This window comes from Lampris incognitus, chromosome 8, assembly GCF_029633865.1.
Source record: "Lampris incognitus isolate fLamInc1 chromosome 8, fLamInc1.hap2, whole genome shotgun sequence".
In the NCBI taxonomy this organism is placed as follows: Eukaryota; Metazoa; Chordata; class Actinopteri; order Lampriformes; family Lampridae; genus Lampris; species Lampris incognitus.
In genome coordinates, this window is record NC_079218.1 from 47,392,728 (window position 1) to 47,464,512 (window position 71,785).

At 46.0% G+C, this 71,785-nt stretch overlaps 2 protein-coding genes and 1 pseudogene across 3 annotated transcripts; 2 read left to right on the forward strand and 1 right to left on the reverse strand.

Annotated features, from left to right (window-relative positions):
- Positions 1-875: 875 nt before the first annotated feature.
- scaf4a (SR-related CTD-associated factor 4a) lies at positions 876-41,862 on the forward strand. The gene is made up of 19 exons (XM_056284411.1): positions 876-1,007; positions 16,789-16,872; positions 17,027-17,071; positions 17,187-17,348; positions 22,853-22,985; positions 23,271-23,407; positions 23,577-23,765; positions 24,011-24,099; positions 24,193-24,277; positions 24,798-24,974; positions 33,119-33,192; positions 33,414-33,604; positions 34,567-34,667; positions 35,035-35,148; positions 35,278-35,434; positions 36,446-36,573; positions 36,812-36,965; positions 37,201-37,356; positions 38,357-41,862. The coding sequence occupies exons 1-19, from the start codon at positions 978-980 to the stop codon at positions 39,862-39,864; spliced, it is 3,714 nt and encodes a 1,237-aa protein (XP_056140386.1). The 5' UTR covers positions 876-977; the 3' UTR covers positions 39,865-41,862.
- A 7,640-nt stretch (positions 41,863-49,502) lies between these two features.
- sod1 (superoxide dismutase 1, soluble) lies at positions 49,503-58,717 on the forward strand. Of its 2 annotated transcripts, XM_056284415.1 has the most exons (5): positions 49,503-49,642; positions 52,440-52,536; positions 52,647-52,716; positions 58,001-58,118; positions 58,303-58,717. In XM_056284415.1, the coding sequence occupies exons 1-5, from the start codon at positions 49,571-49,573 to the stop codon at positions 58,408-58,410; spliced, it is 465 nt and encodes a 154-aa protein (XP_056140390.1). In that variant the 5' UTR covers positions 49,503-49,570; the 3' UTR covers positions 58,411-58,717. The 2 variants fall into 2 exon arrangements, with proteins under 2 accessions (XP_056140390.1, XP_056140391.1); XM_056284416.1 differs by lacking the exon at positions 58,001-58,118.
- A 12,525-nt stretch (positions 58,718-71,242) lies between these two features.
- The window catches only part of LOC130116500 (acidic leucine-rich nuclear phosphoprotein 32 family member B-like), a 712-nt pseudogene continuing 169 nt past the window's right edge, over positions 71,243-71,785 (reverse strand).

Below are 71,785 nucleotides of genomic sequence, written 5' to 3' on the forward strand. Positions count from 1 at the left end.
CATGCATGCTCACAATAATCCAGGTAAGACAATCAGAGAAGGTTGAATCAGTCCATCTGCACACATTTATTGAGAGAGAAGCGTTTCATCACCCGTCTAAGCGACCTCTTCAGTCTCAACTGACTGCAGGTATCCCCACCTTTATAAACAACACTGTTGCATAACGACTGAGACCAACGATCAGTTTCATTTGCAAATATGGCCCAGACCGTTAACTAGAGTTTCGGTGGCCCATGTGTACACAAGAGTATTGGGGAATGGTTGCAAATCACAGCATTGCAAGATGGCGACAGATGTACTCTTAGCCCCCCCGCAGAGATAGGGGGACTTGTTATTCTCATGGCACTGACACGTTCACTGACATACATATTTACCTTTGAGATATCGATTTGGGATTTTGAGCAAGTGACGGGCTTTTGCGGGTTCGTTGTTTGGTGCCGTCTGTGCGAGTTGTTTCGATAAAAGCACTTACCCTTTAGCAAACGTTAGGGACGATTCGAGAAACGCACCAAATCGACTGAGGAACTAACGCCGTTAGTCACGATGCGAACGTCAGCTACGACACCTAGCGGGGGAACGTTGAACGTCACACTCAATCCCGTCGTGCTTTGCGCTTCGCCCGCCGACCCCAGTACTGGCGGCCAATTTCTTTTCCTAGGACGGCGAAGTCATGGCCCGCCCTACTCCGCCTCCTATTGGCTAGTACGCGTCGCCTTCGTCGGTCGGGTTGGTTAGGTTTCGGCACGCGGAGTGCGATTGGTTGGAGCCGCCGGGGTAAGCTAATCAGAGGCGGCGTAGGGCGGGTCGTGTCTTCGCCGTCCTAGGAAAAAAAATATTGCGTCCCGGCAGCTACCAAGCTAGGCTAGCTAACGTTAGCCGTCGGGAGCGGACATGTTGTACCAGCCCTGCCCTAAATAAACACCGCTTTCACCGGGGGAATCGGGCGCTAAGGGGGAGATTCACGTCGTCGGGAAATCATGGAGGCCGTCAACGCGTTTAACCACGAGGTGAGCCCACGTCGCCGAGAGGTGCGTACACGACGGGTCTGTGTCATGAAGCTGTCCAACCCCGTGGCGGCGGAGGAGCAGGCCGGGGGAGACGGTGGCGAGGAAGGAGCAAGGCCCCGCCACAGTTAGCTCCATATATTCACCATGGCTCACTAGCTCCTAGCTAACACTTTCGGCGTTGAGGATACATAATAGCGGACTGGATCGTGCAGCCAGTTGCATCCATGACCAAACGTCCTGCAGACAGGCGAGTCAGGATTAACGAGTAGGCTAACATTGCGGTTGCGGTGATCTAGCACAGAGGTAGCACGGTGCTCTTTGTGCCGTACTGGCTCATCAGAACGCTGTGTTGTATAGTCAAGTGTTAGTTTGGTCATGTAAAGTTGGTAGCCCGACGAGCTGGCTGCCTCAAACTGTTTATATTGCCACGCACATGCTGCTGGTAAAGCATCCAGGCTCGCGCATTTGCCAACATCGAGTCCTGATTTCATGATCCTCTGCATGTCTCGTTTTTCAAGTCATCCAGTCTGCCCAGGGCAGATGTGGTTGTTTGTGATCTCTATTGACCTCACAGCTGCTGCCGAGTGGTCAGCAGGAAGACAAGTTGCTCTTCCCGTTTTGTCTTTTTTTTTTAAGTGTCTAAATCGTTTCTAAACTGTAGACCGAGATAGAAAATCGTCAGTCATCTTCGGGACTGTGTGGGTTTAACTCAGGACCGTCTCCCTTCCCACCCCCTCCAAATAACAACACACATTAACTGACCTCATGTGGCGATGCGTAGTTTGCATCTCAAATTCATCCTTCCTGGGCTTCCAGCTGTGTCAGCTACATTATTAGCCAACCGATCCAGCTTGCTGGAGTGGACTATTGATTATGAATGGCATACACATTTCAAGATCTTTACCTGTTTGTCATCCTTGGGAAAACTGAGTTGCCGCTGTCCACACAAAACCATTTGTGTGGACCAGTTTGTTTTCACATGACCTTTAGATAACGAACAAGGTTGATGAATGACTTGTTAACTGCAAAGTTGATTATTTTCTTAAAAATGAAGGATTGACGCGTCTCCTTACCTGGATTATTGAGCGTGCAGGAAGACACTGAAATGTCTTGATTTCATGTAGTAAGGTTTCATGGTGTATGTAGTGTTAATCATGGTCAAATCATTCTGACCTTTTATTGATAAGATGGGTGTTTCAGCTTCTATTTACAATGAATCGAAACGGCGCAGTTTAGCATATATGCAACTATTGTGTTTCGCAGCAAGAGTGCTGATTAAGTACTGCACCCCTGCCGCCGTTAAAAGGCATGGAGGAGGCCTGTTGCTTCTTAAAAGTGTGCTTGACTAAAGCAAGGCATTTTTTTGGGGGGGGGGTAATAGACAGTCATTATCTCCGCTGGGCGCTAGCCTGGAGAGGATTGTGCGTGTGGGTGTGTGTGTTTTGGCTGGGCAATTAACCGAAAATGTATCGAAACTGACATGAACCCCCATGCGTGCGTTCATGAACGGCAGAGGCTAGTTCCCATCGACGCAGAGAACGGAAGTGGAGTAGACAACGGTCGACTGAGCATGCGCGAAGTGCCTCTGCCACGCCTCCACACGCCCCGCGTGGCATCCAGATGCTAGGATTCTAGGAAGACCCGCCCCTACTCTGCGTCTGATTAGCTAACCCCGCCCTAACCTACCCAAACAACGGAGGCGACGAGCACTTGCGCATGCGCAGTTGACCGTTCTCTGCGTCGACGGGAACTAGCCTCTGCCGTTCATGAACTGTGCCTTTAAAAAAGGACTACGTCGTCGTGTTCGGTCACGTGCCTCCGCCCCGTCCAACGAACGTTAGTCCCGAGTTCCCTCGAAGCAAGATGGCGGCATGGGTGGCACAGGCGCCAACACCGAGCCAACAAACAGGCCTCAAACCTGAGCAGCGTGTACCTGAAAAGAATGCCGCGCCCGTCGTTTGGACACGGAACAAAAAGAAGTCAACTGTAAACACTGCGGGAAAAAAACAATTTCAGCGACCACAACCGTAGCACCACCAATTTGTTTAATCGCTTGGAACACAATCGCGTTATTGACTGTGGAGAGTGCATGGCTCAAGAAAATAAAATAAAACCCCCTTTACACCCAAATTAGCGCGTATAAGCGGGTTTTTTTAAACGCGGGTAAACCCGCTACGAAGGGGCAACTGACTACTTCACGTTGCCAGCAAATGCGGGTCTGACAGCACAGCAGACGAATTTTTCCATGTGACGTCATCTGTGACATCATCACAAACGCGCCGGAAACGGAAGTACACGGTAGAGCGGAAGCCAGAGAGACGGTGGTTAACGTTACTTTGTTATACCTTGTACTTCAGTCTGTCTTTCAAACCATACAAACTCGACGCAGATTGGAAGAGACGTTCAAGCGCTGCTTGAAGGAAGACGTACCTAGAAACAGTACCCTTAAAAGGGGTTTTCCCCCCAGTTGTTTTTTTTTAAAAGAACTTTATTAACAAAAGTGAACAAAAATAGTATACGACAATGTCAATCAACAATAGTCACATTATTAAATGTATACAGCATTAACACATATATTATCATAAACATTAACACAAGTACGCCAGGGGGATTGTATAAAGTAAAACAAATAAATGACATACTTAACTAAATATTTTGTAAATCATAAAGTGCTTATATGTTTTTACAGCTTTTTTATTTTCACTATCAGATATTGATGAAATATATTGTTTGATATACGCAGACAGCTCAGGAAAATTAGGTTTCTTGCTAGAGAATTTAGATCTGTGAATATAAAATTTTGTTAAGATAATTGGCAACACAGCAGACGAGTTTATCTTCCTTCCCCCATCTGTGACGTCACCACGAACGCGCCGGAAACGGAAGTAAACGGTAGAGCGGAAGCCAGAGAGACGGTGGTTAACGTTACTTTGTTATACCTTGTACTTCAGTCTGCCTTTCAAACCATACAAACTCGACGCAGATTGGAAGAGATTGTTCAAGCGCTGCTTGAAGGAAGACGTACCTAGAAACAATACCCACAAGCGTGTTTTTTCCCCAGTTGCCGGAACGATTTTATGACGCGCGGACAATGGCGCTACGTCATCGCGCAAATTAGCACGTCCACCCGGGTGCTGCATTTGGTGTAAACCGAGGTGGAGCCGATACATACCCGCGCCCACGTTCCACTACATTGACGATGAATGGAACCGGGGATTTCAACCAATTTTGATTTCAGCTGTTCGAAATATTCAATAAATAGCCATGAATACTTCATCTGTGTGTCTCCATAAATTATTTAAAAATCACAAACATAAGCTAAGCTCCATTAGAAAACATATCCCAGCAATATTTACCTATTTACAGTAAAAATCTTGTCAGAGAACTATGAGGGCAGTGTAAAAAAAGCGTATAAAATAAATAATCGTTCATTAATTGTAGTCGAGGTAAAGGTTTGAAATAATCGTGATATTGATTTGAAGGCATATCGCTCAGCCCTGGTGTGTGTTTGTGCGTGTGTGTGTGTGCGTGCGTGCGTGCGTGCGTGCGTGCGTGTCTGCCCGTGGCTATTCTTGTGATCTACTGGACCCATCAGCTTAATTTTTTTGTGTGCAGTTATTACTGTATGAAGAACCTCGTGGTTGCGGTGATTAAAAACCTTCGCAAAATGTTTGTTTTCGCCATCGCTGCCTGTCAACCGTTGCACATGAGCGACTCGCATCTATGGTTGAGTCAGATCGGCAGTGATAGTGTCAAAACCAAAATATGTGTTGCGGTATGAGTCTTCAAAGTAAACGAGAAGTCAAAGCCAAAAAAGTTGCAAGCCAAAAAAATAATTCACTGGTGATCTCAGCACAGGCGAACTGGAGGAACACTGGATTAAACCAAAATAATTCGCCTTATTCACCTCGTTCCCACGCGGAAGTTCCTGCCATAGTCTCCAATGTTCAAATTACCACAGTCCCCAGAATCTCCAGGCACATGATGAAGAGGGGGGTAGGAACAGCATCGCTGATGTATCAGAGGAGACAAGGCACCAGGGAGAGAGTGAAAACACTGGGGAAGCAAGACGACCTATGCAGAAGATCTGCACAGGAGATGCTTGGAAAGAGCCAGTGAACTGGTCCACCACAGCAGCAAAGAAGGAATGGGAGATGTTTGATCACGACGTGGACCAGGTACTGGAAGCAGTGATTGCATGAGACGTGGGGAAAGAAGAAGCTCAGGGCCATGTCTTCAGTCATCTGGAGCATAGGGGCTGATCACTTCAGGGAAAAAGGAGTGGAAAGCCAGAGCAAACACCCATCCAAAGGAAAACAGGTGCCTGAAGGAGATACCAACACTGAGAGGTGATCTGCGGAGGCTGAAGAAGGCTTTTCGTGAACCGACGAGAGGATGAGAAACCAGCAATTACCAAAATCTGAGACAACCTGAGGAAGCACATTGATCTTGCGCCAAGCCGAATGCCACTGCAAGGACAGGAAGCGACATTTGAAGGAAAGGGTTGCCTTCACCAATAATCCATTCAACTATCTGTCAAAACTTGTGGGTGACCAAAGATCAGGGGAGTTGAAAGCAGCAAAGGAGGAGGTGGAGGAGTACCTTTGTTAAGTCCACACTGACCCCAGAAGGGAGGACAGCTTGGAGATGGAGAAACTCATCAAACCAGCTGAATCAACTTTCCCCTTCAGAGTAGAGGAACCAATCTGGTACGAAGCCAACAACTTTCTCAAGAAGGCCAATGTACAAGGCGTACAAGTATCACGAAAGGCTCAGGAGAAGACTCTGGAAGTTAAAGCGGAAGAACTTCCTTGCTGATGATTGGTTGGTTGCAGCGGGATGCTTCACCCCAAAGAGAGAAAACTCCTCAGAGATCAGACAATTCCATACAATCTCACTCTTCAATGTGAAAGGCCAAATCTTCTTTGGGATTCTGGCAAGGAGGCTGACAACTTTCATGTTGGCAAATGATTATCTGGACTCTTCAGTTCAGAAAGGTGGAGTTCCGGCGGCACCTGGTTGTCTTGAGCACACAAGCATAATGTCTAAGATCATTATGGACGCAAAGAGGAACCATGGTGACCTGACAGTACTGTGGCTTGATCTAACCAGTGCCTATAAAACAATGCCCCACAAGCTAGTGGAAGCAACACTGAAGACCTACCATGTCTCAGAGCGATTCCAGAAGCTCTTGCAGTGCTACTTCGACAGGTTCAACATGTATTTCACCTGCAGCGACTTCACTACTGATTGGCAGAGACTGGCGGTAGACTTTGTCACTGGGTGCACAATCTCAGTGATTCTGTTTACTGTAGCGATGAACCTCTCAACTAGTCAGCAGAGAAATTATGTTGAAGGGAAATGGATTTTGGAGGACTTGGTCAAGCTCGCCGATTGGGCAAGGATGGGGTTAAGACCTGCAAAATCCAGAAGCGTGGTACTGAGGAGGGGACGTGTCCAGGATCGGCTTCACTTTAAGATCAGAGAGGAAATCATCCCAGCGGTCCAAGAGAAACCGGTGAAGAGCTTGGGGAATTGGTGGACCTCAGCGACAAGCAGGATGTGAAGGAGATAATCATTCAAGCGGAAACCTGAATGACATCTCTGGAGAAGAGCGGCCTACCTGGCAAGTATAAGGCATGGGGATACCAACATGGGTTGCTTCTCAGACTGCTCTGGCCACTGCTCGTTTACAAGGTACCCGTTTCCACTGTTGAGGGGCTGGAGAGGAAGATGAACACTTACCTGAGGTGATGGCGGGCTGTCTCAAAAAGCTTCTGCTGTATCGGCCTGTACAGCACAGGCGGCAAGCTGCAGCTGCCAGTAAAATCCGTATTCGAGGAGTACAAGTTAACAAAAACATGCCAGACCATGATGCTGCAAGACCGCAAAGATGCAAGAGTACGCCAGGCAGGCATTGAGGTCAGAACAGGCCGTGAGTGGTCAGCCAGCCGAAACCAAAAAAACAAACCCCAACTTGTTTTTCTTTCAACATTTTTTCCCAAAATGAAAATGAAAAAACAGATAACTCGTTTTCCGATTTCCAATTTTCTGCTCAAATCAAAAATGGAGAAAAAAAACAAAACAGATAACGAGCACTCGCATTCCATTTAGGTATTTTCATCAAGTGGCGTGACCTGGAAGTGACCGTTAGGGTAAACGGTAAAAAAAACAAAAAGCAAAACGTAAAGCCAATACCATTACAGTCAGAATGGAGAGTTTTCCACTACAATCAGACTGGAGAGTTTTGTGTCGCTCCATGGCAGTAAGAGGGTTACTCTAAAGCCAGAAGACATGACCACAGACAAAATATCGGTTGTACTCCAGGTATGTAATTTTTGTTAATCCACAGTAATAATTTTGTGATGTAGACCTATACTGGGGTTGTGTCGAATCCAGCTTCTTTTACCGCCGAATCGGGCTGGTTGCTAAAGACGTTAAAGCTAGACCAAAATCTCTGTGGGTGTGTGTGTGTGTGTGTATATATATATATATATATATATATATATATATAAAAAGCTTCTAACTTAAACGCCTGTCATAGGTACAAAAGCAAAGTGTATATTTGACCGACGACATCAACGTGGCCATATCCCCCTGACCTGATGGTGAGTTCAACTGTATTTGAGTTTCAATCTGTATTTTAGAGTTCAATGTATTTGTTTGTCTAAGTGTCACTCTTGTCTCTGACTTGTGACCAGTCCAGTGTTTGCTGGGACTGGTCACCAGCCACCCATAACACTCAATGCTCTACCCATCACAAATGTTGAGGGGCTGAATATTTATTCAAACCATGATTTTATTTTATATTTGTATAACTTTTAGATTATGTTGTGGGGATACATATCCACTTTACTGTGAACATTTTTCTAATTGATTGCACGAGTAAGCTCAAATCTTTCAGCGTAGATTGAATGTCAAAAAATGATAATAACATGCTTAAATATCAAATAATTCATTAGCCACTTGTACATACATGTTGCCATCTACCAAGTGCAGATGCGAGGAGGTTTCTTTGTGCAGAATATGGAACAGAAAACCCAGTTGAAACTGTTGTAAAGTGTTTCATATTCTACAGTTAAGTGTTTTCCTGCCACAGAAATAACGTGGTAGGAAAACTCCCCCCCCCCCCCGCTATATCAGCCATTAACTTTACACAACGAAAAATGACAAACCATAACTATTTTTTTTAAACTTACAGGTCCTATAGATATTTTCTCATCCTGCTGCAGAAGCCTAATCTACTGCAGGGGATGTATATTAAGGAGTAGAACAGCGCCAATACTTATGCCTAAAGTGTCGGGCTGTGGATTTGGAAAATGGCATCCATGAAGTGACTGGACTCTCTGAAGGATTGGCACCACTGGAAAAGTTACTCTTGTAGTATATTATCTTCACTATGGGGGCCACAAATATTTGTCTTTTTATAAAGTTCTAGATAGCATTGTGTTGTGTTATGTATTTATGTTTAAATCACTTTTGTAGTCTAATATTGTGTCAACTTACGTGTTGCAATGTTAAGTTATGGCATTCGGTAAAGAGTTTCCATGTATTTATTAGGGCTGTCCCGAATACCATTTTTTGGGCTTCGGAGCTTGGGTAGTAATCAACAGCGACTATTCGGAGCTTCGGCCGGGGGTGGGGGCATGACTCGGGAAGGAGTCAGCCAGACATTTCTCCGTTCTCGCCTGAGATGGACGGCATAGTGCTGCAACACGTCTTTCGGTTTAATTAAAGGCATTCATTGTTAAGGATTCTGAGAGGGAAGAAGAATTAGGAGAAGAAGAATTAGGAACAATTAGAAGAAGAATTATAGAGAAGGATGCTTAATATGGAGCTGCCAGGGACGAGGAAAAGAGGAAGGCCAAAGAGGAGGTTTATGGATGTGGTGAGGGAAGACATGCAGATGGTTGGTGTAACAGAGGAAGATGCAGAGGACAGGAAGTAGTTGAAACGGATGATCCACTGTGGCGCCCCCTAAAGGGAACAGCCGAAAGTAGTAGTAGTAGAATTGTTAAGGATTCTGTTATTCTACAGTATTGTTTGTATTGTTATTTGTTAATAAAAACATTTTCCAAAGGTTTGTTGTGTGATATACATGTTTGTAATCCCGAGGGATTTGGTTGAACGAGGTCCTATCTGCACTTTTTGTGACGTAACAGCTGGTGACAATTTTTCTCATCATGGTTAATTTATAGACCTACATAAATGCTCATAATAAAAAAAGCTCAGAATCCGAGACAACACCCGACAAAGCGTTGTGAAAAGGAAGCGCAGAAACGGCGTACTAGTTCCTACAAATTTGAGATTTATATTTATACGATTTACATTTGTCATTTCTTTATTGTCACGTCTCGGTACTCGCATACGTTGAAATGAAATTTGTCCTCTCTGCATTTAACCTTTCCTGTACACAAGGAGCAGCGCACGAGGACCAACTCCAGTTCCAGATTCCATCGCCTATTTGCCTAAGTCTATAAAGTTTTACAAGCTGAACCTAACAAGAGTCAAACTAAGATGCAAAACCCGCTTATTTCTGTTATAACAAGACTTTCTTTTTGGATTCCCCCCATTTCTTCCCAATTGTATCCGGCCACACTCCACTCTTCTGAGCTTTCCTGGTCGCTGCTCCCCCCCCCCACCCCCTGCCGATCTGGGGAGAGCTGCAGACTACCACGTGCTTCATCCGATACATGTGGAGTCGCCAGCCGCTTCTTTTCACCTGACAGTGAGGAGTTTCACCAGGGCGATGTAGCGCATGGGAGGATCAGGCGCCCTGACCGACCAGAGGAGGCGCTAGTGCAGCGACCAGGATACAAACCCACATCCGGCTTCCCACCCACAGACACGGCCAACTGTGTCTGTAGGGATGCCCGAATCCCCGTGTTGGTAGGCAACGGGATAGACCACTACGCTACCCGGACGCCCCCCAACAATACTTTTAATAACCTAGCCATAACAGCAGGCTTAACAGTGTAATACTCCGACATTTTTCTGACAAAGACATAACAAATTACTCAGTTTTCTGCCCCTGCTAACGTGTAGTGTCCAGCTTGCGAGCTCGGCAGACAGATAATGGGTTTCCAAGAAAGACTCAGATCCAGGTGGAGTTCCATTTAAAGCCTTTACTCAAGAAGATCTGTAAAAACTAAACATGTCAGTTCAATATAAAAACTCAAAATAAACTAATACATCCACTATTTGTACACACAACCATGTGACGATGAAACACACTGACTACCAATCGACGCGTTTAGCTTCAGGCTAACTTACATTACAACTTCCATTGTCGCGCTAGTGGTTAGCATAAGGCTGCGTATTAACTACTAATTATTAGCGTAGGTATCCAAAGGAGTTGAATCAAGTGCAACTGGACTTGGTATATATCCGTGAAGACGTTTCGCCTCTCATCCAAGAGGCTTCCTCGGTTCGTGCCTTTCTGACTAGACCAAGCTAGTCTGACTGTGAACATTCACAGACGGCGTAGGTAACTTACTGGCAATGCGACTCATTATATGACTGGTGCACCTCAATGAGAATTCTTCCCACCCGACATTCTCCTGCTCTTACTCCCACGGATGACAGGTATCCTGTCATGTACTTTTGTCCAAAAGATGGGCCCACATGTCAGAACAAAAGTTTAGCACTAAACTAACAATGCTTGTTTATTGCTGTATCATATAAAAAAAGAGCGCTTTAATGAATAAAGTTACAGTAAAGCTTAAAAATAATGCTTATGAAATTAGAAATGGCATAATATGGCAAATTACGACCCTGCTAGTGACGCACCATGCAGTAAAGGAAATGTTGCCTATAAATAGTCAAACGATGCTGTGAGCAGTGAGTGTGCAAAAGATGAACATTCCCACGGTGATATGCTGAGGCTTCTGCTTCAACCTCAAACTCTTATGAAAGGAAACACAGTCTAAACTTAAACCGCACTTGTTTTCAACATTTTAGGCAATCGGCTGCTAGGCTACGCACCAAGTGTAAACAACACTCAAAACAATCACGAGTCCATTAAACCATGAATATGAAGATAATGTGTTTGTTAATGTTGAAATACAAAAACTTAGCTCAGCTATTGATGAGATAACTGTGTCTGACGTGTAAGTCAGGTGAATTGGCGGTACTAAATTGTGTTTGTGTGTGTGTGTGTGTGGCCCCAGTGATGGCCTGGTGGCCTGTCCAGGGTGTCTCCCCACCTGCCGCCCAATGACTGCTGGAGTAGGCTCCAGCATCCTCGCGACCCTGAGAGCAGGATAAGCGGTTAAGACAATGGATGGATGGCATGTCTTTTTTTTTTTTTTTTGTCTAAGCTGGTGCTGAATACAGAACCTGACTGACATTTCTGAGCATCTCGGACAACCTACTGCTGCCGTGTGGCGGGCATCTCGGCGTGCATTTTCCCGCTCTCGAAAAGCTCTCTTGGCCAAGATGTCAAAGCCGCTAGAAATGGTCACTTCCGAGTCACGCCACTTGTTACCGATGAAAAAACCAAAAATGAGTGCCTGTTAGCCGCTTTTCCCACTTTCGATTTGAGCACAAAATCAGAAATTGGAAAACAAATAGTCGTTATCCGTGTTTCCATTTTGGTTTTGGAAACGAATATTGAAAAAGCAAGTGCTTTTTTTTGGTTTTTGTTTTTATTTTGAAAAACAAATTAACGAATGAAAGACAGATTCTAAAGAAATATCAAGCCCTAATCGTCAAGAGCCAATGGATCAGATAGAAAGCCAGGAATCTGCCATGTGGAGGTCGGCTGCAGGGGCTTTTCAGGGCAGTCACTCTTGAGAAGTTTTGCACTGCTTGGGATTGAAGGCCCGGCGTCCCGGTGGATCTGATAAAGCAGAATGAGCAATGGCAGAACCAACCTGGTGACAGGCTAACATCATCATAGAGTTGAGAGGTGGACAGCGGGGTAGTACCAGGACACTGGTTGTACTGTTGAGCCCCCCCCCCCCCCCCGAGATGTTAACCCTTCCAGTTGTCTATGGACCAACAAGCTCTCTCTCTCTTTCTCTAGCTTATATTGCCTTCTTACCAATTCTTAACCACATGATAGAAAGGAGGAAAAATAGCACTGCAAACTAGCAGATTGACTGTAACAATAGCCACCCAACCCACATGGGTTCAACACAAGGACCCTACATGGAAATCCTGTTAAGCAACTACTAAAGACGCTGGATAAAAACCAAGGTGAACCAATCAAGACAGGGATAGGAAAAGAAAACACAAATTCTGAAAACTGCAGTTAATTGATTTGTAAAAGGGAAATTAAAAATTTTTTTTTAATACAAAATATTTAATTTTCTCTATCTCTCCCCCCCCCCCATGTAAATAAGGGAGTAAGGGAAAATAGGGTGTAAAAGCCCGATCTGGCGGCGGGGAGTGCAGTCCAAACAGACGTATCTCCCCTGACTCTTATCTCCTTCATGCTTCTATTACTTTTTCCACTTTACCTCTATCTTTGATTAGGCCTAACATAAAAAATAAATCAGGAATCAGGGACACTTTATTTGTCATTTCATTTCATGAAATATCGTTTCCCCCAGCCCACAGCAGTGCAACACAACGAGAAAAACACCCAAAAACTACGAGGACTACACATGAACACATATAGCCAATCTAACACATATGAAATGACACATGAAGTGAAATGAAATGAAATAAAGTGTTCCTGATTCCTGATTGCTGATATATCCAAACTAACACATGTATCCAAACTAAACAAAAAAAGTCACTGTCCAGGAGAACGAACACCAGCCAGGATGACTGTCGATACTGCCGGTTTGCATGGGCTAGCAGTTAGCTTAGCCTGCCCCGCTTCTGCGTCCTGTCAGACCGCCCTCGTTAGGGCTGGGCAATATGACTTCAAATCAATATCACGACTATTTCAAACTTTTATCTCGATTACGATTCATGAACGGTTATTTATTTTATGTGCTTTTTTTTTACACTGCCCTCATGACAAGGTCTAATATGCTGAACTGCTGGGATATTTTTTTCTAATTATGCATATCTTTGTGATTTTTAAATAATTTAAGGAAATTTAAATAATTTAAGAAATCCTTTGCATATTGTGTGGCATTTGTAAATGCTTGGGTTAGCGACAGCTGCTTTGTGGAGGCACTTTGGCGTTTGTCGGTTTCTTTTTTTGAGCCATGCACGCTTCATATTCGGTAATGTGATTGTGTTCCAAGTGATTGAACAAATTGGTGGTGGTACCGTTGGTCGCTGAGATTGTTTTCCCGCAGTGTTTACATTTGACTTCTTTTGTTCTGTGTCGTCTTCACTGAAGCCGAAATGTGTCCAAACGACGGACACGGCGTTCTTCTTGGGTATAAGCTGCTCAGGTTGAGGCCTGTTTGTTGGCTCAGTGTTAGCACTTGTGTCATCGATGTCGCCAGTTTGCTTTGATTGAACTCGGACTAACGTTAGTTGGGCGGGGCGGATGCACATGACTGAACACGACGTAGCATTTTGTTAAAGGGACAGTTCATGAACACATGCATTGGGGAAATTATTAACCGAATTAACGGACATGAGCAAGATTAAGTTGGTGAGAGGTTCTCAATGTCTGTTTCAATACATTTTTGGTTAATTGCCCAGTCCTAGTCCTCGGGTTTTCCTCTTCGGAGGCAACTTAGGCGAGGCAGCTGCCAGACCGCCCTTGGCGTTGTCGGAACTGCCGGTCTGCATGGGATAGCAGTTAGCTTAGCCTGCCCCGCTTCCGCGTCCCGTCAGACCGCCCTCGGTGTTACCTCTTCGGGCACAACTCTGGGCAGGGCTGTGGTCCCTGGGTCCACAGGACGCAGCAAACCAAGCTCTCCCAGTTCATCCAGCACCAGCTCTCCCAGCCGTCAAATGAAGACACAAACTTAGATGTGGACAAAGACACTGCATGGACGGTATTGGGTGAGGCCACCGCGAATGTGAATTCGTGCCGCCATCTTCCCACACCGGTACTGGGTGAGGCTGCTGTAAACGTGAATTTGCACCGCCAAGTAAGGGTAAAACTAACCGAATATTAAGACAAACGTGAACGATAAATACAGATAATGCTCAGAACACAAAACATGAGGGGCGGATCTTAAGAAGCAGCTCAGATTCCCAGAGGCGATTACCCACACTAGCCTCAGACCCGATATTGTCCTCTGGTCTAAAGGTACCAATCAGGTGGTTCTTATCGAGCTTACAATGCCCTGGGAAGAGAGGATGGAGGAGCCACATGAGTGCAAGCTAAATAAATATCAGGTCCTCATCTTCTGAGAGCCAACGGAATGAATGGAAAGCTTGGAATTTGTCAATGGAAGTCACCTGCAGGGGCTTTTCAGGGCAGTCGCTCTGGTGACTGCTTGGGATTGAAGGCCAGGCTAGGAAGCGGCTGTTAGCCAGCACCGCCAAACAGGCAGAAGCGCCGTCTCGATGGATCTGGATAAAGCGGAATGAGTGGTGGCAGAACCAACCCGGTGATGGGCTAACAACATCATAGAGTTGAGTAGTGGACAGTGGGGGTAGTACTAGGATGCTGGTTCTACCGTCGAGCCCCCCGGAGATGTCGTGGGCTTAAATCGACGAAACGTTGAGGAAGGGGGGGGGTGCCCATTTAAAAACCTGCAGAAGCCACTCAGCTCAGTCCAGTTTGGAGGGAGGTGCCTTGAGGGAGGGGAAGAAGGAGAGAGCGATGCCACTGGCTCACAGATGGTGAAGGGGTACTTACTCACCTTTACTACCTGTAAAGGTGAGCCAGTTGTGATATCCCTTATTGTATTTTGCACAGACACTATAAAAATACAATTTCAAGAGTAGGATTCATTAGAGTAGGATTCATAAATGAGTCACAGCTGGAAGTCATCACAGTAGCTACAATATAATATGTCCCACGGCAGAGCTATGTTTTCTTACCATTGTTTTATGAATGAAAGTCAATCAGCAGAGCGGCCATTCGCCTTGATTCATTTTATATCATGAAAGCAATTCTTCTATTGACAATTTTTTTCCATATTTCCCATTCAGTTGACCTGGGCACTATGCAAAACTAATTTAAACGGCAGGAAAAACTGGTTTTCTGTTCGTGTGTGTGTGTGTGTGTGTGTGTGTATTTCCCTTCTCCTGATAGGCAAAAAAAGGGTGGTTTATCACTAAGTCTGAGCACCGGAGAAGGGGAGATATGTATGCCTGGCGGAGATCTGCTCTCTACTGAGTGCGCTCCTCTATTTGGGGATGTAATTATAACCCTAATATCTGCGTCTTAACCAGTCAAATGTAATATGTTTAAGGCCTAGCAGCTAAATGTGCTTGTAGTTTGACATCAGGTATCGGTCCTAAAATTAGTTTGTGATGGAAGGAATTGGTCTGGGGGCCCCATTGCATTTCCATAACTAGGAATTGGATAAAGACTTTTTCAAAAATTGATTTACAGACCATGAAACGTTTGAAGAAACGCTAAAACCAGCGTAGTGGCACCTCGAGCTGTGCTGCAGGAGACACTCAGGGGTGATCATGGGAAAACTGGCTGACTTGCCATTTTGTGAGGCGAATTTGCGACGTTTAATAGTTGCGCTTAAGAGTCACTCTGAATGTAATCTACTCTTTGCTTGTGGTCCATTAAATACTTGTGAAGCTACAGGTATCAAATGGAAATCTTCCCCTGAACAATTCGGTGTTGTTTACGTTAGAAGTCTCTCCACCGAAGCGCTTTGTCCTCGAGTTACTCACGGGCACGTTGAATGCATGTCCTACCTCATGAAACATTTTGCAAAGCCTTTTTTGGGGAATTTTTGGAAAGCTGCATCGTCTTCTCTGTTCAGTGGCAGATATTATCATGATTGTTTTCACTTTAGAATTGCCACGCTTTTGAATTGCCTCACCATATTTATGTTATTTTCCTTCCTTGTCCTCTTTGGGTTTTTTTCCCCCTGTTCTATATTACGGTCAGGGTTGTGTTTCTTTACTTTGGCTGCAGCTGCTTCGCATGTTGTTGTCTCCATCGTCTTTGTGTCTGCTGAAATGTGTCGCTTAATATGTCACCCCTGTGCTTGTGGCGCGTGTGTCATCGTGCTGAAAGACCACGTGATGCAAACAATATGGGGACCCACTTTTCTTACCGTGCTCTGTAACACCCACTAGTGGTTAAAGACGCCATTGGCTGTCTTTTAGTAAAAGTTACAAGAAATGAAATAGATAGATTGATGGACATGACGCATGACTGTCTCAAATATTATAATCCAAGAACCTACTTTGAGGAAAACTCTCTGATCTTTCAGCCATGTCTCTGTCTATCTGGGATAGCAGTGGCAGTGAAACAGGTTTTTTTTTTTTTTTCCCTGGCTGGCAATTGATGTATCGTGAGCTCATTTGGCAGCCGGAAAAACTAAAACTCTACAGCCTAGCAGGGTTTCCAATGCTCTAATCTACCCCAAACACACTGTTCATAACACATCCTCTTTCTCTCGACTTAGCTACATTTCTGATTGTGTAAATGATGTTCCACAACGCTAGCTGATGCACAATGCATTCTGGTACGTGTAGGCGCTGTCAGAAAGACTCTGAGCAGGACAACACTGATAACCTGATACCCAGTTTCCCCTCGTGGATGAATAAAGTATTCTGATAAATCTGTCAATATAGTACACAGTTATTTATTGCTTCAGTCCCACCACATTACTTATCAGTCCTGATTGCACATGCACTAAACTGCAGAATTTTCCCGTTAAAGCAGAAACACACCTTCCGATCTAATTGTTTTACTCCCCCCCCCCCCCCACTCTCTTTCTAGTTGTTCTCACTGATGGACTCTAAGCCGCCAATCTCACGGGCAAAGATGATCTCCATCACCAAATCGGCCATAAAAGCCATGAAAGTAAGAACGGGTTTGCCATGCTTTTATGTCAAGACAGGAAGTCAAATAAGTTCCTTTGTTTAACCTTATTTTCTCTGCATTTCCAGTCTTATATCACTCATTCTTTATCCCTTTGTATTTGCTGTCATGGTTGTTCATCTTTTCCCTTCTTCAGCTGTACAAGCATGTTGTCCAGATTGTTGAAAAGTTCATCAAAAAGGTGAGACGCTCCCTTTGAATACCAACACAAGCCTGTTCCCATGTTTCCAAGCATTCGCATTCCACATGTGTACCTTCTGTGCCGTCTGAGAAATGTTTCTTCCTTCCATCTCCAGTGTAAGCCCGAATACAAGGTGGCGGGCCTGTATGTTGTGGATTCCATAGTCAGACAGTCCAGACACCAGTTTGGGCCAGACAAGGATGTATTTGGCCCGAGGTTCACCAAAAACATCAACGGAACCTTTGAGAACCTCTGCCTTTGTCCAGTGGAGGATAGGGTAAGGATAAAGTCGGGTAAAGATGGCCAACTCATGATAGACACAGACATGATTGTCTTTACTTGAAGTTACAGTCTTGAAGAGCTATGTGTGAACAAATCTCTGGCTAATTTAAGACAACATTTGTCCATGGTGTAGATATTTGTGGAATAGCTATTGTAGTAAATATACCAGATAGATAGTAGGGATTCACCGATGCTACTAATTAGGTACCAATACCTGGGCTTCGGGTATCAGCTGATACCGAGTACCGACCGGTGTGCCTCACTGTGTGTAAGAGACTGGGGTCATTTTTTATTTGTAAGGCAACATCAGGCTTGACTTAACTTTGCTTTACTAACTTTGTAAATCAAAATTTAACAAATAAATACACAGATATAAATTTACTGAATTGTTATTTATTAATAAAATAAATAATAATACACCAGCAACTTGGTAAAAAAAAATCCTCAAAATTAACAGGAATTACAATTCAAATGCAAACCTTTTAATGCAGCGACAAATTGGTCAGGAATTAAAATTCCAGTATACAACAATACAATACTACAATACAAAATGTAAACATTAAATCACAATTAAGTCACAATTTGCATTGCGCCTGACGAAGTTAGCTGCTTCTTCGAATCGTCCCCTTTTTTGTTAAGATGAACTCGTCATGTTCTTTGGCACGATGCTTCTAGAGATGCTGCACTAAGTTGGTTGTGTTACATTTTCCACCGCCACACCTCGAAGCACTGGGTTTGCGGATATTGCAAGTAGGCGTAGAGCTTGTAGGTTTAGCAAGCGTGAAGTACGTCCAAACAGCTGACAGCTGTTGTTAGCTCCCTCCATGCTATGTTAGTGCTCCTTCGAGCAAAATGGCGGCCGGGCCTACCGACGTGCCGCTGACGCACGTAGATGTAAACATAGAATAACGTAGAATTGAACTGAAAAGGTCGGCCCCATAGATCAGCCCCATTGTCACCGATACCCGATTCAGCTATCGTGAGTCGGTATCGGTCCGGTATCAAAAAGTACATCCGTTTGCACGTCATGACTGTAGCTTTAAATGATAGTTCATCTTTTTTTTCTTTTTTTTTGATCCCCCCATCCCCCCCCTGCCCTTTTCTCCCCAATTGTGCTCGGCCAATTACCCTATTTTCCGAGCCGTCCCGGTCGCTGCTCTACCCCCTCTGCCGATCCGGGGAGGGCTCCAGACTACCACATGTCTCCTCCGATACATGTGGAGTCGCCAGCCGCTTCTTTTCACCTGACAGTGAGGAGTTTTTTCACCAGGGGGACCAGGACACATACTCACATCCGGCTTGCCACCCGCAGACACGGCCAATTGTGTCTGTGGGGACGCCCAACCAAGCTGGAGATAACACGGAGATTCGAACCGGCGATCCCCGTGTTGGTAGGCAACGGAACAGACCGCCACGCTTCCTGGACGTCCAGGTTCATCTTGCTTGAATCCAGACCTCATTGAAATGTTGTCGGGCATCATTTAGAATCTTATAGACAAAACTTCATTCGTCCCTTCAGTACTGAGAACCATGCCACTTAACCATCGAAATGACGGCCTTGGTCGTTCTAGTGTTAAATGTTGATACCAAAAAAGTTCTGCGATCAGTCAATATATTCATGATTGGGTACAAAATAAAAGTAAAATGTAGTGAAATTGATGTTATACTGATTTCTAGCCAAAGTGTCTAATTAAGGCCACCATTAAAGCGTTCAGAGTGTCCGTTGTTAACACCATTTGAGTCAAAGCAACATGCAGAGGAAGCAAATGGATCAGTAGCTAAAACATCTGGCTGCTGTCACTTCAGCCAGCAGTGAAAATAGGGATTCAAGCTTTGGTGAATCCAGTGAGAAAAAAGGACCCCCCCCAACGGTGTCTGTTCCTTGATGTACTTATGTTCTGTATGCCTGCGTGTCTGTGGACCTGCCTCAGCCGCTGTGTCGCCTTTGCTGTGAAGTGCTAGTAAACAGTTCAATGAGGCCAGCCCATTTACAACAGTACCTGAACACCAGACACCCCTGCCGCGTTGGTTAGACCGACACTAATTCCAAAGAAAATTGACAGAATTCAATTCTACGTGTAACCTGTGTATAACCTTCCCCTTGTGGTAGGAGATCTATGCTGATCCTGGATTTATAGTATCTGCAATATCTGAATCAGGGGTTCTCTAAAGCAGTGTTTCCCAACCCAGTCCTAAGGACCTCCGATCCTGCAGATTTTCATTGTAACCCTGCATAGGTAGCCATGCTTGCACTTATTCAACCAATCATCTCATAGCACTTAATTATGCAAGGTGTGCAAAATCTGACATTCATTGCTGATTGGTTGAATTACTACAAACAGGTACCTAGTCAGGGTTGCAAATAAAATCTGCAGGATAGGGGGTCCTTGAGGACTGGGTTGGGAAACACTGCTCTAAAGTATCAGACCCAAGATCTTCTAGTTCAGTCCAGTCAGAGGTGTACTCTATGTTCAGTAAATTCACTAGGTTCGGTACAGAGATTGGTGGTAGTAGACTCTATCAAGAGAGAAGACCTCCAGCCCACAAAATAAATTGTATATATATATATATTTTTTTTTTTTAATTGTTTTTTTTGGGGGGGGGTCCCCCCTTTTTCTCCCAATTGTAGTTGGCCAGTTACCCCACTCTTCCGAGCTGTCCCGGTTGCTGCTCCACCCCCTCTGCCCATCCGGGGAGGGCTGCAGACTACCACATGCCTTCTCCGATACATGTGGAGTCGCCAGCCGCTTATTTTCAACTGACAATGAGGAGTTTCGCCAGGGGGACGTAGCACGTGGGAGGATCACGCTATTCCTCCCAGTTCCCCTTCCTCCCCCGAACAGTCGCCCCGACCGACCAGAGCAGGCACTAGTGCAGCGACCAGGACACATACCCACATCCGGTTTCCCACCTGCAGACACGGCCTATTGTGTCTGTAGGGATGCCTGGCCAAGCTGGAGGTAACACGAGGATTCGACTCGGCGATCCCCGTGTTGGTAGGCAACAAAATAGACAGTTAGGACGCCCCTAGAAATTATATTTATAAAGGCATCCTGTCCTGTTTCATTTCTTGATAGCCTCTTTATATACACAAGTAGTCCCCGGGTTACGAACGCCCGACATATGAACTCCCGTACTTACGAGTTGACCTCCGTAAAGGTTATTATAAAACCGAGTTCCACACAATGGGTCATACTGTAACACTTTATAACTACACAAATGAAGCGTTAGTTAAGTATTAGTAACTACTGAATTCATCATTTGTAAAGCAAGACATGCACCAACGGTTACTGTGTTAATAGATGTTTATAAATATTAATTAATACTGCAGTTCATGATTAATTCATGCACAAATCTACATCTAAATAGTTTGTTAATCATGTACTTACACTTTCTAAAGGATTCTTTAGACTTTTGTGAGTCTCAAGGTACTGCTGGTCTTTCAGTCTCATTTGTAAATGCTTTGTAAGGCATAGCTAGTCCTCACTTTAGATGAGGTCGTACAAAACACTTCCCTAACAACTAGTAACTACCTGAATTAATCATGTATTAATAAGTATTTATAAACATCTGTTAACACACTCACTAACCATTGGTGCACGTCTTGCGTAACAAATGCTTTACAAACTTTACAAATGCTTAACAAGTGATGAATTCAGTAGTTACTAATACTTAACTAATGCTTCATTTGTGTAGTCATTATTGTGTTACCGGTTCATACTGACGAACAGACAGACTACATGTGCGATGCTCAAAAGAACACTGCACGTTGTAGGCGGTTCATCGGCCCGAGGGAGAACAACGGCACGCCGTCGTCGCCATTTTAAGTCGGATCGCCTAAACATTGTTGTGTGCGTTGTGTTTTCATTTAAGTTTTTCGTGTGTTTACCCTCGTAATCATGGCGTCAAAGCGTAAATTTAAAGTTTTTTATACCTATACACGCATTCTCTCTCTCAATTATAAATACTGTACTGTAGTAAGATTTATTATTATTACTGCATTATTATATTTATGATGTTTCAGGTAAAATATATACGTAGACAAACATCTGACTGACGCTAAATGTGAACTGTATGTAACTGTTCCGACTTACATACAAATTCGACATATGAACAGACTCAAGAACGGAGCTGGTTCCTAACCTGGGGACTTCCTGTATTCAAAGCGTCGCTTAGAAATTCCTTTGTTTGATGCAAATCTTAACTCAGTTGTAACACAGAAATAAAATTAAACAAAAATGAACGTACAACCAAAATCACAGCAAATTAGGGAATTTTCACTTCCAGTGCTTCACAAAAGAGTTAAATGTGTCCTTTGTTGGACCAAAATGCACTTATCGGTTATCAGTTTGAATCAATATCAATCAGTTATCAATTTTAATTGATAACTGACTGTAAAGAATTCTTTACACTCTTATGTTTTCTCCTTTGAACATTCACTTAAGTTCCCTTAAGGTCCTGAGTTGGTCCTGAGTTCCTTTGCTTCGAATGATCCTTTAACGTTGTTTGTCAACCTCGAGTTTCTTTATGACATCGGTTCGTCAGTTTTTTTCTATCTTGCAACCAAGAACAAAAAAAAAATAATCTGAGATCTCAGAAAAAAAGTAAAAGTAAAACTGAATCCTCCTGAGTAAGGTAAGGTTCCCTTTGATTTGGTTCCTACCGTCCCTTGGAACGGCACCCCATCCACATGTTGGTGTCCTTACAAGATGGAGACATCCGCGAGTGGCAGTGATGATCGGGATGACAGACAAAGCAGCTCCACGATGTCACAGACAGAGTCGTCCCTCAAAAAAACAAAAAACAAAAAAACCAGCCGGGATAATCCATTAATTTGGAAAGAACGGCCACTGGAATTTCTCCCAAAGTTCTTTCCATAGCTACTCTGCAACTTAGCAGTTCCCTCTCTCTCTCTCTCTCTCTCTCTCTCTCTCTCTCTCTCTCTCTCTCTCTCTCTCTCTCTCTGGCAACATGCCAGCTCTACTCACCTCCAACTTATATAAATCTCAAAATCTATTGGTCACACATCTGTCCGAGTTGCGTGGGTTGCAGTAACTGAGGGAAGACTAGAAGTTTATCTGTGTGCAGCAGGTCAGCTAGCGTCGGCATATGAGGCGTTTAAGGAACACTGGGAATTTCAGTGTCGGAAGATGTGAGGCGTTTAAGGAACACTGGGAATTTCAGTGTCAGAAGATGTGAGGTGTTTAAGGAACACTGGGAGTTGCGATGCCAGAAGATAGCCTGGGTTACATAAGCAGCCTGAGGGAAGCAAAAGGTGTGTCAGCCGAAGATGGGGTACTTGAAACGTATTCAAAGGACTCAAAGGGTAGATGTGATGGAAATAAGGTACTTTAAGATACTGTATAGTAAAAAAGATTGGTTTGGATGAAGCGCCGCATCCAGTCTGATGATAATGATGATAGTGACCTGAACTAAACTCTCCTCTTGCTGTTTCCCTGTCTTATTTCCCTGCCCTCCACCTCTTCTCTCCCCGTGCAGAGTAAGATTGTGCGGGTTTTGAATCTGTGGCAGAAGAATGGCGTGTTCAAAATTGAGGTGATTCAGCCTCTTTTGGACATGGCGGCAGGATCCAGCAGCGCTGGTACAGCTCTCGCAAGCGCAGATGAGCCAGGTAATTTGTGTCTGTGGTCTCGTGAGTGGGTTCTATGTATACGAGGCAGAGGCGACCGTGTCTATAAAACGGCAATCATTGGGGTATTTGTCTCAAGACAAGATGATAAATTAGGCTCACCAAGTTGTTTTTTTAAGACAAATGGAAAACGATAAATGCTTCTCACCCAGCAATGGGCTGCGATTGCTTGCATGTTCTACAGCAGGGGTCAAATGCACCAGTAACAATAGACAATTAAGTCATTATACGAAGATGATGAGGGTGGGTGTGTCCTCATCCTTCCAGGTTCTCCTCCATCTCCAGCCAAAGAGCAAGCCCCCGCCGTAACGGCGAACTCCACCATGACAGCTGTCCCTCAGCTCCAAAACTCTGACGCTTTTGCTGCCGTGGCACAACTCTTCCAGACTTCACAGGGTCAACAGGTTTGTGCTTACGCATGTGCGTCCATGTTTGCCTTAGTGTGTAGGTGTTCCGTACTTGCCGCCGGCTGTTTCCTCGCCTCAGACGTGCTTCGTATCTCTGGTGTCGTCTCCTCAACGTTCACACTGCTATAGCTGTACTCCAGCTCGCACTGTTACAAACATTTCTCAGCTTCAACAGATGCTGCAGAACTTTCAGCAACAGCCAGTGAAGCCCCAGCCCCAGACCGACACACAGCCCCCCCCTACACATCACCTCCAGACCCAGGCTCAGAGTGTCGCCTCTGACCCGGGCGTCGGCGCCCCGTGTCTTCCAGTGTCCACGACCCCGACTCAACAACAGAAGACGGCCTTTGACAAGGTGCTTGCTCGCTCAGAAGCAGAGAAGTGCTCTCAGCAGCTGCAGCAGAAGTTTTGATAACCACTGTTTAGACATAACTCAGCGTCGTGACGTGAGGAATCCGTCGGGCAAGGCTGTAAATTAAAGATGGGATGGCGCAAGGAAAATGAACTTCGACAAAAACGAAGGGCTGCAGAAGTTATTCCACAATATCAAAAACCTACGATTTACATGACCCAAGCATTCTCAAATTGTGTTCCCCTTAGAAATTACTTGACCGCTTCGACTATGACGACGAGCCAGAAGGTGGAGAGGAGTCCAAGAAGGATGAGACGTCATTGTCCCAGCCCTCTTTGTAAGACACTTACACGCTGTTTGTAGTGCATCGTCTGTAGTCTTGTTTGCATCAATTTGAATTTGTGTGGCTGATGTATTTTTATTGTGATAGTATGCAGCAGCCTCCGGCCTTCCCTCCGCACATGGAGCACTTTAACACACAAATGATCCCCATGACACAAGACCCCTCACAGCAGGTAATGAGAGAGAACCTAATTGGATTTAAATGAGGTCTTTTTTGATGTTGATTGTCGCTCCAGTGCCTTGTTTTGTTCTTCCTGTCATTGATCGTCTGTTTTTATTGCAGCGCTGGTTTTGCCAAGCGCTGTCAAAATAGTTTATTGTATTGTTTTATCATTTTTTTATCTTGTGCATAATCTGAAATTTTTTTTATGTACTTTCTCTCATGTTTGATTTGATATATATATATATATAGATTTATTTCGAACATGTAAAAAAACAATAACAAAAAACATGAATAATAAAATGAACAATAACACTATATAACAAACTCGATAAACAAATTCTCATCAACAATGCAAACGCAACATTACATGTTCGAAAAGTAGCAGGAGCAAGTATAAACTTATTTATTCCTGCCCTTTATTCCTACTCTTTCTCCACTACTCATCGGTCAACTCATAATCTTTATCTTATATATGATTAACATAATCATTAGATGGCTATAACATCTTTTATCGTTTGTCTATCTCCAAGGGTTCTCTCCCACCTAATGGCCAACTCCAGGGTTATGGGCTGCCATCTGGACAGGGCTTTCCAGGGATGATGCCTCCTCTGGGGCAGGCTCCGCCAGGTCATCCCGGCTCAGCTGGAGCCCCAGGGTTCCCAGGAGTATACCCCGCTCACAATACAGCCCAGCAACAGCAACAGCAGGTAAGGTATTGTCGTGGCACAACGGATTTACAGTGGGGGATTTAATCAGCTCCTCGGAGTTAATTGCAAACTGCAGTTGGATAGCGCCACCGTGTCTACAGCTGGCCTTTTAATACCACAGCGGCGTTGTAGCTGCAAAATATTTCGAACAAGTAGTTCGGCTGGCGCGCCAACGTGTACTTCAACCCTGGCAGTCTTTTGTCTAAACACACAGTATTACTCCACACTACCATTGCGGCTGGGTAACTCATGTAAATTAATATTCTTCATTATTAGAAAATAAAACGCCTTTTCACATGTCCCTCAGTTCAGACGTTCAGTTCAGAGCGTTTTTCCCCCCTGGTGTGATCTTCATTATATTATTAGGGGAATGAAAAAAGTGAAGGTAGTACATCAGGGCCTTCCCCGCTTGCCCTGTCAAAACTCAAAATCATATTTTGTTCTTCACAGTTAAATTGAAGTGTGCCTGAGATGTCTGGATTCAATTACTTGTTTTCTCCTGCGGCTGAGCGGGGATTTCCTATGTCATCTAAACGCATCACACAGCTCCTTGGACCAGCAACAGTTGGTATCGCTAGCCTTTCGTTGAAGCCCGAATGCTGCGTTCCAATTCAAAGTCCAAGGGCGGGATTTCCCAGTCGGAATTTCCAGTTTCAGACCTCCAAGCGTTCCGGGTGCACACGACGCCAAACGTAAACAAAAAACATGGCCGACCGTGATAAACTGGCTTTTTTATTTGCAAGTATATAAAACAAGTGTATTGTCAGCAGTGTAGCCTCCTTGCATATATAAGTGAAACAAAATGGTAACTTTTGTGCAGAGGTAACGTTCAGAGATTTACAATAACCAGCTACTTAATAACTTTGTCGACATATTTTGACATCAATTTACATGCAGAACAGGTTTTACTATATTATACTATGTATTATTGTAATTGAATACAGGCAAATGTACTTTATGTTGCCTTAGTTGACCATTTTACCAGTTTACCATTAACACTGTGCCGTATCCATGGTTGCTGTCATTGTTGTGACGTCAGACAACCGCTTCTCCATGCAACTAACGATTATTTTGGTAGTCGACTAATCTGTCGATTATTTTTTCGATTAGTCGACTAATCTAACGATTATTTCTTTCACACCCTCCATCTCTGCTTCCTGAGGGCGTGGATCCTCTTCCGGGCTTCAGTGCACGTTTTACCTCACATGCTTCAGTCTGCACACTTGTGAATGTCGCCCTGTGTCTCTCTGCCTTAACATAACATGATCCCATAGCGAATTAAAATAATGACTCATGAAACATTTAAATTTGGAACTTGTTTTGGAGCTACTTGTTTAATCAAATGCATCATCAATCATAATAAATTAAATAATACAAATTAAAGTGCAAGTCAAAACGTAAAGATAATGTGCAAATAATGTTTTAAAAGTAACTCAAAATAGCAGCCTCTGCCCCAGCACCGCGGTTCTGATGGGGCTGTTAATCTGGTCCAGGAGGGGGACGTGGATCCACTCACTAGGCTCCACCATCTCCAACAGGAGGGGAGAATGAGTCAGCTCAGACAGACTTGTAGGTCTTTTGTTTGCTGTGTGTGAGTGAGAGGAGCTGTGTGTGTGTATATGTGTGTCTTTCTCTGATCTCCTGCAGTTCATAAACACTTTAAATTGCAGTGCAGGAACGTGAGCATGTCGACGTGCTCTGGAGTGAGGCTGGCTCTCTCCTTTGAGGCGATGCTCCCAGCTGCTGAGAAGAGATGCTCAGAGGGAGTAGAAGTAGCTGGAATACACAAAAACGATTTGGCTTGTGATGCAAGGGTTGGATACTTTGCCTCATTCAATTTCCACCAAGACAGGGGACTTTCTGTCTTTGAGAGGGGCTGCTCTCCGAAGTACATCAGCACTTCATTACTGATCGCTTGGTTGTGCGCATCCTGTTCATCATTGGTCTCACTGTCACTGTCTGTTGAGTCACATCCAATCAGTGAATTGAGAGCTGAAACAGACCTATTTGTAGTTCCCTCAGCTGAGTCTGTGGCATCCTTGTCAGCTGATGCTGCTGTGGCTTCTTCATTCCCACTGGTGTGCTGGTTATTCACAGTACTCCCATCCTTGGACTGTAGGGCCAGAGCTTGTACTTTATTCTGAACACTGAACCTCTCCTCCGGTGTCAGGAATTTCAGTTTTTGAAATCGTGGGTCTAGTGCAGCTGCAATGATCTGTTTGCTTGGGTCATCATCTGTGATGGTGACCTCTCTTGACCAGCGTGCAGTGGTCTCCTCTGAAGCAGCCGCCTGGAAGGCCTGCACAGGAGCTGTATCATAGGCAGTGTGGGTGGACTTCAAAAGCCCTCTGACTAGTGGAGGCAGGGCGGAGACTGTCACATAGCTTTCACCACTCAAGTAGACAGTGGCACATTCAAAGGCCTGGAGAGCTTTGGCCAGTTCATCTAGCAGGGTCCACTGATCAGCTTTGAGGTCTAGGTATTGTTTCCCTCTCTGTGTTACTGCCGGGTCAGACAGAGTCGCAGTCAGTGGCCATCTCTGTTCCAGCATGCGAGTCACCATATAATAGGTGCTGTTCCACCTGGTAGAGACATCTTGGACAAGTTTGTGTTCCGGGGTCCCCATCTGTTTCTGCTTTGTCTTAAGCTTGCTTGAAGCCAGTTCGCTCCTTTTGAAGTGCTCGACGAGACACCTCGCTGCTCCCAGTGCTTTACTGATCTGAGGGTGTTTCAGTGCACGATTGATCACCAACTGTAAAGTGTGGCCTGCACAGCGGATAGACACCCACCCATGTTTTTCCTGCAAGATGTTTGCAGCCAGTACGACATTGGAGCCATTGTCATGAACAACTGCCACAATCTTGCTTGGAGGGATCTCAAACCTTTCCACAGCCTGCTCAATCCATGCAGCAATGTTGGGTCCAGTGTGCCGTTCTTCGAGTGGCATGGTTGTAAGGCAGAAGCTAGTGAGCTCCCAGTCATCACTTATAAAGTGACAGGTGATGCGAAGATATGCCTCTGTCGCGACACTGGTCCAGGCATCAGTTGTCAGGGCAATCTTGTTCTTGGTTGCTTTAAGAGCATCTTTAACCTTACCAAAAGTAGCTTCATACTTTCCCTCCATAAGCGTAGTAAAATGAGTTCTGGAAGGTAAGGTGTAACCTGGATGGAATGTGGTGACCATCTGCTTAAATCCCCCATCTTCAACCATGGATATTGGTCTCATGTCATTGACGAGCATGTTGAGGATGCTCTCTGTTAAGACTCCAGCCATGTGAGGGGTGCATGAGCCTCTCTTCAGGATGAACTCATCCACACGCCTTTGCTTAGTACTAAAATAGAAAGAGAACAAAACAGAAAGCTGTATTAATTATCATCACAAGTTGTAGGTTATGGTATCAGTTTATCTTAGTGTACTGCCTAATACCACTTAAACCATTTAAATGAATAAATATCTTACAACTGAATTATTGATATGCTCCAACCCAGTCTAACTAGCTAACGCTACGACAAGCTACAGCTGATTAGAGCGCACTGGGAAAGCTGGTTGACTGTCTAGGCTACAGACAGCTCACGTTAGCACCGTGTCGTGTTTTTGCGGACTGCAGATTGACTAGCTAAGTAAGATAGCTAGCTAATGTTAGATGGCGCTAACGTTCCCCGTCTCTGCAGTCTTGCCTGCGCTTTAGCCCAAAAAGTTCAATTTTTGGGCTAAAACCTAGAGCCCATAGCGCAGTAAGTTACTGCAGAGTCCGTGAATGTTAGAACTCGTTAACATTTAGCTAACGTTAGCAATCTTAACTTAGCTAGTTAATACTCCAGTCTGCAAAAACACGACACTCGGCGATAAATGACGGAGCTAAACAACTCTAAGCTGTAGTGTGCTACGCTGCAAGCTTGGCGCTGTTTAGCTAATGTTACGTACAGCTCGTTGGTGGATACGCAGAATCCACATAACTGAAATAGCGTTCGCTTAGCAAGCGTCACCCTTGAGACGTTCTGTTTTCCAACATGTAACGTAAGCTAACGTAAACATTACGATACTGTGGCTAACTAGCTAAAACTTACTTTCTTCTTCTCTTCGTCGTTCGTGCAAAACGCAGTTATATCAGACGATGGAGGCGATACTGCCCCCAGCACTTCCTATAGGGCATTGCAGTTACAAATGAACATTTGTGCGGTTTTGAGTTAACGTTGCTTGGCTCTGATTGCTTTTATACGACGCGTCGAAGCTAAAATTCTGCGTCGACGAGTTTTTATGATCGACGTCGTCGATTATGTCGACTAATCGTTGCAGCCCTTCTGTTTTCCAACATGTAACGTAAGCTAACGTAAACATTACGATACTGTGGCTAACTAGCTAACTTACTTTCTTCTTCTCTTCGTTGTTCGTGCAAAACGCAGTTATATCAGACGATGGAGGCGACACTGCCCCCAGCACTTCCTATAGGGCATTGCAGTTACAAATGAACATTTGTGCGGTTTTGAGTTGACGTTACTGGCTCTGATTGCTTTTATACGACGCGTCGAAGCTAAAATTCTGCGTCGACGAGTTTTTATGATCGACGTCGTCGATTATGTCGACTAATCGTTGCAGCCCTTCTGTTTTCCAACATGTAACGTAAGCTAACGTAAACATTACGATACTGTGGCTAACTAGCTAACTTACTTTCTTCTTCTCTTCGTTGTTCGTGCAAAACGCAGTTATATCAGACGATGGAGGCGACACTGCCCCCAGCACTTCCTATAAGGCATTGCAGTTACAAATGAACATTTGTGCGGTTTTGAGTTAACGTTGCTGGCTCTGATTGCTTTTATACGACGCGTCGAAGCTAAAATCCTGCGTCGACGAGTTTTTATGATCGACGTCGTCGATTATGTCGACTAATCGTTGCAGCCCTAGTAGGTGGATTTGCGAGTAGGAACTCCCGACTCCGGTGTTCCATTGTACTTTTTCTAGTAGGAGGTTGGAGCCCAGATAGCAAAATGCCGTCGAATCAGCATTGAAATGTTGCCAGGCAGAGGCGTTGAATCCACATTAATTTACAACGTGGATTCACTGTTGAAAGCGCTCGACATGTTCAGTGTTGAAATGGCATCGAATATTCATTGATTTCCGACATCGATTATATGTTGAAAGTGCCCGTTATGTTCACTGCTGAAATAACGTTGGATTTTTAATCATGGCTGATATTGAATCAATATTGATTCAGCCATTATCTTAAAGGTTAAATTTAGTTTATTTGACATTGAAACAATGTTATCATAATCATTTATATGCTTTACAGCATGCTCTTCATCTGGCCAAGGCTATACCAAAAGAAACAGAAGAATCATAATTTTTTCTTTATTGTACAATTTTAAGTTGAAATCCCTTTGAACCTGAGGCAAACACCTTGCAATTCTACACTATCAAAACAAATTCCTAATATGTTCTGTTGTCGTATACACTTCTTCAGTCACTACTACACCACTGGGTTTAACTTGGGCTATAAGATAATATACACGTGAATTATTAGTGCAAAGTGAATTTTAATCAGAAACTCCAAAAACCATCCAGGCTGTCAAATTATCCACCCACAAGCCAAGAGCACATGAAACAATGCTCAATGATAAACCAATGATAAAATCTAAAGTCTATTTGAACTATTTTAGATAGCTGTCGCCCAAGAGCTTTCCAAAACATTTGCTCATTGATCTGTAAGCTATCGCCGTGCCGAATTGAAACGGAACAATCAAGAATCATCATGTTGAGACAACAACAATCAAAGCATGACATGTAATATAGACAGTGTTTAACTTCCTTTTCTTCCGTCAGTCCTCTTTATCCCACCCCCTCTCTCTGGCGCATAATGCAGCCACTTGACGACATCGCTGAAGTTCAGCTCCGACATCTTTCGGCCGTGTTGATGAGCAGCCTCTGGAAAGAGAAAAACAGATTTTAAGTTGAGAGATAAAGAGATAATGCAGTGGATGTGTTCCATTCCAAAGTGACTTCAGTATTAACCCTAGTTTATTGGCATGCAAACTTAGCCTGGCAGCGCCATCCTGATCACGCAATCTCATATTCCTTTTTTGGGGGTAGGAGCAGTAGGGTTGGAATGGCTGCAGACTCAGAACAGTAGGTGCCATTAATTAAATCATAGCACACATGCGAAATGGTGCTGCGAACTGCAGCATTAGCAGCTTACCATCTTGCCAATTCAAAATAAAGTAGCTAGGCTCAGGATAGCTACACACTATTTTTTGTTAGGTAACTGTGGAGCCTAAAGGAATGACACGAGGCCCGTTTGCTTACCGTCATAATAGGGTTCGTTGATAATCGGTCTATGTGCGTGTGCCTGCAGCCCCTCTCCTAGTCCCCAGAGTCTGCTCCTTGCGGGAGTACATTAGTACTAAACACGTGCTCCTTGCAGGAGTACATTAGTACTAAACACGTGCTCCTTGCTAGCTACCTTGCTAACGTAGCTAGCTAGTAAGTTAACAAATGCGGTAGCTAAATTAATCGGCTCTTAATCTAAAAACCTCTCCGGCAGCTTGTAGGATCTTTTTCGCCGTCATTAATTCGGTAATTACTGCAGTGTTGATTCAACATTGTTTGTTTTTTTTTGAACGTTTAAACTGTGTCTGTTATTAAATGTTGAATCAATAATTGATTTCTCAACCCAAAAAAACGACCATTTTGACCGTGATTCAGTGTTGAATTAACAACTTTTCTATCGGGGAAACTCTCGATGTCCCAAGTTGTGTGGAGTGCAGCGTAAACTGCAAATGGGTAGCAATTTTGAGTGACGGCGTCATTGGCCAATAACATTTCAATGTGTAGTGACAATGCCCCAGGTCCCTGCGACGTGCGGCGTCATCATCAGCTTTGAGCTTGAGCCTTTGGCAGGTTGTGAGTGAACTAAGCGCAGTGGCCCTCATATTCACAGCTACGGACGACCTCGTTGCCGATCTGCATGAGTTTTGCAAGAAGGCTGCCACGAGTCTCTCAAGTGAGGTGGAATTTGCAACTCCAGGTCGGCGTGCACATATTTCTTACTGAATTGAAGGCGAGGCAGTGACAATATTGTGGCTGTACATCAGCCGTGGAAACGTGTTAGTTATGCGTTGGGTCACGTTGTCCATCCGTGGTAAATCTCGCAAACTACTGGACCTATCAGCCTTTTATCACTATGACTAAGCCTCTCATGGTTGTGTTGATCAAAACCCTTTGGAAAATGTTTGCTCTCACTGCCGCCACGCCCTCTCCCCTTTCGTTCCTCTAGCTCGCTCGACCAGCGCCGCTCTCTGTCGCTACACGCATGTGCACGGTGTATTTAGACCATGCAGCGGCACTGTCCATTATGTATTCGGGTACGAGTGTTGAAAGTAAAAGGTACGTCGGTCGTATCTCGCAGGTCAGCAGATCATTCACCGCTGCTCTCAGCACAGGAGGACTGGAGGAACACTAGATGAACCAAAAGTAACTCGCTTTATTCACCTCGCCGCCATGTTTGTTTGACAGACATCATTGGGGGTCATCCCGAGTCGTCCTCTGTGTGGAGTTTGCATTTTCTCCCCGTGTCTGCGTGGGTTTCCTCCGGGTGCTCCAGTTTCCTCCCACAGTCCAAAGACATGTAGGTCAGGGGAATTGGCCATACTAAATTGTCTCTAGATATGAGTGTGTGTGTGTGTGTGTGTGTGTGGGGGGGGGGGGGGCTGTGATGACCTGGCGGCCTGACCACGGTGTCTCCCCCCTGCCACCCAATGACTGCTGGGATAGGCTCCTGCATCCCCAGGATCCTGAGAGCAGGATAAGCGGTTCAGATAATGGATGGATGGATGGATGGTGTGTGAGTGCAATCTGGTTTCTGAGTAACATAAAGGAAGATGTGATGGTGATGCTGCAATAACTGCCATGGTGCACAGTGGTGTGCGTTGTGGTTGTTGAAGATCAGCTGTCTTGTTGGTGTTGATCCAGTAGTAATATAGTGCGTGATAGTGAATTTGGTATGTGGCTGTGTTGGCTGTATTGGCACCAATATGAGAGAGTTTTGTGTGTGTGTGTGTGGGGGGGGGGTTCAGTCATTACTGAAGGCTCTGACTCAAACCCCATGGTACGCTATTGTATAATAACCATGCCTCTGTCCTGTTGTAATCAGGATATTTCTGTGGAAATGGATCGTTCATCGGTGAGAGATGGCAGACATGGTGGAAGGTCACACTCGGGCTCCAGGTAAGGGGCAACACGATCAAAATAAACTGCAGTAGGATCAAAATAAAATAGGGTCTACAATAGAATCAAAAATGAGTGAACGTAATAACAACCTGATACAAAAATTTGACTGCCACTAATCTGTTTCCAACCAGACAGTATCTTTGGTTTCATGCAGGGAAGCTACTTTGTTTTTCTTTGTTTAATCCATCCCTATCTCCCATTTTTTCCTCTTTCCACAGGTCCCCGAAGAGGAGACGGTCACGGTCAAACTCCCGCACACGACGATCCCGACACAGGCGATCCCGCTCACGCTCCAGGGAGCGGCGTCACCATACCCCTCGCTCCCGCTCGCAGGAGCGCAGGGAGAGGGAGAAAGAGAGGGAGCGGCGGCAGAAAGGGCTCCCGCAGCCTAAAAGCGATACACTGAGTGGTGAGTCATACGCTGTTCATGGTCAACATTTTAGGCCCATGTCAATTAGATAGATAGTCTTTATTGTCCTGCAGGAAATTTGTTTGCACAGCCAGTACATGCACAGAAACACACAGATAACTGCACTGCAACACACAGATACACATACAGAGACATAAGCATCTATAACACATAACATTCACTCACACTTATTGATAAATCAGGTTCATAGATAAATCTCATAGATATATGCAAAGTCAGTGAGGCAGTTTGTTTAGTACTGCTATGGCAGAAGCGGGGTGCGACTGGTCGGGAAGTGGTTGGGTTCAGAGGGGCGGGGTTTCTCGGGTATCATGATGCTGTCCTATAGGATTCACAGAAGATGGAGTAGAGGATGGGCGAGAGCTCCACGGTGCAGAGCTTGAGCACCGTAGCCGGGATGCTGTCTGGCCCTGGTGCCTTGCCAGGTTTTGCACCGATGCTGTCTGGCCCTGGTGCCTTGCCAGGTTTTGCACCTGCCCATCTGCTGTGAGACATCCTCCATTGTGAAGGGAGTGGGGGTGTGGGCTCGTGAGAAGGGGAGGGCACTAAGCAGCTCCTCACAGGCAGCAGAGTGGTTGTGGATGTCAAAACCGTGCGTAGAAGGTGTTCAGAGTGTTGGCAAAGGTGGTGGGGTCCGCCATGGTGGAATAATCTTTAGTGTTCTTACTTTATGAAAGGCTTGTTTTGTGTTCATGTTGCTAAACCCCTGCTGCAGTCTGTCCTCATTCTTGATCTGTCTGTTAATTCATGTTATAGACGTGACATTATTGGGTAGGCTTAGGCAGTGTGCTGTTGGAGTTGAATATTAAGTGAATTTATGCTCCTACCCTCATGTGCATTTATCTGTCCTTGTTATTGCCAGCAGTGTCAGTAGTCATGCATTCCGCTCCCCTTACTTTTCATTTAATTCTGTGTGTATTGTGTCCTCATCTTCCTTCCAGTGTGCAGCACGACTCTCTGGGTGGGGCAGTTGGATAAGAGAACGCAACAGCAGGACGTTGCCTGTCTGCTGGAGGAGTATGGGCAGATTGACTCGATCAACGTGAGTCGACCTAAATAGCGGGCAGGCGTCAGTCAGAGACTGACCATAACAGCTTTGTTGGCTGGTTGATATAGATCTAAATTAGATTTTCTCACCAAAATATGAGTGAGGAGAAAACACAGATTGTCAGCTGTGGGGTCTGTGCCCACATCCTAAAACATGCCAAGGACGTGCCCCACAATATGTGACCCAATACTGCACTAAAAGAACTGACGTTAAATTGATGTCAGTTTGGCCTGACGTTTAGCTGGAATTTGGGGACAGGCCTCAACAATGCATTTTTTTCCAGTACATGTGGTATCAGCTTTATCTGTTGATTTCGGGCACGGCCATGCAACTTCAGCTGTTTCCTCCACTGACCATACAGATGATTCCACCGCGGGGCTGTGCCTACATTGTCATGGTGCACAGGCAGGATGCCTTCAGGGCTCTGCAGAAGCTCAGCAGAGGCACCTATAAGGTCAATCAGAAAGCCATCAAGGTAGGGGAACTCCACCATCAGTCGTCATGCCACGTACATCATCTTCTGGTTTCCCTCCAGTTGCTCAGAGTCTAAACGGCTGAATTCTTGTTTGAATCAAATGTTGTCCTTTGTCTAATTGTTTTTCAGATTGCATGGGCATTGAACAAGGGCATAAAACCAGAGTATAAGCAGTACTGGGATGTTGAGCTAGGCGTCACGTACATACCTTGGTCCAAGGTCAAAGAAGACCAGCTGGAAGAGCTTAGAGAGGGAGGAATATTGGACATGGAAACTTTATCACCAGGTAAAGATGTTGTAGGATCGAGCGATGTTCATTTTCTTTTCATACCATTGAAATGTCCCCTAATATTACCGGGATATATGGTATTACCGGCTCGAAAGAAATAAAGACATTGGATTAAACGGGAGGGAGCTGTCTTTCACACTGCCATGAACAAAGTGCAAATGCGGGATGTCCGGGTGGCGTGGCGGTCTATTCCGTTGCCTTCCAACACAGGGCTCGCCGGTTCGAGTCCCTGTGTTACCTCCGGCTTGGTCGGGCATCCCTAGACACAATTGGGAAACCGGATGTGGGTATATGTCCTGGTCGCTGCACTAGCGCCGCCTCCTCTGGTCGGTCGGGGCGCCTGTTCAGGGGGGAGGGGGAACCGGGGGGAATAGCATGATCCTCCCACACGCTACGTCCCCCTGGCGAAACTCCTCACTGTCGGATGAAAACAAGCGGCTGGCGACTCCACATGTATCGGAGGAGACGTGGTAGTCTGCAGCCCTCCCCGGATCGGCAGAAGGGGTGGAGCAGCGACCGGGACGGCTGAGAAGAGTGGGAGGGTTGGCCAAATTCACTTAGGGAGAAAAAGGGGGGGGGGGACTGGGATCACAGCGATCCGTTGACGTAGGGGATAATCCATGACAAGGTGTGCATTAAATGATTTTTTTTTTTTAACATGATGCAGAGGCAAAGAACCATCCATGTCGGGGGTTGAAGCTTGTAACAAGCTTCTCAAAAGGTGGTTCTTTGCCTCTGCAACGTGGGTTAAAATCCCATTAGGTGTAACCATATCACTAATGCCACCCAATCCTAGTTTTTAGTATCATAATTTATCACATTATATTGAATCATGATACTTATATTGTGATGCGAATCGTATCAACAAATTTCTTGCCTATCACTGGTTTGCCTACCACTGTTCACTATTCATTACTCTCTTTTTTTTTTTTGCTGGTGCTAATTTTGTTTCTTGCGCATTCATCAATGTCCTTTATAACAAAGTTATGAATGCGTGTTGTTTTTAAGAGTGGAGAGGAGTGATAAACAATCTGGATAACTCGGAGGAGCTTGCCCACAACGGCCGCTCTGAGCAACAGCAGCCTCAGGAGGTGCAAGGTTTACCTGTGACCCCCACCCCTGCACCCCCTGCACAGGTCAGTTACGCTGCCTCTACCTGCAGCGCATGGGATTTTCTCTTGGGAGTGTCTGTCATCACAATATGGAAAGTATCCCAAAGTGGTGATGGATGGCTCTGTGGAGAAAAAAGTATAAACTATAGATACTTTTTTTCTATATCAGAGATTATCATTTGAATATGTTGTTATGCTTATGTTCAGGTGTTGTTATTCACCGTGCTAGAACGCTTCTCACTCCTGTACATCCTCTCCCCAGGTTCCTCCAGTGCAGCAGCCAATGGTTGGTGTGGGTTCTCTTCAGCCTCCAGTGTTCCCTGGTCCCATGGGCATGCCTCCACCTTCCTTCCCCCCTGGTGTGCCCCTTCCTCCCTTCATGAGACCTGGCTTCAATCCCATGCAGATGCCACCAGGTAACACCTCCTGCATCTGCTGTCCAGCAGTCTTCAGGCTGTCGCTCGCTTGCTCACGTCCTCATTCTCTTGTTCTCACTCTCCCCGTTTCTCTCTTTCCCCCTTTCTCTCTTTCTTCCACACACCTGTTATAAAAATAAAACAGAAAATGTCAAACTTTTCTGTCTTTGTTACATTATTTGCATTCTCAATTAAACTCTGATTTATCCTTATCTTTGTCTCTTTTCCCCGCCAGGTTTCCCTCCCCCAGGTGCCATGCCCCTCGGCCCGCCGCCTCCTTCAAAAGGTGCATCCGAGGATCAGTCTCCAGATCCAGCAGGCCTGGGCAACAGACAAAATGAGGAGGGCCTTGATGGGCCCAGCCTCTTCAACAGCCAAATGGGACCCATGGGTCAGTATAGCTTTTCCATCATTTCAGTCAGTACCTATCATTTTTTTGACCTGCCCCCAACTGTGACAGAATGAAAAAAGCGTGTTTAGATAGTTTTTAATGGGGCAGGACAGTTGTGAATTTGATTCTGTGAAAATACTTTTTCATGAACTGTGACTAATTTTTTCATACCAAAGTCGTCTGCATTATCTTGCCTTGTTCTAAATTTATGTCATTGCACTTCAGCACTATATAAATGCAATCCATCCATCCACCTAATTTGAAATCAAGTTCATTGCAAGTCTGATCATTTCAAAATTTGTAGCATTAGCCCATGCATTTACCCAGTTGTAGAGACGATGGTAAGTAGAGCCAGTAAAACGACACAGGTGTTAGATAATATCAAACAGAGGAAAGTTGCATGAGTTAATAATCAATAAATAATGACTCTTCTTTGAGGTATGAACCTCTGATCATCAGCGTGATGACCTTAGATAGCATCCCGGTACTAAGAAGTAACATCCGGATGAAGCAAAACATTTTCATGAACAAATGCTTTCTGCAACCATCAACATTTTTGCACCTCATGTTTCCAAGCTATATAATTGGAAATTTGTGTTCTTCGTTGTACAGGAGATATTTGGATAGGACATAACTCCCAGTGCTTTATGGACTCGTTCACTGGTGCAAGTCACATGTTTGAATATTGGCAAGGATGTTCTCTGTGCTGCACAGCAGGCTAGGGGCAGTTGTAGAGGCAGAGGAAATTAAAGATCGATCAATCAATCAATCAAGTTGCATTTTATATAGCGCTTTTCTAGCTGCAAAAGCCACTCCAAAGCGCTTTACAAGATGAGTGTTGGTGTCAAAGTGTCAGGGTGTTATATTTATACCTGCGATGAACAGGATTGTTTAAAGGACTGTTCACTGTTATAAGTGTAGATGTCGTGTCTGACTGACCAAGGAGAAACCTTCCAAAAGCAAAACTCAAACTCTACTTGATTTTTGGTTTCCCTTACAGGTAACCAGATGAGTGGACCTCCACCAGGGAACGTCCAACCCCCATCTGGAGGCCTGCTTGGGGCACGGCCTGGTATAATTCCCCTCCAGCGGCCCCCAGTTCTTCCCCCTCCACACATGCAGCGTTTCCCCCCGCCCCACGGCCCGCGACCACCTCACCCCAGTATGCCCCCTGTGCCCCCTCAGATGATGCACCGGGGGCCCCACCCTCAAATGATGCACCATGATGCTCCTCCACCTCCAGGGGGTTTTGGGATTCCCCCTCCCCACACCATGAGGGCTCCCTTCCCTCCCCCTGGCCCTCCTCCCTCTGGCCCTCTTGCCTCTGGCCCTCTTGCCTCTGGCCCTCTTGCCTCTGGCCCTCTTACCTCTGGCCCTCTTGCCTCTGGCCCTCTTACCTCTGGCCCTCTTGCCTTGGGCCCTCGTGCCCCAGGCTCTCATCCCCCTGGTCCTCATCCCCACAGCTCTCATCCCCCCGGCCCCCCTGGTCCTCATCCCCCCGGCCCCCCTGGTCCTCGTCCCCCTGGCCCTCATCCCCTGCCCTTCATCAGACCAGCTGCTCCGCGGGGCATGGATGGCCCGGAGGAGACTGATAGCAGGCTGTTTCGGGGTGAGAGGCCCGGGTTCCGAGAAAGAGACCCGGAAAGGGACTGGGACCGAGAGAGGGACCGGGAGAGGGACCGGGAGAGAGACCGAGGCTTTGGAGGAGGGAGGCGGCTGTTTGGTGATGGAGGGAGAGGAGGAGGAGTGGGAGGTGGAGGCAGTGACAGGATGGATGGAAGAGAGAGGCTGGGAGGCTGGCAGGATGATTGTGGAGATCATCGAGGAGGAGGATGGGAGCGAGACAGAGACAGAGACCGGGACCGAGACCGGGACCGGGACCGAGACCGGGACCGTGACCGTGATCGGGATCGTGATCGGGATCGAGATCGGGATCGGGATCGAGACCGAGACCGAGACCCCGACAGGGATCGGGAGAGAGACAGAGAACGGGACAGACGGGACTGGAGAGAGAGGCGGAGCAGCCAGGAGGCCGACCGGGAACGTGGGAGGGGGAGTGAGGAGGGGGTGAGGGAGCGTGAGAGGAGTAGGGGAGAGATTGGGAGCAGAGAAAGAGGGAGAGGAACGGAAGGGAGAGGAACGGAAGGAAGAGGAACGGAAGGGAGAGGAACGGAAGGGAGAGACGGAGACAGGCCCAGGCGGTCGGAACGGCGTGAGAGGAGCACGCGATGGGACAGGGACGATCGGCTGGCGGAGTTAGAAAATATGGATAGGGTCCAGAACGCTGACAGAACAACAGAACCGCCACGCGGTACACCCACTTTAACAGCGGGGCCTGGCAAAGAGCCCAGCGAGGATCCCCCTACGGGAGTCTCTCAAAAGAAGACCGAACCATCTGCCCCCCTCCCTGAAGTAACTACTGCTGCTGCAGCAGAGCCGGCGTCCTCTGAGCCTCCACCTTCAACCCCAAATGAGCCAATAGAGATGGCACAGGAGGCCGAGTCGTAGGCCAACTCAGCCCTCCTTCAGCCACAGACCGGATAAAGAACAGACAAATACTCAATAGTCTTGCCTCAGCGCCCTGAAAGGTGGATTTGATGCAATTATATTGGAGGTGGGTCTATCAGAGTTTGTATCACCTGGTGTTCTTTACAGTTTCTGGCCACTAAAAAAGACAAATTCATGGAAAATCGATCATCTTAATGAATTGTTTAACAGGGAAAAAAAATAGTTTACAGGTTGTGCAGTCTATAGATGAATTTGGTGATATTTCTACATTCTGAAACGTGACCATACAAAATAAGTCCGTTTGGGGAAAAAATGGCAGTATTTAAACATCCGCTGTCCATCAGGGACCGCAAGTCCGTCACCCTCCTGTAAGTCATAGGTGAGCATTGGTTTTGCAAATGAACAAACAAATGTATGACTGAATCACATGCACCCTCTTGCTTAGTGTTAATCTCAACTGAGGTTGCCGTTCATGTCCTTTTTCACTCCCCGTGCAGTTTGCCTACAGGGAAAACACGTTTCTAACGGAGACAACTATTTTTTTTCACTTGGTTGCCTAATCTGTGGAACGACAAGGGAACAGGTACTCCCCCCATTGTTCCAACAAGGTAAATCTGTTCTTTGTAGTAAAAATTGCAAATACACAGGAGTCCCGCCTCGTCAATAGTAAATATCTCCCCAAATATTTCAGCTAGAACGGCTCGTAGTATCTGGAAGCTTGACAGATCCCCCTCACACATTTTTTTACTATCACTTTTATTACTTTTTCCGTGTTACTTGTGTGCCCCTGAGGACTTCAGTGCTGCAGCATCACAGCCAAGAAGACTTCCAAATGAAAGACGAATGTGGCCTTGCCTCTTTTTCTTGTTTTCCCTCAACTACAAATTATTCCGTTGTTCTAATACTTTGTGGTTAAAAGTAAATGTGGGGGGTCTGGTTTCCATTTAAAACAAAAACTTGGAAAACATATCCATTTTGATTTTATAAAATAAAAGTGAATAAAGTCATATATTTGGAAGGCCTGGCCATTTTTGAGCCACTTTTGAACCAATTTTTGACTTTATTCTCTTTGCCTAAAACATGGTACAGCAACTGATATCAAAATGAAACGTCATAAAACATCGACTGTCCCGTGCCAGATGTCTGAAAATCTGCCCTTGATGTAAAATATCTCACACATTCATGAATTCTAGTAGTAATGGAAATTTTGTTTTATCACAGTTGGACCTTCTCTCACAAGTCTTCTGAATTCGTCTGGATTAATCAGAAGGCCGTATTCACTGAAAGCCGTTTGAAACCCCCCAAGTTGTGAAATATTCGTAACAACTTGGTCCGTTCTGCTTTCATTCAATAAACTCGTTGTTTGATTTTACTGCACGTGTTGGCGTAACATCAGCACTGAAATGCAAGACCTCTTTTTTTTTTTCTTCAAAAACTGTGTGCGTTGAAATCTCTTGGCCTTTTAGATGCAGCAAAAAATAAACACTCAAGCAACTCACGCTCGCCTTTCTAAATTTGGATTGTTGCATAATTGGACGAAAATTCTCGTAACATTTCCGGCTGATGGGCTGAGAGGCATTCACTTTGCGGCGAGGCTGATCATAACATCATCCCTCCATTAATGTACCTTCCTTGGGTGCAAGTTAACAGGGCTCTCAGGAATTTCATAACGCTTTCCTGGAAATCATTATTTGACTGCCCAATTGGGGAGCCCAGGAGAGTGTGAAAATTGATGGGTCTGGTTGGAATTCCACAGGATCTCCATGACACCGGTTTTCACACGCGTTCATTCCAGTGACATGCAAGATACAATAAATGTCATGCACCTGAGAAGTTGAATTATTTTAGTAAACTGAACTCTTAGTTTGAAGGCCAAGTACCTGTTTGTGAATAACTACTTTTAAACTTGTACCTGCATATTCTCTACTTCTACTACTACTACAACTACTATTGCTACTACTACTTTTGGCTGCTCCCATTAGGGGTCGCAACAGTGGATCATCCGTTTCCATCTCTTCCTATCCTCTCCATCTTCCTGTGTTATGCCAGCCACCTGCATGTCCTCCTTCACCACATCCATAAACCTCTTTGGACCTTCCTCTTCTCCTCTTGCCTGGCAGCTTCATCTTCGGCGTCCTTCTCACAATATTCTCAGCATCTCTCCTCCTCACATGTCCAAACCATCTCAATCTTGCCTCTCTTGCTTTGTCTCCAAACTGTCCAACCTGAGCAGTCCCTCTAATATACTCGTTGCTAATTTTGTCGTTCTTTGTCACTCCCAACAAAAATATTAGCATTGTCAACTCTACTACCTCCAGGTCAGCCCCCTGTCTTTTCGTCAGAGCCACTGTCTCCAAACCATACAATATGGCTGGTCTCACTACCACTTGTAAACCTTCCCTTGAAACTCTTGCTGGTAGCCTTCTATCGCAGGTCACTCCTGGCACTCTTCTCCACCCACACCACCTTGCCCGCACTTTCTTCTTAACCTCTCTTCCGTACTCCCCGTTACTTTGAACACCTGACCCCAAGTATGTAAACTCAACCACCTTCATCACCTCTACTGCTTGCATCCTCAACCTTCCTCTCATTCAGGCATATGTATTCCGTCTTGCTCCCACTCACTTTCATTCCTCTTCTCTCCAGTGCATACCTCCACCTCTCCAGGCTCTCCTCCACCTGCTCCCTACTCTCACTATAGATCACAGTGTCATCCACGAACATCATAGTCCATAGAGACTCCTGTATGATCTCGTCCATCAACCTGTCCATCACCATTGCAAACAAGAAAGGCCTCAGAGCTGCTACTTGATGTAAGCCTACCTCCACCTTCCTACCGCACACCTCACCACTGTCACACTTCCCTCATACGTATCCTGCACCACTCCTACATACTTCTCTGCCACTCCTAACTTCCTCATACAATACCACACCTCCTCTCTCAGCACCCTGTCGTATGCTTTCTCTAAATCCACAAAGACACAATGTAACTCCTCCTGGCCTTCTCTATTCTTCTCCATCAACATTCACAAAACAAACATCACATCTGTGGTGCTCTTTCGTGGCATGAAACCATACTGCTGCTCGCTAGTCACCACCTCTCCTCTTAATCTAGCTTCTATTACTCTTTCCCAAATCTTCATGCTGTGGCTGATCAACTTTATACCTCTGTAGTTGCTACAGTTCTGCACATCGCCCTTATTCTTGAAAATCTGTACCAGTATGCTTCTTCTCCACTGCTCAAGCATCCTCTCACTTTCCAAGATTGTGTTAACCAATCTAGTTAAAAACTCCACTGCCATCTCTCCTAAACATCTCCTTACCGCCACAGATACGTCATCTGGACAAACCGCCTTTCTACTCTTCATCCTCTTGACAGCTGCCCTCACTTCCTCCTTGCTAATCCACTGCACTGCCTGCTTCACTATCCCCACGTCATCCAATCTCTCTCTCAGTTTCTTCATTCATCAGCCCCTCAAAGTACTCCTTCCACCGTCTCAGCACACTCTTCTCGCTTGTCAGCACATTTCCATCTCTGTCCTTCATCACCCTAACCTGCTTGGTCCCTCTGTCTAGCCATCGGTACAAGTCATTTTCTCCTTAGTGTCTAACCTCTCATACAACTCGCCATATGCCTTTTCTTTTGCCTTCGTGACCTATCTGCGTTTTATATGCCACATTTCCTTGAACTCCTGTCTACTTTCTTCATCTCTCTGACTATCCCACTTCTTCTTTGCCAATCTCTCCCTCTGTATACTTTGCTGTACTTCCTCATTCAACCACCAAGTCTCCTTGTCTTCCTTCCTCTGTGCTGATGACACACCAAGTACCTTCCTAGCTGTCTCCCTCACTATTTCTGCAGTGGTTGCCCAGCCATCCGGCAACTCTTCACAACCACCCAGTGCCTGTCTTAACTTCTCCCTGAACTCTGCACAACAGTCTTCCTTCTTCAAATTCCACCATTTGATCCTTGGCTCTGCCTTTACTCTTCCTCTTCTTGATCTCCAAAGTCATCCTACAGGCCATCATCTCATGCTGCCTAGCTATATTTTCCCTTGTCGCCACCTTGCAGTCTCCAATCTATTTCAGATTGCACCTCCGTCATACGATAAAGTCCACCCATGTGCACCCTCCTCCAGTCTTACATGTCACCTTGTGTTCCTCCCTCTTGAAATATGTATTCACCACAGCCATTTCCATCCTTTTCACAAAATCCACCACCATTTGTCTTTCCGCATTCCTCTCCTTGACACCATACCTACCCATCACCACCATTTGATCCTTGATCCATCACCTGCGTTTCCTTCATTTGATCCATCACCCGCGTTTCCTTCACCAACATGTCCATTGAAGTCCGCTCCAATCATCACTCTCTCCCGCTTGGGTACACTCTCCACCACTTCTTCTAAGTCACTCCAGAGTTCTTCTTTCTCGTCCATCTCACACCCAACTTGCGGGGCACATGGGCTGATAACATTCATCATTACACCTTCGATTTCCAGCTTCATACTCATCACTCTGTCCGACGCTCTCTCACCTCCGACACACTGTCGACATCCTCTTTCTTCAGAATTACACCTACCCAATTCTGCTCCTATCAGCACCATGATAGAAGAGTTTGAACCCACCTCCAGTGCTCCTGGCCTTACTCCTCTTCCACCTGGTCTCTTGCACACACAGTATACCCACCTTCCTTCTTTCCGTCATATCAGCCAGCTCTCTCCCTTTACCAGTCATAGTGCCAACATTCAAAGTTTGACTCTCACCTCCACACTCCTACACCCCCCCCCCCCCATCCTTCACCCAACAGTAGCATAGTTTCCACTGGCACCCTGCTGGCCAACAGTACCGGTGGGGGTCGTTGGTAACCCGGGCCTCGACTGATCTGGTATGGAAATCTGATATACGATCCTCATATTTGATTTGGCAAAGATTTTACGCTGGATGCCCTCCCTGGTGCAACCCTCCCCATTTATCCAGGCTTGGGACCGGCGCTGAGAATGCGCTGGCTTGTGCATCCTCAGCCGCTGGGTTGTACATGCATATTCTCTAGTGGTTTAAAAAAAGAAAAACACCAAAATTGAATCTTTGTTCGGGCCCATTTTAAAGTAGAATGGGTTTCTACTAACCGTTTTGAAAGGAAAATACTTCCAGAACTCTTAATCACTACGAAATAAAAGTTAAGGTCAAGTAGGAAAAAAAAAAGTATTAAATCCTGACCACATTTTGTTCGTGAAGCAGAGTAAGTCCAAATAAATCCAGGGGGGGCAATCCCCCCCCCCCACCTTAAAGTCGAAGCCTTCATCCAAACACGTAGCATTGCCTTTGTTTGAAAGACTAGATAACCTCGCGAAGGATTAGCGTTGAAGTAAAGATGGATCACTGAAATTTATAGAGGTCGTGGTTGTGGTGAAGTCAGTGAGGGTTCGTTCGCCTTTTCGAACCTCTTGATGAACACAAAATCAGAGACTATAATAGCTACAGACACACTATGGTTGCGGTGGTCTTTCTCTTACCAGTGGTCATGAACCGAAGAATATTGTCTCGTCTGATCGGAGCGAAGGAGATAAACCTTGTTTGGGAAGCAATCGTTATGTGACGTCACTCGAGCCAGTCAAATTAGGACGACTTCTGAATTGGTTTTTCTCGCCACATTGAATTACGCCCCGTGGCTGAAATGAAATTGTAATTGACTTGTTTTTTTATTGCACAAACACCTGCGAAATTGGTTTTGTTTTTTTTTCTATTGGGGAAAAAAAAAAACCACTAACAGAAACGAAGCAAGTTGCTGATAACTAATGATGTCCAAATTTTCCAAGTCTCACTTTTGGTGCTTTTTTTTGGTGTGCAGATGCATTAAAAACAAAAACAAAAAAAAGCAAAACAAAGTGCAAAGCTAAACTGATGAAATGAAGAGTGTTACTTGAGACACAGCTGTAAATATGCTTTTATCACTTAATTCTAAGGTGTAAGGATCATTTTTCTTTAGAACCCCCCTCATCTATCAAGAGAGAGAAAATTTGACTCGGAAGGAAAAAAAATAAAAATAGGCCGTTTTGCTTTAATGTTTTTAGCTCCTAACAGTTTGGAAGTTAAGAGATGTTTCTATAATTTGTTAAAAAATGCAAAAGAAATGGACATGAAATCTCCCAATATTTCAACTCTAGGAAATCATTTTTAATAAACTATTTTTGTACCAAACCTGTGCATGTTTACTTGATTTTCATTGTGTTAACTTTGCGTCTTTGCTCCCATTTAATCGACTGCCAGCCAGAAGTAGATGTTGAGCATTATGTAGTCCGCAATAATTGGAATTATTTCTGCAATTCTGGTGTAATTAAACATTATCAGAGAATGCAGGCTGAGAGGTGAGGTCCTATACTGAGCACTGGTTTTCTCACTTCCCAAGTGCATGTCATTGAAACCAAGGTGTGCTGAATGATAAGCTATTCGATGCCATAAAACCAGTTGCGTCACTCTCATATTTTGTCATGGCATGATTGCGATGTAAGATCAGTAAGAGTAAGTACTGTGATTTGATATGTGGTGTACGTAAGTTATAGCAGTGCACCCCCGACCTTGATCAGGAGGAATCCTGTGACTTATATTTTTATAGGTCCACAGAAATCCACTGTTGAAACGACTCCCCGGTCCTCATTGCATGAAAAGAGGCTACACATTCTCACAGTACGACAGATTCTCACACAACACCGCGTAAAATCAACATCAGAGCTTAAATCGATAGTGTTGTTTTTTGTGTCAAGGAGTCTGATGGGCTTTTAGGATAACACTTATCTCCTTGAGGTCAGGTACATTATGACTCCTTTTTAGAGGATAAACAGTGAAAGAGGAAGCAAGAAATTCTCAGTTTTCTGCATTTATTTGTCTTAACCTTTTTCATGGCTGTGTGCTCAATGCCCAGTTTAGTCTCCTGTGCTGATGTCCAAAAATCTTGTCACACTTATCTATCTGAACACGACTTGCTTCAGCCCTGAAAGTCAAAGATAACGCAAGAGAACATAACATTATGTTAACAGTTCACCCATTCATGGGTCGCCTCAAAATATGTGGACGGCCTTCCGATGGCTGAGCCTTTCCACGAGCCACGTCAACCCAAACCATCTGCAATGACCTCAAACTGGGGTCGCTTTACTCTTGCAAATTTTCTCAAGTCTGCAGTATATAAAATTGTATATGAAAATAAATGATCCATTTCAACCATTTAATAAGCCATGTTGCATGGTAGGCTTCTGACTCAGTAAAGTTGTACCGTCTCAACAGATGTGCAAGCGCAAGTCACTACTTTTGAACTAACAAACTATGAAGTTATTCCTTAATATGAGAACGCCGATGAAGGCGTGTATGCTCGTCTTCAGGCGCTATAGTGTTGATAGTTCAAATGAATCCTAATGATGAATTATTATCGGGCTGTTTACAATTTCTTTCCCTGTCGACACTGGACACCACATGGACGAGACAGCAGTTGGCAGAAGAAATCCATATATATTTTCCAAGGTGGGTAAAGTAGCAGCAAATTTAAAAAAAATTGTTGCTTGTAGGTTGCAAAGCCCATTTTTATAAAGAATCATTGACCTTTGAGTCAAGATTTGAAAGCTATATATATATATACATACATACATACACACACACACACACACACAGCTCCCAGGGTCACCGGGACACACAAACCCCTCCACCACGTTAAGCTGGCGATTCTCTGAGGTGTGTATATATACATATATATATATATATGTATATATACACACACACACACACACACACACACACACACTCACTGGCCACTTTATTAGGTACACCTTGCTAGTACCAGGTTGGACCCCCTTTTGCCTTCAGAACTGCCTTAATCCTTCGTGGCATAGATTCAACAAGGTATGGAAACATTCCTCAGAGAGTTTGGTCCATATTGACATGATAGCATCACGCAGTTGCTGCAGATTTGTCGGCTGCACATCCATGATGCGAATCTCCCGGTCCACCACATCCCAAAGGTGCTCTATTGGATTGAGATCTGGTGACTGTGGAGGCCATTTGAGTACAGTGAACTCATTGTCATGTTCAAGAAACCAGTCTGAGATGATTTGAGCTTTATGACATGGCGCGTTATCCTGCTGGAAGTAGCCATCAGAAGATGGGAACACTGTGGTCATAAAGGGATGGACATGGTCAGCAACAATACTCAGGTAGGCTGTGGCGTTGACACGATGCTCAATTGGTACTAAGGGGCCCAAAGTGTGCCAAGAAAATATCCCCCACACCATTACACCACCACCACCACCCTGAACCGTTGATACAAGGCAGGATGGATCCATGCTTTCATGTTGTTGACGCCAAATTCTGACCCTACCATCCGAATGTCGCAGCAGAAATCGAGACTCATCAGACCAGGCAACGTTTTTCCAGTCTTCTATTGTCCAATTTTGGTGAGCCTGTGTGAATTGTAGCCTCAGTTTCCTGTTCTTAGCTGACAGGAGTGGCACCCGGTGTGGTCTTCTGCTGCTGTAGCCCACCTGCCTCAAGGTTCGACGTGTTGTGCGTTCAGAGATGCTCTTCTGCATACCTCGGTTGTAATGAGTGGTTATTTGAGTTACTGTTGCCTTTCTATCAGCTCGAACCAGTCTGGCCATTCTCCTCTGACCTCTGGCATCAACAAGGCATTTTCACCCACAGAGCTGCTGCTCACTGGATATTTTCTCTTTTTCGGACCATTCTCTGTAAACCCTAGAGATGGTTGTGTGTGAAAATCCCAGCAGATCAGCAGTTTCTGAAATACTCAGACCAGCCCGTCTGGCACCAACAACCATGCCACGTTCAAAGTCACTTAAATCACCTTTCTTCCCCATTCTGATGCTCGGTTTGAACTGCAGCAGATCGTCTTGACCATGTCTACATGCCTAAATGCATTGAGCTGCTGCCATGTGATTGGCTGATTAGAAATTGGCGTTAACGAGCAGTTGGACAGGTGTGCCTAATAAAGTGGCCGGTGAGTGTATATATATATATATATATATATATATATATATATATATATATATATATATATATAGGCAAATATGAACTTGCACTTGCACCTGCTGTGTGTGTGTGTATATATATATATATAAATAAATAAAATCCAGTGATTAAATTACTTTTTTAATTAGACAGTACAAACCTGTTTCATGCTATAAGCAAACAGGCTTGTACTGTCTGCTCCTTGTTTGTTGAGCACTTTCCAAATAACATTGACTTGACTTGACTTTCCCTACCGTTGTATATAGAGAGAGGGGGGGGAGAGGGGGGGAGCGAGAGAGAGAGAGAGAGGGGGGGGGTCTGCCTAACGTGTGACAATGCTCTGAACCGTATCCAGAAACGCTACGTCAACGACTTATTAAAGAGAAAAACATCTGTCTTGGGGAATTTCAACTACATCGGCCTTTTGCGTTGGAATCAGACGGAACGATATCCCCCGCCCATTGAACCCTGACCCCCCCCCCACAGATAACGCTGGACTGAACTTGAACCCGATGGGCCGTCTCACTGACCGTGCGCCGTCGGCGGCCCGTCGGCCAATCAAAACGCGCGGAGCCGGTAGCCGCCCGCGATTGGACGGCGGCGCTGGAAGCAAACTCGCTGAACACATAAAGACTCGGCGTCAGCGGTCGGAGTTGCGGAAACTTGAAGAAGAAGAAGCAGAAGAAGAACAGCGATGGTGCTCAAGGCTGTCTGCGTGCTGAAGGGAGCAGGAGACGTCGTCGGGACAGTGTATTTTCAGCAGGAGGTAATTCGCCTTGCGTGCCCCTTTCTTCTTCTTCTTCTTCTTCTTGTTGTTTGCAGGAGTTGACTGTTGGGGTCGTTTTAGCGTCGGTGCACGATCTCTCTCTCCGCGCCACATGCGAGCTAACCCGAGGGAGAGTTGGCCGGGGCTTTCAGTCGGCATCCAGCCAGCCAGCCAGCCGTCCGCACAAGCCGAGCTCCGCCGAGAGCAGCGTGCCGCCGTTAGCTAGCGTCCGTTGTCATTTAGCGCTAGCTAGCGGGCGCGAAAACGCGCGTTAGCCTGACGTGAAAGTGATGCGAAAGGCTGCCTTAGCTTAGCGGAGGGGGTAATGCGGAGCGGGCGCTGGACGTGCCGGCTCATGTAAACAGCGGCTAGCATAACGTTAGCCGGGCTAGCATGACTTCCCCCCCCATTGACAAGTCGGCGCCGAGTGAGGCTGAACTCACACGAGCGGCGGAAGGACTTCATTCAGAGGGGGCATGTCAAGTCCGGACGACCCTGCTAGGAATCCTGTGGTGGTGGTGGTGGTGGTGGTGGTGGTGGTGGTACCCGCAACCTCAACGCCCAGCGGTCTGCAAACGCCTGTTGCCTAAGGTCGCCGACGTCTCATTGAGGTAATTTGCCGCTAGCTCGGTTGACCCTCCCCCGAAACGAACCCCCTGCCCCTGTTCGGCGTGGGTCACCTGGGGTCGGGACCAACGTCACCCGTGGGTTAAACTACGTCAGCTGGGTTGCACAGTGTCGCGCGTTTTGTCAAGCCCACCGTTGTGTCAGCTACTGGGGCAAGTTAATGAAGTCATCAACTTATGGGGTGTTAATTGGCCCTTAAAAATGGAAGCGCCCATGTCAAGTTATAGGCCGTCGCCCGGGTGGTCTTCTGGTTTCAACGCCCCTCATTTGCAGCACAGGTGGTGTGTTGATGTAATGGGGGTTGTAGATCTTGGGAGTTGTACCTGCTGCTTAGTTAGTCGTTGCAGTATCTGAAACTGGGCAGGCGTTAGACTTTGGCTCTGTGATCAACCATTTCTGCTGAGTCATTGCCCGTCTCCCCTGCACAAACACAGAAGCATCTTTTTCCAGGCAAGACTAACATGGTTGCAAAAAAAATAGCATATGCTCGCTGAATTAGATTTGACCGAATAAGATGTGCCGTTTGCCCAAACCTCGAAGGCAAACCTCGAAGGCAGACGTTTCAATGCAATAATACCTGTGGCTATGTAACTGCAGGGTTGAGTGAAACTAGCATGGCTCCTCCCATTAGACAGGGGCCGAGTGCAGGGCACAGCTCTGCTCAAGCTGAAAAAGGACACAATGAGGGCCGCTCAAGAAAATGTCAACAGGATGGACAGTTGCTGGTGGGTGGGGCTTGAACCCTTATCTTAAGTGAGATAATGCTGGCAATTGAACCGGATCGACCGTCCAAGGTTTTCATCTCTTTCTGCTTGGTTTTCCAGAACTAAATTTCCTGTTCATATTTGCCGTAGACATGCCAAGAAATCCTTGTATAACTAGAAAAATTGCTTTTCCACAGAAAAAAGCGTGTGACACTAATTAGGCTGGCAGTTGAGTTTCAAATTGATATGTGATGTCACAATAGGACTGGATATTCTAACAGGCAAAGTGTATGGCAGAATTGCTAAACTTTAGAGCTGAATTGTTGAAAAACTATAAAGTAATTTAAAAATCTGAATAGGATTCCGAAAGAGCTGAATGTCCTGAACTGTTTTAAGCTTTAAATGGGGTTTCTAGCTCAAAAAATGGAGGAGATACAGTTCAAAGGTGATGAGGGTTTCAACCTTTCCCCATAGTCTTCCATTGTTTTGAAAAAGTAGAAAAAGCTTAATGTCTAAAAATATAAAAGATCTAAAAAAACCGAAATGTGAGCCTTAATGGGCTTAAAGAGATGAACATTTTGATACCCGAATGGTTTCAGTGGCTAAAAGTGTGAAGGAGTAAAAGAGGTGGAAAGGTTGCAAAAGTCCCCCATTGACTCCCATTCAAAAAATGGCTGAAAAAAGTTGAATGTTTCAAAAGGTATGAAAATTCTGAAAGGGGAACAATAATGTCCTTAATGAGTTGAACATTTTGATAGTTGAATGTTTTCAGTAGCTAAAAGTATGAAGGAGCTACAAAGTGTCATAAAATGGGTGGAAGAAAATAGAAAAAATAAAGAACTGCAAAGCAATAGTGGGAATGCCCAGCCTTCACACTACATATAATTGAGCCTTGAACCAATCCCACCTACTTTGAATCAATCATGGCCATATAACAAATTCATTCAAAGCAGAAAATATATGAAAAAGACAGAAAGGTACAACACTGCACTTTGTCTTCTTGGAGGGAATGAACTACTTGTCCCATAAAGCGATGCAAATGGTCATTTTGTAGTGTAGTAGCTCACGGTAACGCTGCCTTGTACTATGAGTTGGGATTTTTTTTTCTATCTCTGAAACCTTAATTTTCAGCTGTATATACCCACAACATATTCTATTTAGGGTTATGGGGTTTATTTTTCATTGTGTGATGGGGTCATCTTGAATCTCATCAACATTATGACCACATTTACAAAGAGCAAATACGTAGGTTGTTTAATGTTGGCAAATCATTTGAAGTTGAGATCCCCCCCCCCCCCTTTGTCCACCCCTCTTCCTCTCCTGTTTATTTCAAGGCACAATATTCCGTGGTGGGTCAGATCTGACCCTTTTCGTTCTCTAGTGCTGTTGGGTGCCATGATGCCGCACGGCTTTGACAGCTTTTGTCCCCCACCAACTGTATTGACTGTTTGTGCTTGATCTACTAGGGCGACTCAGCCCCAGTGAAAGTCACAGGAGAAATCTCAGGACTTACTCCGGGGGATCATGGTTTCCATGTTCATGCCTTTGGGGACAACACTAATGGTGCGCATTTAACAAAAGTTATTATAAATCATACGTTTCCTCACGTTGCTAGTCTTTTGCAAATGAAGGCTTCCCCTAACTTAGCGGTTGGTTTGGTGTGTGTTTTTCAGGGTGCATAAGTGCTGGCCCTCACTTCAACCCTCACAACAAGAATCATGCTGGCCCCAATGATGAGGAGCGGTGAGTTTGGTCTGAGTCGGCCTCTTCGTGTTGTGAGACGTTACCTTCAACTAGCGCAGTAACCCGTCTGCCGTGAACTTGCACCTGCTGTGCAAATTTGTAAACTTGGAGTGTGACATCATCACATCTGTATCACGCACGTGATGTCATCGCGTATGTACTCTCGGCACGAACGGCATGTTAACCTGGTTTGAGCAAGCTAATTAGAGAACCGCTCATCCAAATAACTTCACATTGAACGTTGCACTTCCTCGGGTCCTCGGCATTACATCCACCTGGTGTGAAAGTCAGTTGGAAGAACGGTTGTCAAAAAAATCGAAAGACGAGAGATTTCTTCCATAAGGTGGTTTGGTCCTCAAGGCCTGGAAGGGATCACGCGTTTGGACGTGTGTGGGTTTGTGCGTCCGTCTGCAGGTAATCTCGCAAAGCACTTGAACCCATCAGCCTAAAGTTCTGGTGCACACTTTTGACTGTATGATGGAAGAATCTCCCCTCATTCGCTCTCTAGCTCGCGTGACCAATGCGGCTTCCCGTCGCTGCCCCGCTCTTGAGTCGACCGCGCGACTCACATCTATCTACGGTTGAATTAGATCGGGCAGCAGGAGCGTCAAAACCGAAACGTTTTGTATTCAGGGTACGAGTCCTGAAAGTAAGCGAGAAGTCGACCGTATTTCGCAAGCCGGCAGATCAGTCACTGCTGATCTGAGGACGGGAGGAGCCAAAAATAATTCACCTTATTCTGCCACGCGGAAGAGCCATAGTATCCAGCGTTTTAAAACTACGCTATGAAAACACAATTTCCAGAGTAGGATGGAGATCATCTCGGTAGCCACGATAAAACGCTTCGTAGGGGTGAGCTTTTTCTTCTTACCGCCGTCTTATGAACGAAAGTCGGTCAGCAGAGCAGCCATTCACCTTCATTAATCTTGTGTCAAGAAAACCGCCACTGTTAAACACAGTTGGTGTCTTTGATAAATTTGAAATCATGATAGCCTGATCCGTCGTTGCATGTTAGACTTGGGTCGCTCTTGTCCAAGGAGGTTGCGCATCCACAGACTGACAAAGCGAAACGTTTTTATTAGGTAGGTTTTATTTTTTTTTGTTTTTAGCTCAGGTGCTGCATATTAAACTTGTTTATGTCCACATTTCCCGTTTAATCGACTTGGGCGCCGGGCTCAAGTCTTACAACGGCAGGAAAAACGCTAGCTTTTCTGTGCGTGGACGGAGAAGGCAGGAGTCGTACGCCTGGCAGAGATCCGCCCTCCTGGTTTTTAATCATTTGAATTATTTACTCTTTAACAACTGAGACATTCAAAGAGGATCCCTACACTTCGAGGGAAGAGAGTGGCTTTGTGGAGGTAGGACACATATTTGAAGAGTTTCTGAACAGATTTTGATATGGATTTTTAGACATATCGTTTGTCAGCGCTAAACATGGCAACTACTTGAAATGGGCAAGTCGCATATAGCTCGGCAGCTGTCATTCACTTAGGTTATATTCATAGAAGGTTAAAGTCATATGGTGCAGGAAGTAAATATTTACAAAGCTCGCATAAAAAAACAAGCTATAGAGCCAGGGTCCACTACCGCAAGATGTGATGTTTATCGCAGATGTCTGGAGGTGTTTGTTTTAGAAGTGAGATGGGTAAGAGTAGGGTTGGGCATCGGTTGGATTTTAACGATTCCGGTTCTTACCGATTCTCGATTCCGGTTCTTTGAGAGGCGGGGTCAAAACGGGTCACGTGCTTCTTTGACAGAACATTTTATTTAAAGAAAAAACTTTCTACAAGCCATTCTGTTTTAAGAACGGCTCATTCTCATATTTACATTTACAACAGCTGTCTTCATACATGAAGAGATAAAGACACAGTCACCCCCTGGTCCGGACTACCAGGTGTTAAACTCTCTAAATTATGAACAGTTGTTGTTTAGAAAAATGAGCGTGTCTGCTTTCTCAGGCTGTATACGTGAGCGTTCAGCACAGAAAAAACACATTTCAGTGTTTTGCATACAGTTTATAGCAGTTCGCTCGTGTGTAAGTTGTTTGCTGTCGTGAACGAGACAAACATTAATTTTCGCCTATCCAGTTGCGACGAGGTGCTGTTTGCTCAGGGGTGCTGAAGAGGGCGCCGAGGCAGGAGATGGAGACCGGCGCAATGTGTCAAACATGGCACACTGGTTAATCTGTACACCGTGTAGGCGAAGGTGTTGGGCCGTAATTGTTGTGCGTCCTCCCTTGCACGAAATAATTGTGCCTCAGCTGTTGCACTGTGCCAAGCCTTCATTTTTCAAGGCAGAATTAAGCCACGCTTCCCACCGCCGCTTGCTCTGGTCCATGACGGTGCCACATTTAACTAGCGGCAGAAGCTGCGTGCCGCCACCACGGAAACCGAAATGAACTTTTAGCGCGAGTGAAATGTATTTATATGACCGATAGGCGGAATCGAAAGGTGACTTTCTTAACGTTTCCTTTGGAACCGGTTCTGGAACCAGTTCTCGATGCTCAACCCTAGGCAAGAGTCGCATCGCGGCAGATATTGGCCATAGACTTGGTGAAGTAGACACACAGGGTAAAAGCGGGGTCCATGCTGCGAAGTGTGGATATGTTTTTCTGTTGACCGAGTATGCATTTGAAGTCAAGATGCCGTTTAGTCTGTTATTTCAAAGCGGACGATGGCATGAAATTAAATGTTTCATTTCTTTTAATTACACATTTATTGTCATTTGTTTTAACACTAGAATGGCCGGGAGTTCACCGTGAGCGGTCAAAATGACCGCCGGTTTTTAAACTCTATATTCTGTCAAGATAAATATCCAGTTGAGATAATAATGCATTACATATATTAGTACGTCTGTTAGGAAACTGACACCAAAATGAAAATTTTAACAACTTTTAACACTATTTTTCAAACGATATAAAATGGCCGCTGTCCAACGCCTGTAAATACTGCGACGCCTCGGTGGTAGTCATGGTGCGTCTGTAACCAGACATGTTGGAAATAATCAAAAATCAAGTTTAGACTATTTCTCTGCACTGGAGGGCGCTAGTGTGTTTCTAGGACGGAGCAATGAACTTAACGAAGGAAACGACGCGACCAACACGCGTCATAAATAGTGACATAGCACACAAATTACAAGCAGATATTTTGACGGCTCATGGTCGTTTTAGGTATAACCTTTTTTTTGTGTGCGGTTGATGTAAAGCTAATTTTAATGGAAATATATGCAATTTTAGCAGCATTCAGGGAGCGGCAGGTCTGTATCTTTTGTTTTTTTTTCTTCACAAAGTTATTAAACTTTGAAAATGCAAAGCGCTCATAATGGCCGGCTTGGTCATCGTAGTGTTAAAGCAAATTAAATGAGTTATGAGCTCGACTGGAGCAGAAGTAACCGGTGCTATCTGTTTCATTATTCTGACCAAAGTGTACAATAACGCATGATGATCGCAATTCCCATCAGCAGGAAAGTCAAATCTTATGCAGTTCTCTTAATTCCCATCATTACTTGCATCCAGCTGTGGAAACTTGGTCCAAATCAGCTCTTAATTAAAATTAATTTTCTGATTCCCACAGAGCATACGTGAATTGAAAAAAAAAGAAGCACCTGAATAATCAAATGTGCCTTGGTTTTGTTTTTTTCTTTAAGTGTAGGAATTATTGACTAGACTACAACAACGCTGCCGTTTGAGCTCTGAATTCTGCTGCACCTTTTTAAAATCAGCCTCGGATTGTGCGAGCTAGGATAAAGAAAAAAGACTGGACTAGGTTAACACTAGAAGGACCAACACCGTTTTGGATTTTTAAAGTTTAATGACTTTGTGGGGGGAAAAAAAGATACACACCTGCCACCCCCTGACTGCTGCTAAAATTGTATATATTTGCATTAAATTGAGTTTCAGGGGCGTCCGGGTGTCTCCCCATGTCTGCGTGGGTTCCCCTCCGGGTGCTCCGGTTGCCTCACACCATCAAAAAGACATGCGTGTTAGGGTTAATACTCCTGCCTGTGCCCCTGAGCAAGGCGATGGAAAGAAGAACTGGAGTTGGTGCCCCCCCCCCCCCCCCCCCCCCGGGTGCTGCAGCTGCCCACTGCTCCTATACAATAGGATGGGTTAAATGCAGAAGACACGTTTCATTGTAAGAACACAATGTCAAAGTAAAGTGGCCTTCTTCTTCTTCTTTCTTTCTGTTTGTCATTAAAGCAGATCTAAGTCGCACTACTGGCACGCACACATTTTGTGTGAGCGAGAGAGAGAGAGCGAGAGAGAGAGCACAACATGGGAAGGGATGAGGCTGTGGAGATAGATGTTACCAGCTGGAGACACCACAGAATCCACTGATTACACTTGAGTAATTAAAAAAGAGCAAGGGGACGTCCAGGTAGCGTAGCGGTCTAGTCCGTTGCCGACCAACACGGGGGTCGGCGGTTCGAATCCCTGTGTCATCTCCGGCTTAGACGGGCGTCTCTACAGGCACAATTGGCCGTGTCTGTGGGTGGGAAGAGCAGGGTAGTTGGCCAAGTACAATTGGGGAGACGGAGGGAGGGGTGAAAAATATAAAAATTTTAGGTCAATTGCACAAAAATGACTGCTTGTGATTTGCGCGTGATCATGCGCATGATATCACTATTAATGATGTGTGTCGGTCACATTGTTTCCTTCGTGAAGTTCATTGCTCTGTCCTGGAAACACACTAGCGTCCTTCAGTGCAGAGAAATAGTCTAAACTTGATGTTTGATTATTTCCGACATGTCTGGGTACGGACGCACCACGACTACCACCGAGGCGCTGCAGTATTTACAGGCGTTGGACAGCGGCGATTTTAAGTTGTTTGAAAAATAGTATTGAAGTTGTTAAAATGTTCATTTTGGTGTCAGTTTCCTAACAGACACACTAACATATGCAACGTGTTAATATCTCAACTGGGTATTTATCTTGACAGAATACAGTGTTTAAAATCTGTCGTTCTAGTAGTTTTTAAGTTCCGGTCGTTGTTTGGGACTGTTTCAATATTTATTTTCATTTCTTTTTTTTTTTTTAAAGTTGTTAAGATGTTAATTTTGGTGTCAGTTGTTTCCTAACAGGCATACTAACTTATGCAATGCATTAATATCTCAGTTGGGTATTTATCTTGACAGAATATAGAGTTTAAAAACCGGCGGTCACATTGACCGCCCATGGTCGTTTTAGGTAGGAGTGAAATCCCGGTCGTTCTCGTGTTGCAGTACGTTGTCATTTGTGAGCATTGGCCTGTGTGATGTTAATTGTTCATTTTCCTGATGTTAACAGACATGTGGGGGACCTGGGTAATGTCACAGCAGGAGCAGATAACGTTGCTCGTATAAGCATCACAGACCGGATGCTCACCCTCACTGGTCCCCTCTCCATCATTGGCAGAACCATGGTGGTAAGGGACAAGGATGCTTTCCCCCCCCTCTACTATTGTTCATATGTATTTGACTTGAGAAGTTGAAATCAAGTGTTCAGACAGGAGATGTGTGAATAAAGTGGCCAAATGGACTTAAGTTACCTTAGAATAGACCGATCACCTGTGACTTTGAACCTGATCTCACTGCTCCTCCTCCCTGCAGATCCATGAGAAAGCCGATGACCTGGGAAAAGGAAACAACGAGGAGAGTCTTAAGACTGGCAACGCCGGAGGACGTCTGGCCTGTGGGGTCATCGGGATCACCCAGTAAACTACGTTGTTCTCCATCTGCCAGCACTTAACAGTAGAGCACTGAAAACCACTGTGGTCCCCCACTTAGAGACCAACATAGCTACTTCATGTGATGGATTGTCCTCTTGAATCCCGTGTGGCGCTTTATTGACCAGTCCAGTAGAAAGCATTTAGAGATTAGATGAGCTTTATCCTGTGTTTTGTTAAGACAGTTTGTCTATGAGTGTTTGAGTTTGCTTTTAAATTTTGTTCCAAAGAGTTGATAATGCAGTCAATGAAGTTGTATACAAGTGTTCACTAAGCTGACCAATAAATTGTCAATATATCTGGATTGTCTTCTGTTTCATAATGTACATTATGTGCACATAACCTTTTTGATATGTGCCTAGAAGTTATAGAAATGCATGTTTGGGTGATGGTGACTTTGAGTACTAAACATTTCTCTGGTGACAGTAGGAAGTTGAACAATGTTGTTCCCTAAACGTTGGAACAGTTTTGTCAGGATGTTCCCTGGAAGGGATGGTTCACCCCCAAAATGGGTTCTGTCATCTACTTCCCTTTCATGCCAGTAGAAACTGATTGGTGTTCTGTTCCCACACAACACTGAAGGAGTTGGCCAACAGTGTCAGAGTAGCTTTCTTCCGTGAAGTTGCCAGACTGGCAAACCCCCCCCCCCCCAAAAAAACGACAATACAAGTACTCCAAATGGCTTGTGCAGCACGATTCAAGTCTTCTGAAGCCATATGAGAAAAATGGGCCAAGTCCAGTTCAGATTTATTTACTGCAGATCTTGACTTGCTTTCAAAAGAAACCTGGTGCAGGTACGCTGAGATGTTCCCAAGAGATCCTTTCTTCTATTGGAGCGGTTCTGGGCCCTGTTTCAGAAACCGGATTTAGTGACAACTCAGTTGACTCAGAGCTGAGGGAAACTCTGGGTTTCACAAAGCCAGTTCAGCTTTTAGCTCTGATTCGGTTACTATGGCAACATACTCCGTGAAGCTAACCTGCTCGCAGGCAGGTTGTTTTCAACCGACCCTGAGTTTAGCTGAAGCCTGCAGGCCGAAGGAGGTGTCGGACATGGTGTGAACTTTTCTTAGTCGATATTGGAGCACAAATACTGTGCAGAAACCTCCGTTGGGGGAGGGGGATGGGGGATAAGGCCCCGCTTGGATGTTTTGTCGTTACCCGATTATGTTTGTGCAGAATTGGTCATTTAGCTGAACGATATTCTCAGCCCTCATGTCGTTCATATGACACATCGTGGACACGCTCTCAGTTCAGAACAGATTCTTTTTGTTGCGCTTGAGTTGGTTTTGCCAATGGGAGTTTTCTACATAACATCGGTGACGCTAAACGTGTTTCCAAGGCAACCGTCTGCCGGGCTGTCAGAAATGTGACTCTTGTACTGAAACATTTACTGTACTCTTTGTGGCGTTCGCAAGGTACACACCTGCAAGACTCCTCACAGAATTCCAGTCTAAGCAATAATTTAGTATGAAGCTTGGAGACTTGAAGCATTGATCGGTTTAATTTGATATATTTGAAGGTTTCCAGGTGGGATTGGCTGCATGGCTGGCACTCGTATTCCTATCACGGCTCCTTCAGTAAGTGGAGATTATGTGAACAGGAGGTCTTTGCACAGCGTTAATGTGCAGGTAGGGTTAAATAGCAGCCTTTAGCGGTCTAAATGAAATGTGCTTCACAAGACAGCTAATTCAGCTAATTACTGTTCTGCACTGTGAAGATCATTTGTGATGCAGTCCACATCGTCGTCAGCGTGGAAGCGAAGTGGACTGGGTCTGTGCATGACTCACACAATTTTCGTGAGTGTACACTGAGCGCTAGATTTGCCTGTGGTGAGTTTATATATATATAAATATATATATATATTCTCAAAGGTAGAGTTTGATGGTTACCTGCTCAGTGACAGAAAGTACCCCTAAGCCCTATTTGCTGACTCCTTATTCTGATCCTGAGCCTGGCCCACAGCAACGTTATAAGTTGGCTCACTGCAGGACACAGCCAGGGTAGAGATGATTATTGGGATGCTCAAGGCCCGGTTTCAGTGCCTTCGTAGGCTCAGGATCACCCCAGAAAGGGCTTCTACTACTACTACTACTACTTTCGGCTGCTCCCATTAGGGGTCGCCGTGGCGGATCATCCGTTTCCATCTCTTCCTGTCCTCTGCATCTTCCTCTGTCTCACCAGCCACCTGCATGTCCTCCCTCGCCACATCCATAAACCTCCTCTTTGGCCTTCCTCTTCTCCTCTTCCCTGGCAGCTCCATATTCTGCATCCTTCCCCCAATATACCCAGCCTCTCTCCTCCACACATGTCCAAGCCATCTCAATCTTGCCTCTCTTGCTTTGTCTCCAAACCGTCCAACCTGAGCTGTCCCTCTAATACAGTGTTTCTCAAACCAGTCCTCAAGGACCCCCTATCCTGCAGATTTTCATTGTAACCCTGCATAGGTAGCCATGCTTGTACTTACTCAACCAATCATCTCAAAGCACTTAATTATGCAAGGTGTGCAAACTCTGACATTCATTGCTGATTGGTTGAATAACTATAAACAGGTACCTGTTCAGGGTTGCAAAGAAAATCTGTAGGATAGGGGGGTCCTTGAGGACTGGGTTGAGAAACACTGCTCTAATATACTCGTTCCTACCAGAAAGGGCGTGTGACACTGTGGTATGTGTGTTTCTCAACAACATTGCCACAATTAGCGAACAACAACGTCCAACTCAGCCAGTGAACGATCCTGACCACCCCGCTGACGCGTGAGATGGAAGTCAGAGACAGTGTGCTACTATCATTTCTGATTCACCCATCACCCCCCCCCCAGTGTCAAAAAACAAAATGCCTCCCTTTTTATGAAGTCTTCTTTATTTCCTGCAAGTACGAATGCAGTAGAGCAGTTCATATTTTCCATATCTTTATGCATGCTCAGTAATCCAGGTAGGAAAATCAAAGAAAATTGAATCTGTTCATCTGGACACAACCGTTTATAGCGTGACCCTCCCACGCGCTACGTCCCCCTGGTGAAACTCCTCACTGTCAGGTGAAAAGAAGCGGCTGGCGACTCCACATGTATGGGAGGAGGCATGTGGTAGTCTGCAGCCCTCCCCGGATCGGCAGAGGGGGGTGGGTGGGGGTGGAGCGGCGGCCGGGACGGCTCAGAAGAGTGGGGAGCCATCGGGCTATGAATTTGAAAATTCTTGCTACGTCCTCCCTACAGCCCCCACCTACACCCGCCAAAAAAACAAAACAAAACAAAAACCAGGTGCGGGGCACTCAATGAGGTGAAATAAATGGAAGGCCTCATGAAACATTTGATCTTAAGAGGTTTTTGTTTTTTTTATGCTGCTGGTTCGACAAGTTTATGTGGAAAATACATGCGATCAACACGAATGACGACTGCAGCACTTGCTGATGCGTCGCAGTAGGCCACACTTTTATTTATTTTTTATTTTTTTGGGGTCAATTCCCATTTAACCAGAGCTGGACACTCCGGCTCCAGAAAGTACAAATCCGGCCACGTATTTGTTCTAGCCAGTCACTAAACAGGGTGGTACCACGCGACCTGGCTGGAGAGTTGTGCTAATCAAGTTCAGCCGGGCGGGACAAAGACGTGGCAGGACTTTTACTCTCTGGAGCCGGGTCGTCCACCTCGGCATTGAACCAAAATAAACTTAACACCCAAGGTATTATTGGTCGTGAAATACTGACCAGTGTCCATTCCCAGATTGGTGCTACTGTTTGGCCCAGACGCAGGCGGCCTTCGTCTCGGCGAGTTCTCTGGAGTCGCTTTGGTGTGTCTGGGCCCTTAACCCAGCTTCCACTACTCGTCCCCATGTCTTCATGCTGTGCCTGACCAACTGTATACCTCTGTGGTTGCTGCAGTTCTGCACACCGCCCTTATTCTTGACAATCAGTACCAGTATGATGCTTCTTCTCCACTCCTCAGGCCTCCTCTCACTTTCCCAGACTGTTAAACAATCTGGTTCAAAACCCCACTGCCACCTCTCCTATACACCTCTGTGACTCATACAGCTATGGCTTTCTACTATCCTATCGACCTCATAAAGCCTTTGGATACTCCAGCGCTGAGCTTTTAATCGTGCCCGCAGCACTCCCACAAAGTACTTCACGAAGTAGTCCGCAAAGTAGTCCACAAAGTGGGGGAGCTGCCTTGACGAGTTCTGCACCAAACTCGTGGAGGGCCCCGCCCACGTGTACATCCACCAACCAGGCGAGCTCTGTGGACGTTTTGAAAAAGAGCTTAAAACCGTACCTTTACTGCAAGGCTTTTAGCTTAAAAGCTTTAAAGCAAAACCGACGATAACTTGTTGGGTTGAGTTGCTGCTGCTGCTGCTGCTGTGGCGTCCTGGTCTTTGCTGAGTGGTGGAAACGGTAGAAACACCCATTTTTGTCAGAAGAAGAGCGGATCGAACTCAATGAAAGTAAGCGAACGCGCGTTCACGCGACGGGGGAGCAGGATTCTGCAGGGAGCGCGAAAACAGCGCAACACCCGCCTCGGGCGTCATCGTGTACGAGCTCTGTGCGCGCGTGCGTGCGTTAATTAATTGTAGTGCGCCTTGAGTAGCTGTTGCAGCTGGAGAAGTGCTCTATGAATGCGGTCCATTTACAATGGATACAATGTATCACTCCTGCTACCAGTTGGGGCGTGTGCACATGGAGAGACTGGGCTCAGCAAGAGGCTAGAACCCAGTTCAGCACGTCCACGATTAAAACCGGTTGCTTCTTGAATTTAACGGCTGCGGCAGCACTTCACTTCCGCTTCCTACTTCCTCTACGTAGCTGGTGGTGCTCAGCTGTTTGGGATCCAAGTTGTACCTTTTACAGACCGTCTACCTAAAACGTTTAGTCCTGCAAGCGGGTTAGGGTTTCAAGCCTCCCCGTTGCCCCTTCAGCGCCTTTGCATATGAAATCTTTGGAGTTGAAATGCTGCACAAGCACTACACCATACTTTATTATTCGGTCATTGTAGAAGTTTATCAATCCAACCCATCAATCAGTCGAGCTGCATTTTATATAGCGCTCCTCTAGCTGCAACAGCCACTCAAAGCGCTTTACGATTAATTAATTAATTAGAGCCCATTCAGCTGGGAACCCTGACAGAGATAGGGAAGACACAACGCTCATGTTCAAAGCGGACAAACTTGAATTTCTCCAGCCCTTCAAAAAACAGCTCTACCTGTGCCTCTGTGAGGCTGTGAGGTGAGGCTGGGGATCATACGGCCTGAATTACTGTAATGACCACTATCATCCTCTAGAGGGCACTGCTACCCTATCGCTTCCCCTGGACAGGTGTCGAGTCCATCACAGGACTCCCCCGCACACACCGTCACAGCCTGTGAGGGGAGGCTTGGGCTCATATAGCCCGCATTACTGTAATGTCCCCTATCTTCCTCTAGGGGGCACTGCTACTCTATCGCTTCCCCTGGATAGGTGTCCAAGTCCATCACAGGGCTCCCTCACACACACCGTCCCAGTCACAGCCTGTGAGGGGAGACTTGGGCTCATATAGCCTGCATTACTGTAATGTCCCCTATCTTCCTCTAGGGGGGCACTGCTACTCTATCACTTCCCCAGGACAGGTGTCGAGTCCATCACAGGGCTCCCCCACACACCCAGTCACAGCCTGTCAGTCAGAGTCACAGCCTGTGAGGGGAGACTTGGGCTCATATATCCTGCGTTACTGTAATGACCCCTATCATCCTCTAGAGGGCACTGCTACCCTATCGCTTCCCCTGGACAGGTGTCGAGTCCATCACAGGACTCCTCCGCACACACCGTCACAGCCTGTGAGGGGAGGCTTGGGCTCATATAGCCTGCATTACTGTAATGTCCCCTATCTTCCTCTAGGGGGCACTGCTACTCTATTGCTTCCCCTGGATAGGTATCCAGTCCATCACAGGGCTCCCTCACACACACCGTCCCAGTCACAGCCTGTGAGGGGAGACTTGGGCTCATATAGCCTGCATTACTGTAATGTCCCCTATCTTCCTCTAGGGGGCACTGCTACTCTATCACTTCCCCAGGACAGGTGTCCAGTCCATCACAGGGCTCCCCCACACACAGTGTCACAGCCTGTCAGTCGCAGTCACAGCCTGTGAGGGGAGACTTGGGCTCATATATCCTGCGTTACTGTAATGACCCCTATCATCCTCTAGAGGACCCTGCTACCCTATCGCTTCCCCTGGACAGGTATCGAGTCCATCACAGGACTCCCCCGCACACACCGTCACAGCCTGTGAGGGGAGGCTTGGGCTCATATAGCCTGCATTACTGTAATGTCCCCTATCTTCCTCTAGGGGGCACTGCTACTCTATTGCTTCCCCTGGATAGGTGTCCAGTCCATCACAGGGCTCCCTCACACACACCGTCCCAGTCACAGCCTGTGAGGGGAGACTTGGGCTCATATAGCCTGCATTACTGTAATGTCCCCTATCTTCCTCTAGGGGGCACTGCTACTCTATCACTTCCCCAGGACAGGTGTCCAGTCCATCACAGGGCTCCCCCACACACAGTGTCACAGCCTGTCAGTCACAGTCACAGCCTGTGAGGGGAGACTTGGGCTCATATATCCTGCGTTACTGTAATGACCCCTATCATCCTCTAGAGGACCCTGCTACCCTATCGCTTCCCCTGGACAGGTGTCGAGTCCATCACAGGACTCCCCCACACACACCGTCACAGCCTGTGAGGGGAGGCTTGGGCTCATATAGCCTGCATTACTGTAATGTCCCCTATTTTCCTCTAGGGGGGCACTGCTACTCTTATCCCTTCCCCTGGACAGGTGTCCAGTCCATCACAGGGCCCTCACACACACAGCCACAGTCTCAGGGAGGCTTGGGATGATACAGCCTGCATTCCTGCATTACAGTAATGACCCCTATCTCCCTCTAGAGGGCACTGCTACTCTATCCCTTCCCCTGGACAGGTGTCCAGTCCATCACAGGGCCCTCACACACACACACACACATACCTATGGCAAGTTCTAGATTCCACTTCACCTAACAGGCATGTCTTTGGACTGTGGGAGGAAACCCACGCACACCCCAGGGAGCTTCTTGGCAGCGGGTGAACGGTGCTAAGCCACAGCGCCGCCCTCCACAAAGCAGCGGCGCCCCGTTCTGTTCGATCTGAACCGTTGTTCTTATGAATATTGTCGATGTTGTCGGAGTGCCGAGGTTAACGTCCCTATCGTTCTCTGGTACGTCTTCACCATGGACCCGGTAGTGTTCACGAGGCTGCATTTGTACGAATTAAATTTATTTAATTACTTTAATTATCCATCCATCTATTTGCATTTATTTATTCATTAATTAATTTGAATTAATTCCCCCTGATGAATCCATACATAAAAACGTGACGTTTCAGTCGCGTCGGTCCGAGGTCAAGCTTTTGAAAAAATAAATGACATTTCATAATTTGACATTTTTGGTTTCAAATGGGGAATCATAGTCTCTCCCCCCTTCATCCATGATATTAGACTACACAGCTGTGGCCTGTGTTTGCCAGCACACACACACACACACACACACACACAGTGACACACTCAAATACACACCGTTGTCCACAGATGGCCAGAAATATGGCTGCTGAAATTACATGCTCTAAAAGCCTTCTCCTTTCCATGGGAATGGCGGATGCTCCCATGTGCGCTGGTTTGGCGCCCCAGCTATCGTTGTCTCCTCAGTGTAGACGGCACCCCGGGGGGAGGGTTCTCGAGGAAGGCCCTTTGGAGTACGGGGTCTGCATATACAGTAATCATAGTTGTAGGGTGAGATATAGACCCAAGTTGTACATCTGCTGTGGAAACAAAGAGGGAACAGGCCACATCCGTTCTTCGGGGTTTCACTTTATAGCATATGAAGGGCAAATAAAATGTGGCGCCGGTCCCTCAGGCCGGCTCGTATTATATTTAACTGTTCAATGGGTGAGACTGGGAAGATGTGAATCACTTTAAGGGGGCAGCCATCACATTGGTAGGCCTCAATTATTATATATTTTCTACCGATCCTGGGAGGGCTGCAGACTACCACACGCCTCCTCCGATACATGTGGAGTCGCCAGCCGCTTCTTTTCACCTGACAGTGAGGAGTTTCACCAGGGGGACGTAGCGCGTGGGAGGATCACGCTATTCCCCCAGTCCCCCTCCGAACAGGCGCCCCGACCGACCAGAGGAGGCGCCAGTGCAGCAACCTGGACACATACCCACATCCGGCTTCCCATCCGCAGACATGGCGACTGTGTCTGTAGGGACGCCCGACCAAGCCGGACGGGATGCGAACCGCCGATCCCCGTGTTGGTAGGCAACGGAATAGACCGCCACGCCACCCGGACGCCCCAGTAAGGTAGACCTCAATTCTGACAGGCATCAGAGAGCCTTATGTGGCAGCGTCTGGGATCTGGGGCCCGTTTGTATGGGTTTTTATCAGCACTCTGGTTGAGTATCATTAATGATGCAGTTGCAGGCCGGGGGACACGTAACCAGCTAAAACGCCAGCATAGGAGTTGAAATAGCTGTATTAGTGTGGACAGATGCAGCCAGCGGAGCATGAAGACAGACTGTAAAGACGGTATAAATAGCCTGTGTGTGACGGGAATGGAGGTGATGAATAATAGAGATGACCAATGGTACTGACACAGAGGAAGAGAGGCCATGACAGCAGCATAGACCAACAAAGCTGCTTTCACTGATGAGGAACCATTAGAAGCAGAGAATAGAATAGAATAGAATAGAATGGAATGTGGATTTGGAGAAATCACATGACAGGGTGCCGAGAGAGGAGGTGTGGTATTGTACGAGGAAGTTGGGAGTTGCAGAGAAGTACGTAGGAGTGGTGCAGGATATGTATGAGGGAAGTGTGACAGTGGTGAGGTGTGTGGTTGGAATGACAGATGGGTTCAAGGTGGAGGTGGGATTACACCAAGGATCGACTCTGAGCCCTTTCTTGTTTGCAGTGGTGATGGACAGGTTGACGGACCAGATCAGGCAGGAGTCTCCGTGGACGACGATGTTTGCGGATGACATTGTGATCTGTAGCGAGAGTAGGGTGCAGGTTGTGGAGAGCCTGGCGAGGTCAAGTCAAGTCAATTTTATTTGTATAGCCCAACATCACAAATTACAAATTTGCCTCAAGGGGCTTTGTAGCAACACGACATCCGATCCTTAGACCCTCACATCGGATAAGGAACAGCTCCCTAAAAAAAACCCTCTTTAACAGGGAGAAAAAAATAGGAAGAAACCTCAGGCAGAGCGACAGAGGAGGGATCTCTCTCCCAAGATGGACAACATGCAGTGGATGCTGTGTTTACACAATTTACAGAATACAACACTGAAAGAGGAGGAGAGGAATGAAAGTCAGCAGGAGCAAGACAGAATACCTATGCGTGAATGAGAGGGAGGACAGTGGAATGGTGAGGATGCGAGGAGTAGAGGTGACGAAGGCGTATGAGTTTAAATACTTGGGGTCAACTGTTCAAAGTAACGGTTAGTGCAGAAGAGAGGTGAAGAAGACGTGGCGTGGAAAGTACACGCGTGTATGTGTATGTGTCGCCCCCTGCTGGCACTGCAGGGGGCGATGATTAAGAGGTGAAGGCAGGTTAGGGTTAGGGTTGGGTTAGGGTTAGGGGAGGGATTTTGGAAAGGTTGACGCTCGATCCAACGGGGTGTAGGCACGGAAGTGGACGTGATTGGTTGCTGCGTCGGCCAATAGACAGCGCGGAACCTCGAAGCGCATTCACTGACAGACAGAGCAATAGTTGGGGTGAATTAAGTTAACGTTAGTTAGCTAGCCATAGCAATAGCGGTAGGGTTAGGGTTACAGTACGATCTGGCAATGTTAAGGTCAGTTGTAAGCTAGCTAGCTAAAGGTTTCAGTGCGCTTCGAGGTTCCGCGCTGTCTATTGGCCGACGCAACAGCCAATCACGGCTGCAACAGCCAATCACGGCTACTTCCGTGCCTACACCCCGTTGGATCTAGCATCAACCTTTTGGAAAACGCTGTATGCTTCTTTTTCCTCCGTGGGGAGTTGCTGGCATTAAGTTAATCATCGCCCCCTGCTGGCACTGCACCTTGTACTTCTCACGCCTGAGCGAGGCAAACCGTGACACTGACACGTTGGGCCGGCGGGTGTATCACACGCTTTGGCGTGATACCGGGTTGAGAAGAGAGTGCAGGCAGGGTGGAGTGGGTGGAGGAGAGTGTCAGGAGTGCTTTGCGACGGAAGGGTACCAGCAAGAGTTAAAGGGAAGGTTTACAAGATGGTTGTGAGACCAGCTATGTTGTATGGTTTGGAGACAGTGGCACTGATGAAAAGACAGGAGGTGGCGCTGGAGGTGGCAGAGCTGAAGATGATAAGATTTTCACTGGGAGTGATGGAGAAGGACAGGATTAGGAAGGAGTATATTAGAGGGACAGCTCAGGTTGGACGGTTTGGAGACAAAGCAAGAGAGGCAAGACTGAGATGGTTTGGACATGTGTGGAGGAGAGATGCTGGGTATATTGGGAGAAGGATGCTGAATATGGAGCTGCCAGGGAAGAGGAGAAGAGGAAGGCCAAAGAGGAGGTTTATGGATGTGGTGAGGGAGGACATGCAGGTGGCTGGTGTGACAGAGGAAGATGCAGAGGACAGGAAGAGATGGAAACGGATGATCCGCTGTGGCGACCCCTAACGGGAGCAGCCGAAAGTAGTAGTAGAGTAGAATAGAGGTTATCTAGTTCTAGCCAATCACTACTACAACATGGTGCAGAAATTGATGGTCTTTATCATTTTCTGTTTCATCAACCAAATCCATTGACATTAGAGGAAAATAGGCCTTAAGAGTTCATTGGCCCCGATAGATAGATAAACTAGCAACCCTAGCTTGGCAGGGCGATGCTCCGGGTGTTGTTCTACTGTTCGTCGTCACAGCGTCAGGATTTAAACACTGCAGTTTAGATTTGTGGTGCGTGTCTGCATTGATATTGTGTTGAGCGTCGCCTGTTTTCGTATGTGTGTTGGAAAGGGAAAGAAAACGAGACATTTCACCTGCTATTAGCTGTCATCCAACACACACAACACACACACAAACGGGTGGAACCACAGCAGGCAGGTCCCCTGGTGTTCAGTAGAAGGCGACTCAGGAGTGGAACGTCTTGTTTTTGACCAGGTTGCATAAGAAGGAATGGTGTCATCGTGCACATGTGCGTCATGTGTGTGGGTGTGTGTGTGTTGTGTGGGGGTGTGTGCGTGTGAATCCTCATGGAGTTTTGAGCTCTTTATGTTTTTAGCTTTGCGCTCCGGAGCACTGCTGACAGGAACCTGTTTAGTCACATATCTGGAGGCGGCATCTTTATGGTCACCTCCCCCCCAGGGCTGAATAGGACATATGACCATGCCTGACAGGGTTACGCTCGTCTGACAGCTGCTTGCTAGTTTCGACTTCCGGGGGGCTCAAACATGTTGTGGGGGATAGCTGAGAGCTCACGTAGGTGTAAAAATGTTCAATAGATATTGGCTGGGCCAATATGACTCTCTTCAGGGTATTGGTAAGAAGTTATTGGTTGCTAGTTTGGTTCAGGGCAGAGCTATTACTCTCTTGTTGGACTGGATTCCTTATAGTGCAGCAATTTAGTGCACAAATACCTTCACACGTGGATAGACTCTTACATATAGTACATATCTGTACGTGCATAATAACAAATTATCTCCTATTTTTGGGACAAAACCCTCCGCCAAATATTCAGTGGCTGTGATGTCAGAAGTGAACCAATCTGCCTATATTAACTCAGCAGGACTTATATGTGTGTGCGCATAATTGTCATCTAATGTATAATATATCTAATAAATGTTATATAATGATCCAATATAGTCAATAGGAATTATGTCAGATCTTATTGTTAAATTATGTCTGTGAATGTTCTCATTCATCCAGGTCATGGTTATCCAAAGGAGTTGAATCAAGTGCAACTGGACTTGGTATATATCCGTGAAGACGTTTCGCCTCTCATCCAAGAGGCTTCCTCAGTTCGTGCCTTTCTGACTAGACCAAGCTATTGTTAAATTATCATTATAAAGTTGTTATAATTGCCTCATCAACTATTACAACAACTTTAGGGTGGCCTTCGGGACCTCAACATAAGCGTGGCATCAGCTAGGAAATGGTGTCGTCAATGGCTGCACAATTTCCATGTCCCTGTTTGCACTGGCCATGAATACGCTTGTGAAAGTCTGTAGATGTGGAGTGCAGAGGTCCCTGATCCAAATCTGGCACCCGACAACCCCCGACCAGAGCGTTCATGGATGACCTAAGGGTAACAACTACATCAGTGCTTGGATGCAGCTGGCTCCTTCAAGGAACTGAATGGCTCATTACATGGTCAAGAATGAGCCTCAAGCCCACAAAATCCAAGTCTGTGGTACTCAGGAAAGGAAGAGTAACTGACCAGTTTGGCTTCCCTTTTTTTTGGGGCATTTTTCACCTTTATTGGATAGTAATAGTAGAGAGAGAGAGACAGGAAGGGCAGGGGAGAAAGCAAGGGGATGATGTGCAGCAAAGGGCCTGGGCGAGATTCCAACCCAGGCGGCTGCGGTAAGGGCTCGGCCTTATGTGGTACATGCTATACCAGATGAGCCACCAGGGCACCCTCAGTTCGCCTTCTTTTCGGGAGGCACCCAAATTCCATCTGTGACTGAGAAGCCAGTCAAGAACCTGGGTAAGATCTTCACCAGCAATCTGAAGGACACAACGGCGCACCAGGCAACCAGTGATGACCTCAACACTTGGCTGTCCACAGTAGTCAAGTTAGGGCTTCGCTGCAGAGTTGGTGTCCATCTCAGTCATCGTCTCCATCATCATCATCATGTTCTTGCTTTCTCTTCTCCCCTTTTGCTGGAGAAGTCTTCATCTTCATCCTCATCTCCCTCAATATCAGCATCTCCATTCACCCCTCCATCCTCATCTTCTCCACTGTCATCCTTATCGTCCTCCTCAGTGATCACCTCCTCATGATCCTCTCCCTCAAAGTCTTCCGACCCACCCTCTTCATCATCCCCATCATTCACTCCATCTTCTCCGTCAGAGTCGGAGGTCTCGCAGTCATCGATGTAGCCGTCTAGGTAGATGAGCTGGGGCAGGAGTTTAAAGATGGACTCCCGGTAGTCTGCCAGCTTGGTCACCTTACAGTTGAACAGGTCGAGACCCTTCAGCTGGGGGGAGTTTTTTCAGGGGCTCCAAGGTGCTGATGTCTTTGAACTTGTTCCCACCGAGGTTGAGGTGCGTTAGGTTCACCAAGCGCTCGGCCAGGACCTCCAGACCACCCGATATGCGGTTGCCGCTCAGCTCCAACATTTTGAGTTTGTCCAGTTTGGGTTTGTCC

Bases quoted from the DNA above. Each gene is read 5' to 3' on its own strand.
- scaf4a (XM_056284411.1), top strand. From the start codon at position 978: ATGGAGGCCGTCAACGCGTTTAACCACGAG. The intron at 22,986-23,270 runs GTAATTTGTGTC...TCATCCTTCCAG, and splicing joins CGCAAGCGCAGATGAGCCAG to GTTCTCCTCCATCTCCAGCC. The intron at 23,766-24,010 runs GTGCTTGCTCGC...TGTTCCCCTTAG, and splicing joins AGAAGACGGCCTTTGACAAG to AAATTACTTGACCGCTTCGA.
- sod1 (XM_056284415.1), top strand. From the start codon at position 49,571: ATGGTGCTCAAGGCTGTCTGCGTGCTGAAGGGAGCAGGAGACGTCGTC. The intron at 52,717-58,000 runs GTGAGTTTGGTC...TGATGTTAACAG, and splicing joins GGCCCCAATGATGAGGAGCG to ACATGTGGGGGACCTGGGTA. The intron at 58,119-58,302 runs GTAAGGGACAAG...TCCTCCCTGCAG, and splicing joins TCATTGGCAGAACCATGGTG to ATCCATGAGAAAGCCGATGA.